Genomic DNA, 72,089 nt, shown 5'->3' on the forward strand with positions numbered 1-72,089 from the left:
GATAAGCTCTGACATCCGTGGGAGGGCAACCTGGCTTTAGTAATGGGATTCTACTAATTTTGTAGCCAAAGTGTTCCCATAAGTGGCAAAGAACTCCACAGGTAGCACGACAGCTCCAGGAACCTTACAGCCTGCCTTATTTTTAATGGCAGCTCTTATTTCCTCATTTGAAATATCCCCTCCTAACTTATCTGCGTCTTCCTGTGGAAGCACCCGAAGCTGACCCACTGACAGGAAGTCTTCAATGGCCTGAAGAGGTATCTTTTGTGATGGGGCATAGAGGGATGCATACTACCCTGTTCACCAGGCAGGTCGCTCCCCTCACCGCCACGCAGCCCCCTGTGTGACCGTGATCCGCTGCTTCTGCTGCCCGTGTCTGCTCGCTGCTTCCCGTTGAGTGCCTTGTTGCTGTGTTTTTGCGTCCTTTTGCCCGTTACCGTGTGCCCCAGTTTTGCCTTCTGTACCACTTGTCCCTTGTGCCTCTTGCCTGTGTGCCTTCTCTCCCACTGTGCCCTTTTTGCTTTCTGTGCCCTTTCCCCTGTGCCCTCTCTGTCCCCTCGTCGTCCGTCTGTTTCCCCCGCTGTTTCCCGCCGCTGCGTCCCTGCGGCCCCGCCCCCTTGACTCCCATTGGCCGCCCTGCTCCCACCTCCCAGCTGCTCCTCCCTCCCTCTGCCCCTCATATGGAGGCCACGCAGCGGTAGAGAGAGCGACCTTTGACCCTGTTCACCAGGCAGGTCGCTCCCCTCACCTCCACGCAGCCCCCTGTGTGACCGTGATCCGCTGCTTCTGCTGCCCGTGTCTGCCCGCTGCTTCCCCTTGAGTGCCTTGTTGCTGTGTTTTTGCATCCTTTTGCCTTTTTGTGCCCTCGTTACCGTGTGCCCCAGTTTTGCCTTCTGTACCACTTGTCCCTTGTGCCCTCTTGCCTGTGTGCCCTCTCTCCCACTAAACCCTTTTTGCTTTCTGTGCCCTTTCCCCTGTGCCCGCTCTGTCCCCTCGCCGTCCGTCCGTTTCCCCCGCTGTTTCCCGCCGCTGCGTCCCTGCGGCCACGCCCCCTTGACTCCCATTGGCCGCCCCGCTCCCACCTCCCAGCTGCTCCTCCCTCCCTCTGCCCCTCATATGGAGGCCGCGCAGCGGTAGAGAGAACGACCTTTGACCCTGTTCACCAGGCAGGTCGCTCCCCTCACTGCCACGCAGCCCCCTGTGTGACCGTGATCCGCTGCTTCTGCTGCCCGTGTCTGCCCGCTGCTTCCCCTTGAGTGCCTTGTTGCTGTGTTTTTGCATCCTTTTGCCTTTTTGTGCCCTCGTTACCGAGTGCCCCAGTTTTGCCTTCTGTACCACTTGTCCCTTGTGCCCTCTTGCCTGTGTGCCCTCTCTCCCACTGTCCCCTTTTTGCTTTCTGTGTCCTTTCCCCTGTGCCCTCTCTGTCCCCTCGCCGTCCGTCCGTTTCCCCCGCTGTTTCCCGCCGCTGCGTCCCTGCGGCCCCGCCCCCTTGACTCCCATTGGCCGTCCCGCTCCCAACTCCCAGCTGCTTCTCCCTCCCTCTGCCCCTCATATGGAGGCCGCGCAGCGGGCGCCCCGCGCCAAAGGCAAGCCTAAGGCAAGCCCGTCTGCGCCCGTCCGCGCCTGGACCGCGCCCAGCACCAGAATCCCTGGTCCCAGCTGACGCCAGGAACCCCGACTGAGATACAACACCGCCACCCTCAACGCACTCAACACCGGCCGACCTCCCGCCTGCCACCAAGCCACCCCGAAGCGCACCCATGGACCCTTCACCTGCCAAGCCTGCAAATTCATCTGCCTCCGAACCTCCCCCCCCGCCTGCCGGACAAAGCAATGACAACAACCACCTCAAATGCATCCTCCTCAACACCCGCTCCATCCACAAGCACGCCATCGAACTTTGGGACCTCCTCGACACAACAGCACCAGACATCACCTTCCTCACGGAAACCTGGATGAACGCCTCCTCGGCCCCTGACATCGCCATAGCCATCCCGGAAGGCTACAAGATCACCCGGAAGGACCGCATCAACCAAACCGGAGGAGGAATCGCCATCGTCTACAAGAACACCATCATCATCACGACCAACACCGAAGACATACTCTCCGCCGCCGAACACCTACACTTCCAGATCCACACCAACCCCAAGACCACCCTTAGAGGAACGCTCATCTACAGACCCCCGGGCTCGCGCACACAATTCAGCGAAACCATCGCCGACTTCATCAGCCGGCACGCCCTAGCCTCACCAGAATACATCCTCCTAGGGGACCTGAACCTCCACCTGGAGAACAACAGCGACAACAACACCACCACCCTGCTCGGCAACCTCGCCAACCTCAGACTCAAGCAACTGGTGAACACCCCCACCCACCTCGCTGGCCACACGCTCGACCCCATCTTCTCCGCTAGCAACCACGTCTCCTTCCACCACTCCACCAAACTACACTGGACCGACCACAGATGCATCCACTTCACCTTCCAAAAGAATACATCCCACCACCGTACGCAACAAATCCCCCGCAGAAGCTGGAGAAAAATCACCACAGACCAGCTCCTCTCATCGCTGAGCCTGAACCCGCCAGCAAACACCGCTGACACCAATGACGCAGCCCACAACCTCGCACAGTGGATCACCAACTGCGCCGACGACCTCGCCCCACTGAAGAAACCCCTTGCATGACTGGCAACAGGAAAACCTCATGGTTCACAGACGCCCTCAAAGAATCAAAGAAATCCTGCCGTACCCTCGAAAAAACCTGGCGCCACGAACGGACTACAGAAAACATGACAGCCCTCAAGAACGCCACTCGCGAACACCACCAGCTGATCCGCACCACCAAAAGGTCATCGTTCAAAAAGCGGCTCGACAGCAACACCCACAACAGCAAGGAACTCTTCAGCATCGTCAAAGAGCTCCAACAACAACGACATCACACCGTCACAAGACCTCTGCAACTCCCTCGCCACGTACTTCCACCGCAAGATCGCAGACATACACGACAGCTTCGGACCCCAGACTTCGCCTCCAGTCACCGAACCAATGACGACCACCACCACCCTCAGCGCCTGGACCCCCATCAGCACTGAAGACACCACCTACGTCATGAATACCATCCACTCTGGCTCCCCCTCTGACCCATGCCCACACCATATCTTCAACAAAGCCGACATCATCATCGCACCCCACCTCCGGAACGTCATAAACAACTCCTTCACGTCAGCCACCTTCCCTGAGAGCTGGAAGCACGCAGAAATCAACGCCCTTCTGAAGAAACCCACAGCGGACCCCAAAGACCTCAAGAACTTCCGCCCCATCTCTCTTCTGCCCTTCCCGGCTAAAGTCATCGAGAAGACCGTCAATAAACAGCTGTCTGCATTCCTCGAGGCAAACAACTTGCTCGACCCGTCCCAGTCCGGATTTCGAGCCAACCACAGCACCGAGACCGCCCTTATTGCAGCCACCGATGACATCAGGACCCTGATGGACAACGGAGAAACAACCGCTCTCATCCTCCTAGACCACTCGGGAGCCTTTGACACCGTATGCCATCGCACCCTAATAACCCACCTCTTAAACACTGGAATCCAAGGAAAGGCCCTGGACTGGATCACCTCGTTCCTCTCCGATAGAACCCAGAGAGTCCGCCTCCCTCCCTTCCGCTCAGAGGCCACCAAGATCATCTGCGGCGTACCCCAAGGCTCCTCGCTCAGCCCAACCCTCTTCAATATCTACATAAGCCCCCTCGCCGCCATCGCACACATACACAACATCAACATCATCTCCTACGCCGACGACACCCAGCTGATAATCTCCCTCACCAAAGACCCAGACACCGCCAAAACCAACCTCCAGGAAGGGATTAAAGACATCGCAGAATGGATGAAGCTCAGTCGCCTGAAGCTGAACTCAGACAAAACGGAAGTCCTCATCCTCGGACAATCCCCATCCGCCTGGGACGACTCCTGGTGGCCCACTGCGCTGGGCACCGCACCGACACCCACGAACCACGCACACAACCTGGGATTCATCCTGGACTCCTCCCTCACAATGACCAAGCAAGTCAACGCCGTCTCATCCTCGTGCTTCAACACCCTGCGCATGCTCCGAAAAATCTTCAGGTGAATCCCCAGAAAGACCGTCACCCAGGCCCTCGTCACCAGCCGACTGGACTACGGAAACGCGATATACGCAGGAACCACTGCCAAACTTCAGAAACAACTCCAACGCATACAGAACGCCTCCGCACGACTCATCCTCGACATCCCTCCCCACAGCCACAAATCCGCTCACCTGAGAAACCTGCACTGGCTCCCCGTCAGCAAGAGGATCACATTCAGGCTCCTCACCCACGCACACAAAGCGCTCCACAACATGGGCCCCGAATACCTCAACAGCCGCCTCTCGTTCTACACCCCCACTCGCCAGCTCCGCTCCGCCAACCTCGCCCTCGCCACCGTCCCACGGATATGCAGAACCACCACCGGAGGAAGATCGTTCTCCTACCTGGCAGCCATAACATGGAACTCCCTCCCCGCACACCTACGACTGACACAGGACCATCTCACCTTCAGGAAACACCTCAAGACCTGGCTATTCGAGCAGTAGCAGCACCCCCCACCCCAGCGCCTTGAGACCCTCGCGGGTGAGTAGCGCGCTATATAAATGTACTGATTGATTGATACTAGTCCCGTAATCTAGCATTGATGGCTGATTGGCTATATAAAAGTACACCAGAATCTGATACGAGCTCTAAAATCATGTAGCCCCTATTTTTCGGGTTGATAAACCATGCAAATAAGGTACCTGCTTTGTCAAGCTCCTCATGTGCATGAGTCAGATACTCCATGTCATTAAAACAGCGAGCCTCTCGACTCGGGCTGCCAGTAATTCAGGTCCCGCAATGCCCTTTCCTGGACTTCAAACTCTCCTACTAGTGTATGTCGCACCCCAACCACTTGCACAATACAGCGACCTCTGATCAAAGTTTTAAATGCATCACACTCAATCAAAAGAGGTGAAGCAGGCCAGCATTATCTTGAAAAAAGGCCCCTATAGACTCAATAATGTTTTCTTGGAAGACCGTATCGTTCAATGCCTCTACTCATAATCGCCAATCAGGAGTGCATGTGTGCTCATGCTCCCAATTCAGAAAGAGTAACACTGGTTTATTATCTGAAATTGAATGGCACATAAATTCTACATCATGTACCGTTCAATGCACAGGCTTCGGACACAAGAAGGTGTCTAGTCAAACACGAAGTTTGTGCATATCAGAATAGAACAAGTAGTCTTGGGCCACAGGGTTAAGCCGTCTTCAAGAATCTACTAATCCCCACTGTCATTGCCAGTCAGAGAAAATGCGCACCAATTGGGCAATCCTCCAAAGGTGGGATGGAGCGATCAAGGGTGGCATCCGCAACACAATTTAAGTCACCACCCAATAATATGGTCTGAGTCAGGTATGGAGCCAAAACCCTAGAAAGCGCCACTAAAAACCCTCGCTGGTCAATATTGGGAGCATAGATTCCAACTATTATTAAATCACAACCCGCCAGCCTCCCTTTAGGATGTATATTTCTGATCTAGAATCTCAGATGTTTTCTGGAATGGGACACCAAATCTTATCCATAACAAAACTCCTCTGGCAAAGGCTCAGTAAGACATAGCACACACCTGACCCTGCCATCCTTTTCGGAGAGCCAATCCTTTAGACTTAGTAGGATGGGTTTTCCTACAAAAGAGCTATATGTGCTCCCTGCCTCTTAAGGTATGAGTTAACTTTGTATCTCTTAGCTTTATTAAGACCTCGATGTTCCAGGAGATAAAGTTATACCTCACGGGGGACGCCATGTGAAGGTAACAAGGGGAGGGAGCATTCCACCTCTCAAAACAGGGGCCCTTCTTACTGTCAATAGTATCCAGGAGCAGCAAGTAGGGGTAATCTTATTCATAACCGTAAACACTTACGACTAACCCAACTCCCCATCCCCAGGACCAGAAGCAAACAACTCCACATCCAAACTAGTTGGAAACCGTCCAACTTCTGTGCATGCATTACAAGCACAATAACAATTAGGAGGTGACGCCTGCCAAGGCTCTACCCAGCACTACAACACACCATCTCTGTATGAAACATATACTATAATCCCCTCAAAATTGGGCCACACATATGAAATAGACACCTAGTGTTTGAACCCTGCTAGACAAATGAACCTGGACTGCGTTATTCTTTGCCAATACAGAACCCATACTCACACATAGCAGATAGCAGATATTTTAAATGATCTCATCCGATGTCCCTGGAATAATCTAGGATTAAATAGATCCCAAAGATGAGGCTGATGTTTGGTCAGAATCCGAATCATGCAGTTCTCGTTCCTCATTGACAGATGGCGGAGCAGAGTCCCCTTTACTCAAGGCAGCCATCGCCTCTACCACTCGCCGGCGCTTGCAACGCACCAGCAACTGCGGTGGAGCAGTTCTCCATGAGCCCTGTGCTTCCTTCTTAGTTAGATGGCAGCTGTGAGAGGCTGGCCTGGTAAAAGATGTCCACTAATGTAAGCGGGCACCTTGCACCAGTCCAGACAACCCCTATGGTGATTTAAGAGGTCTCAGACAACCTTAGCAAGCTATCCAAGTAATAGCTGTGGAGAGCAGACTTCAGGTTTAGTCTTGAAGGAATGTAAAGCAGCTTGTTTTTACCAGCATGCAATCTTATAGTATAGACTAAATGAAAGAGAACCACACAAGGTATTTATAAAAATATGTATTTATTAAATAATACTCTCTAGTATGTTCCAGTATCTCCCACCCGGAGATATAAACAAAGCACAGAATATAATAGCAAAGAAATCACAGTAAATAGCACTAATGCACAGTGGGCCCGGGGGGGGTTGGGGGGGGGGGACCAAACCATATCCTAGAAAAGTGGTATAAGAGCCACGACTCGAGTCAGGACAAGGTCGAGAGGACTTAGAATTGCTGGGACCCCAAGTAACCACCCAAGGTGAGTAGATAGGGACCCCACGGAGAGCGTGTGCAGTGTGAGTACACGACCGCCTGCTCCGTACAAGTCTATGTGCCAGTCGCAGTTGGATTTTTAAAGATTAGGGACCCTTCCCAGTGGACTTCGAGGAAACCCCCGTGGAGGATAGAAGGTAAGAGAGCCACCCCACCTGTTGATACCAAAGTACCCAAGTTACCTAACCCAGGGAAGCCGGGTTCCTAGGTGTGAAGTGGCGTCGGAAACCACCTTCGAACCCAATGGAGGTCTTCGCAGATGAGCTGCTGCTGGAAGAGGAGATAGTGTCCATTAGAATCCAAATGTGGATTCTTGTTGAGGAGTACCTGAAAGCAAAGGGACAGAGTCTGGGTCCCTTGAGAGTGTCCATGGGCCGGTAGACGAATGCCCATCGATGTTGGGTGCTTCAGGATAGATGATGGTGACCTTGTCTCTGCAGCTGCGGGGACCAGGTGATGTTGAGGACAACCATGAGCTGGATGCGAGCTGTCCCACAAAGGATATCGAGTGCTGAGGGGTCAGTGTCTGGTGAGAGCACTAGCAAGCCTTGGCAAATGCAACCCACACAGGAAGTTAAGGAAGTGTATGGTTCCGACCAGCAAGGTCCAGGAGACTCACCAAAAGCAGGGGAGTCAGGGCAAGCCCAGAGCAATCAGGGGAGCCCAAGGAAATTAAAGATGACCCTCAATTGTACCCAGAGGCCAGAGGCACAGGAGTCGCGAAAAGACCTCGGGCAGTTGCACAAAACCACAGGCCACAGAGCACATGGTGCAAGGTGGCTGAAGATCTTTGTAGAAAAAGTTGCCAGAGGTTAGGGCTACTTGGAGCCTAAAGCACTTGTCACAGGATTGCCAACAAGCACATGCACTTGCAAAAAAGTACGTGGTGCACAGGGATTCGGTTATTGCAGACCCCACAAGCGATTCTGACCTCAAACTCAGTAAGAGGGCAGCTCGGACCTTGAAAGATATAGAAATCCACCTCCTGTGTTGCTGAGCCTTTCAGAGTCCGGAGGAGCTTGGGATCAGCAGACCAGTCATTAGTGTTGTGGACCCTGTGAATGCAGGGGAGTGACTCCTTCACTCCAAGGGAGATTATCTTCAGGTGTCTTGGATGCTTCACAGGTCCTACATGGATCCTGTATGGTGCACAGGCGATGCAGCAGACTGAGAGGGAGATGAAGTCAGGCCCAAACAAAGTCCAGCGAAGTCCAGAGTGCCCAGACAGTCGAAGTGCAGTGGTTTCAGTCCTGAATCTTGTCCACAACGAATCTCCGGTCCTACAACCAGGTAAGCCCTTAAGTACCCACGAGAGAGGGTTCAGGGGACCCTCCCAGGGAGGGGCTGGACAGGGTGGATGTTACTCTCATGTCCTTTGTCCAGTTTCATGCCAGAGCGGGAGCCAACTGCTCTCAGAACTGTTTTTTAATTTTTTTATAGAGTTTTATAAAGCGCAAACTTGACACGAATCGTGTATCAGAGCACTTTACATAGCACCAGTTGCATTACATGAGGACACATTCATTTTTTTGTTAGGCACGGGGAGATTACGTGATTTGCCCAGAATCACAGGATGTTCAGCGTCATTGCCGAGACTCGAACCCGGTTCCCCAGATTCGAGGTCGACCGCCCTAGCCATTAGACCAACTCCTCTCCCCAACTGGTTTGAACTGGACTATGCACAGGGACACCAAATGTGTCCCTCCTGCAGGTTTTGAGGCACTGGCAAGTGCACCCACCCAGCCCTAATCCACTAAATCCTGTCTGGGAGGCGGTCACAACTCCCTGTGACAGGATTCCTATTGTTCTGCCTTCCTCTGCTCAAGCTTGGCTCAGCAGCAGGAGGACAGAAATGTGTCTCTGGTTGGCAGCAACTATTTTGTGCTGTCCAGAGCTAGAAGGCTGGTACCGGGAACACCGAGGGCCCCACGAAGGGCCTTCCTGGTGGGTGGAATCATACCTCTCACACCGGTTACCAGTGTGGGGGTATGATTCCAACATGTTTGAAACCAAACTCGATAGGGTTGGTTGCAGCCATTTTCGAGATGGTCATCATGCGGTCGCTTAATGCCCCTCTATATATAGTATATGGCTGCTTCACTGACAACCCTGGGAAATGGACTTCGTAGGCTGCAGGGGTGTCCTGCTCATCCAGGGGCACTATCTCACTTAGAACCAAGCACCCTGCCCTCAGAATTGCAAAGGCCTGCTATAGGGGTGACTTATAGGTTTTAAGTGCAGTGACCCTTAGATAAAGTAAACCTGTATCTTAAGTAAGTGGTGCATGCACCGACTTACACAGGCTGCAATGGCTGGCCTGTAGTTCCATTTTGAATGGTCTCTCATGGGTGGCATAATACTTGCTGCAGCCCATGGGAGACCTCTGTGGTACCTATGCCCTGGGTACATGGGTACCATATACTAGGGACTGACAAGGGTACCCCAGTATCCAATCTGGGATGTACCTAGGTACTGAACACAACAATTTAGGGAGACAGCAGATAGACTGGGGTCCTGATTAGCTGGATCCCAGTCAGACTAGTCAAAAACCAGCTTAGCACCAGGCCAAAAAGTGGGGGCACACTTGCAGAAGGATTCTACCTTCTTACAGCAGCCATGCTGCTCTTTGTTTAGGTCAATATCTTGTTTCTATTTAGGAAGTCGCTCTATCCATTTTTCTCAGGTATTGCACTCAAACTGCCACAGATAGGTGACATTGCCAGTTGACCTTGTTATCACCATCATACATGGAAGAGGGGGTTCTAACAGGTACAAAGGTTATTAATGGTATATGCATTTCAGAGAGAGTTAGAGGTATACCTCTAGGTACCTTTCCTGATACTCTTATTTTTCTTATAACAGGGAGAGCAGGGCAAATGGATTGACCAATTGGGGTGATGGGGTCTTTAAGTCTGTCTCTTCCTTTCGATATGCTTTGTTTATGCAATATAGTCCTGAATCGCTATGCATGTACGTACATAACCACTGCTGGCATACCTGAAATGCCATTGGATACTGATAAAAAGTGCTGTATTGTTATTATCTTTGTTTCTCCAAAAACCAATAAAGTTGACTATCAAAAAAAAAAAGAGGGCGAGCAATAGACCGGTCTCAATAGATGCGCCTCCTCCAGCGCAGTCATCGGTGGACACTCAGTTCTTTTTCTCATCCCTTCCCCTATTCCTTGTCGGTTTGGATTGGCTTTGACCTTGTTGAGCTATCTTGATGGATAGAGAGGTTGGGACCTTGAACCGTGACCTCCTCTCGCTCCTGAGGAAAATCCAAGTGAGATCCTGACAGAATGGCAAGCGCATGCAGAGTTTTTGCCTGAGTGAGATGGAGGTACTAGATCTCACCCTAGCAGACCTGCCCCATATGATGGGTAACCTACAGAAAGAAACACAGGTATTGACCCACAGAGTTGATGCATGGTGCATTACAGGGACTGGGGCTTGCTGGAACATGTGTTCAGGCAACTGGACAAGGAGCAAAGGCTATGGGTGGTTCTTTTCCACTTACGCTACAGCAGTGACTAGTCAAGGTACAAGAATCCCAGTTATTTAAGTGACCACCCCTCCCACTATTTATTTATGCAATTTTATATAGTGCGTACTTTACCCAGAGGTGTGAGAGCTCTTTACAATAGAGCGAAGTACATTAGAGGTAACATGGTAGAGGTGACAAGACGCATAAGTACTGGCGTTATGCAGAGTGAAGGTTACATATTTACAAAATATAGATTAACTAAAAAATACATATTGCAAACTAACAGAGGCATATCATTTATGCAACAATGTATAACTACTATGTTTATGCAGAGTGATGGTTACATATTCACAAAATATAGATTCACTAAAAATTACACATTGCAAACTAAGGTTGGAGTGAATAGTGTTTCAAAAGTACATATTCTACTATTGAAGCGGAAGGACACACTAGTTCTCCAGTGGAGAACATGAAACAGTCAGATAATTATTGGTAACAGTGCTTTTGGAAGAAAGGGGTTTAAAGGTCCTTTTTGAAGGTGCAGAAAGAGCTGGTAGTGCGGAGGTATGGAAGAAGTGAATTCCAAATTCTTGTTGTACTACTGGAGAAAGACTGCACCATAAGTCTTTCCCTTTTAAAAGTCAGAGGTTCGAGCAGTATGGTTTTAGCATTACGTGAGGGTCTTTATCCACCTGAAATTTTGCGTTTGTTAGCTAGATAGCGAGGAGTGAAAGTGTGAATGGCTGTTTGGGTGATACAAGCAGTCTTAAATATTGACCTGGATCCACCAGGAATCCAGGGAAGAGTGATCAGCATAGGCATGATGTGGCGTTTTTTTTGGGCCCCGGGGATGAAGCGCGCCCCCGATGGAGGATGTATTTCAAAGTTGAATGGTGGATCTTGGGGAGGCCTGCAAGGAAGGAGTTGCAATAGTCAAGTCTGGAGAGTACCAACGATTGAACAATGTTTTTCAAGTCTTGTTTGGGAATGAAGTGTCGCATAACCCTGAGAAGGCGAAGCTGGTAGCGTGCATTTTTCACTATGCTATTGATTTGGGAATGCAGGTTAAGTCTATTGTTCAGGATGACTCCTAGGGATTTAGCATTATCAACTATGGTAGGCTTGCAGTTGAGAATGTTCAGATTATCTGTCCAGGATTGTACAGGAGGTGGGGAGTTTGAGATAAGAAGTAACTCCGTTTTTGAAGGATTTAGTATTAGGTGGTGAGATGTCATCCATTCTTGAATAAAGATGAGGGTGGTGGCGAGGAGTGAAATGTCATGTACGGAGGATACCATGAGGTAGAGTTGGGTGTCGTCAGCATAGAGGTGAAAAGGGATCCCAGACTTTTGTAGTAATTCTCCTAGAGGTTTCATGTAGAGTTTGAATATAGTGGGAGCAAGGATAGACGCCCTAATCAGCAGCCTTAGTTGTTGAGAGATAGTTTTCAATTTTGCTCATCTGAGATTGGCCTGTTAAGGTATGATTCAAGCCATTTAAGAATTATGCCTTCAAAACTCATTCGTAGTTTTAGAGTGTTGAGAAGGGTGTAATGGTTCACAGTGTCAAAGGCTGCAGAGAGGTCAAGCAGGATCAAGAGGCAAGAGCTATCCGAGTCAAGTACACAGGAGGCATTGTTGATAACATATAGCATTGTTATTTCTGTGCTGCAGCCTTGATTAAAGTCACATTGAAATTCATCAAGAAGGTTGTTGTCTTTCATGTATTGAGTGAGTTGCTCCACTACACATCTTTCTGTGATTTTAGCAAGGAAAGGGAGGTTTGTGATAGGGTTGAAGTCATTAAAGTCGATCACATTGGCAGATGGTTTCTTTAGTAGTGGGGTCACCTGCCCCAATTTGAGGACATCAGGAAAGGAACCTTTGCTGAGGTACAAGTTAATCAGATAAGACTAAAAGGGGTAGCATGTGGGTGTAAAGGTATATTGAGACGTCGCTTGGGATAGGGTCCAGAGAGAGGTTCAAGTGTTTCGTTTTTAAAATGTACTTGAGGAGGGTGTCAGAGGTGATGACAGAAAACCTGTACCAGGAGCCTTTGTATTTGCATTACTCTTATGGGATTGGATGTGAAGTATGGTTAAGGAGCAACTTAATTTTTGTATCGAAGAATTGAAGACATTCTTCTGCTTTCTTGGGAGGGTCAACAAATTTGATGTTAGATGAGGAGGGAGTATTAGTGGTAGTTCTGATTAAGGCAAAACGTTTATTTTGTCTGTTCTTGGCTTCTGAAAGGTTCACAGGGGACCCTACAAAGCCTACTTCATTCACCAACCAATGTCAATTACGTTTTATGTGCAAATGAACCTGTTTCACAAATGAACAATCAAAAGTAGCCTTTGTGTTATCATGCCTAGGGGGTACTGCAGCTACCTGATCTATTCCGTTAGTTGAACGAAACAACCCATTATCATATATCTATACAGCTTGCAAAACTGAGTTGAAAAGGCAGTTATCAACTCCTCCCCCTCCCTCATGCGTACCAAATGGTATGAACCCCTTAAATCCAATTTGGTAAAGATTTTGGCACTCTTGACTTGATCTAATAGTGTTGGTATCAATGGCAAGAGGTATTGGTTCTTAATGGTTACATTGTTAAGGGCTTGATAGTCAATACATGGATGAAGCCCCCCCCCCTTTAAGACACAAAGAATAAAGGTGAAGAGGCTGGGAAGCGAGACAGCCTAAAACAGCCTATCTGAAGCATTTCATCAAGATAGTCATGAAGATGTAGGTTCTCTTTATCCATCAATGCATATATCCTACTGCAAGGAATTTGAGCCCCTGGTAAAAGATCAATTTGGCAATCGTAAGGCTGATGATGGTAAAGAACCAATGTTTTCTGTTTATCAGACATCAGCGAGGTCCTGGTAACACGAAGGCACAATAGAAATAGTGACAACCGTAGTTGCCACTATCTCGTTCTGTAAACCAGACTCAGAAACACTGGTCAAACAATGCTTAGCACAGAATGCAGAGTGAAAGGTCAAGGTATGCGTAGCCCAATCAATGTCAGGGTTATGTGTCTCCAGCCAAGCCATCCCTAGTATAGCTTAGAACTGAGAAGCTTCAATCAAACAAAATGTGCTACTTCTTTGTGAGCTTCCTGAATTTGCAACAACTAATCCCTTGTGGAATGAGTAATGGGCCCTGACTTCAAAACACTACCGTCAATGGTTTTGACTTCATCCCCAATATCCTTAGATAGGTTTAGTATATCATATTAGGTGGGTAAAACTACATCTATAAAGTTCCCAGTTGCTCCCCAATCTATTAATATTTGCAGGTGTGTGGAGTGTTCACCTCAAGTCAACTGGTGTGAACAAAGAAATGACGATACACCCGCATAGACACGATTTGTACCAAAGTCTTTTAGACTGTAATACCTGGACAAACGAAAACAATCTTCCCAACAGGTTTTGGGGATTCTAGTTTCCCGACTCCCCTCTTCTTTTTGGGTATAGTCATGCAAAAAGTGACCCTTCTTGCCCTAATATAGACACAATTTAATGTCCAGATATCTCTGTAATTCTTCCTCACTTAATGGACCTTTCAAGCTACCTATCTGCATCAGTTCAGGCTCTTCCATGTGCTCTCTGGTTTAGGTTTTCTTTCCCTCAACATCAGCACCTTGGTTTCTGTACTTACTCTATCTCTGTGTCTTTCTGAGAGGTGATGGTCCAATTTTACCACTAGGTCAATTAAATCACTTCAGGAATCTGGGGAATCGAATACCTGGGCTAAAAGATCTTTTAGGTCATCTTTCAGGCCCCTAGAAAACAATGAACAACGTTTGCTTTCCGGCCAACTTGCTTCTGCAACTCACCTGTTAAAAGTGGAGATATGCATCTTGAGATCTTTAGAGCGCTGTCGTAAATTTAGTAGTTCTGTATCTACTGACTGCATGAAGGAGTGTTGGTCAAACTGCCTCCCACACTAAATTTGGGTTGTACGAATACTTGGTCATGCTTTGTGGCCTATACAGCGCCCCAGCTGAATTCCAATACTTATTAAGAAGGTGTTACGGGAATACTTGGATATATATGCTGTGGCATATATCAATTACTTCTTTATATATTCCTCTACTATGCAGGAACATGAAACGCATGTTAGAGCCATACTACAGAGACTAAGAGAGCATGGTCTGTTTGTCAAATTGGAGAATTCCATGTCCCCACGGTTTCCTTTCTGGGTTATCTTTTTTTCTGCACAAGGGATTAGCATGGATCCCCAGAAGGTATTAGCCATCACACAGTGGAAGTCGCCCCAGATAGCTAAGGAAGCACAGAGCTTTCTGGGGTTAGCTTATTACTACCGTAGACTTATTGACCATTTCTCTACCTTGGCTTATCCCATTACCCGGTAATTACGCAAGGAAATTGAGTTCTGTGGACTGAGGAAACAGAGAAAGCATTCCAACAGCTAAAAGAGGCCTTTATCAGTGTACCCATTTTGCAACACCCACATCCCACACAACCATATATCGTTGAAGCAGATGACTCTCATGTAGCTGTGGGTGGGGTTTAGTCTCAAAGGGATAGAGGTACAGGGAAACTCTATCCAGTGGCATACTTTTCACACAAATTAAGTCCCACTGAAACCAATTATGCGGTGGGTGACAGGAAGTTGTTGGCTTTTGAAAGCGCTTTTGAAGAGTGGAGGCACTATTTGTTGGGTTCCTTACATACTGTCCCAGTCTTAACAGACCACAGAAACATGAAGTTTCTAAGTCAGCTCGTCTTCTCCCCATGCGACAATTGCGCTGAACTCATTTTTTTAATGATTTCTATTTCGTTTTTCAGTTCCAATCAGGCCAACAACACGTAAGGTCAATGCCCTTTCTCTTCTGGGGTACAAGATACAAGAACCTGCGATAGACCATCCACATATCATTCCTGTTGATCGACTCCTAGGGTCTTTGTATTCAGATGAGCTGTTTACTCAGGAGATATTAAAGGCCCAGAAAACCAAGAAAGCAGAAGAAGTTGCCCACACACATAATGGCCAAATGGTACATGATCTGGTATATATATGCAAAGGGGTTTATATTTTCCCACTGCCCCTCCAGAACAACAGGCCTAAGAATGGTACCATACGCGATCACTGGCAGGTCATCCGGGTAAGAAGAAACCTTGGAGCTACTTAGGAGACATATTTGGTCACCTTCACTCACTGCTGACACAAAATAGTTCTTACATAGGTGCAGTATTTGGGCTAAAAGCAAAAGTCTCCATCAAGCACCCATTGGGTTATTGACTCCCTTACCCACACCTTCTGCTCCCTGTCATATTATTTCTAAGGATTTTATTGTAGACTTACCCAAAACAGAACAGTCCTAGCTATTGTGGATCTGTCCTAATAATTGTGGATCTTTTAATCAAAATGGCCCATTTCAATCCACTGAAGGGCTTACTCTCCTCTAGAGTGCTTGCTGATGTATTCCTACAAAACATGGTACATCTCCATGGTTTTCCTTCTATTATAATTTTAGACTGTGGTTCCCAATTTGTTTCTGAAATTTGGAGAGCATTATGTGAAACCCTAGAGATAGACGTCCTTTTGTCCCCAAGTCAACATCCTCTGACAGACGGACAAACGGAAAGGGTAAACCAGTGAGTAGAGCAGTACCAAAGGTGTCAACAGTTGTATAATACCACAGACTAGGATGTCTACTTATAGATCGTGGAATTTGCATATAAAACTGTTGTTCACAGTGCCACTATCTATTCACCATTTTATTGTAACTATGTTGTTCATCCTGGATTAGTATTCCTCCCTTCCTCACCCACACCAGGGGTTCCTGCCGTACAGGACTTTGTTGATCATGTGCATGAAATTCAACAGACAGCACAAGAGAACCTTAATCAAACTAAGGAGGTGTACAAAAGAAATGCAGACAGACATCGCCGGACCAATCCTGATTATCAAATCAGTAACTAAGTGTGGCTGTCCACACAATATATAGCCTTAAAAGGACAATGCAAATTGCATCCTCAATTCAGTGAACCCTACAACATCGTGAAGAAGTTAAATGAGGTCACTATGAAACTGGAGTTGCCCTCCTCATTACAGATACATCCTGTATTTCTTGTCTTGTTGAAGCCAGTCACTCCTGGAACTCAATGCCCTACAAAACAATTGGCCTTGTTGATAAATAATGAACTGGAATTTGAGGTCAAAGCCATCTTGGATTCCAAAAGAATATGATGTAAACTGCACTATTTTATACACTGGAAAGGATATGATCCTGAAGTTCGCACTTGTGAACCCGTCGGCCACGAACATGCTTCTTGTTTACTTAGATGATTCCCCTGCAGATATCCTGACAAACCCAAACTGGTTAGGGGTGTTGTAGGAGGGGTGTACTGTCAGGCATGGCTGTGCCCAGACCAGACTCCCACGGAGGCAGAGCTCAGGGGAGTGTGCGGTTGAACAGGAAGCTACTTGCCATTCTAGTCTATTGGCCTGCAGGTTCCTGCCATCGCGTCATACTTTCCTGACTTTTGCTCTCCCCTCGTGGTTTTCAGCGTCCTTCGTTGGATCGGAATTTTTTCAGAGAATTGAGTTGCCGCATTATCGGGGTTATTTCCTCCGCTCTGCTTCTCGATCCCAGATTACATTCCTCCACTCGGCTACTTGATTCCAGACTCCAGTTTTGGTGCTCCTGTGAAGAAAAAGATAACAAAACAAAGGATTAAAAGCTGCATCTGATCTCGTTTTGGGTAATGGGCTACAGCACTTTTTTGAGGATATGTTAAAACTGCTTAATGCTTATCTGACTTGTGTCTGTTCTGCATCTCTCCTGTGCCTCAAAGGTAACTGGTGCTTGCTCAAAACTGTTTGGGCACAAAAGATACAAACAATATTAGTGAAGAAGCATTGGACTTTTCAGCATGTTAGCTCTTTGACCTCTATGTGTAACTAATCAATTACTATGCTTGTTTATTTTTAATGTTATGCATTTGACTGACCTAAGATGGCTAGAAAATATTCGTATAATGTAATACTCTGAACTTGTATAGTCTATTTTGTTCTCTTGCCCATGTCTTATTTGCTGAGCCATCTAGTAAAAAGCCTGTGTTTTAGAAGGCATAAAAGATTGTAAGAGGTAGGTCACTTTACTGCATACTTGATACTCAAGAACTGCCACAGTTACATTAATTCCTACCCACCAGTCTTTACTTCTCTCACCTCTAGATGTGTGACATTGACAGTCAACCTTGTTATCACCATCGTAGATGGAAGAAGGAGTTCTAACAGGTAGAAAGGTTATTAAGGGTATATACATTTCAGAGAGAGTTCAGGGTATACCTCTAGGTGCCTTTTCTGATACTTATTTTTCTTATAACAGGGAGACCCATAGACGGGTCCCGATAGACGCACCTACTGCAGCACAGTCATCCATGGACATTCTCAGTTTTTTTTCACATCCCTTCCCCTCTTCCCCATCGGTCAGGATTGGCATTGACTTCGTTGGGTCATCTCGATGAGAGAGGTTGGGACCTTGCACCGTAACCTCCTCTTGCTCCTGCGGAAATTCCAAGTGAGATCCTGACATTGATAGACACAGACACTAGTTAAGTAGCTGTCAGTGTTGTACAGCACTAAAGTGGTAATCTCCTTAACCCCTGGAACCTCCATGACCTAATCTGGGGCTATGGATCTTTGTTGTATTTTTTGGTGTTAAAGTAAAATCTAAGAAAAGATCAAGAGACTACGGAGAACATGGATGATTGGTTTACTCTTTTGCCCATCACCCATAGGCAACTATTGTCAAAGATCTCCCTGGCTCTTGTAAGTTTGATGTTTCTTCACCTTCTCTGCTGGGAGTTGTCAGCACTGATGCTATCCAGAATGCGGTTGGGAAGTAGATCAGCACACAAGTCCAGCAGGCAATTTCCTGAGATGTAGTACATCACATACTTCTTGAAACTGTGTTTCTAATGGGTCAGATCTCTACTCTGAGTGCAGCACAGAAAAGGTACATGCTGCACTCAAGTCTGTGACTGATATATCTATGCATAATCGGTAGTATACAATAGTTACTAACTACAGCGTACTTTACATACTGCACTCTTGTCTAGCTCATAGCACACACGGCGCAGCACACAAACTTTGCACATGGCACAAAGCATATATCAAATAACAAGGTGCAAGCTCACAGTACAGAAAGAATATGTTGATGCCGCTGCAGAGATTTTCTGAGAGTCTTCTTTCTTATCTTCTTTCCTGCAAGTGTGCTCATTGGCGGCGTGGGTGTTATTTCTCTGGAATCACTGTGGCAAGTAGCACCTGAGTGGCTGGTTGTGATCTTTATACCCTACCACCATCCAAGATGGCTGCCAGCATCCAGGAAGAGTTGCAGCACTCGAACTCCTATGAGGCTTGTGGGACCCTCAGCTTTTACACAATGATGGTGAATCCTGTAAAATTTGGTGTACTGAGGATGAGATGGAAACCTTTATACACCAGTCACTACATGCGATGCAATATGATGCGTTTGCAGAATGAAAACTCTGAATTAGTCAGTTGCAGATGAGGTGGGAGGGTACCCTTGGTAACAGCTACATCTTGTCTTATTGGCTGCCCTCGGAGCTTCTCTACTGCAGCGGTGCCGGTTTGTCCTTGAAAGCACGAGATTTGAATTTTGGATACCTCTTGTCAGGATCTTGTGAATTTGTGGTATGCGTGCTCATGCTGACATCACAAGGACAACCTCATGTCAGTCCTGCCCACATGTGCTTTCACGCATCCTTTAGCAACATCCTCACATTAGCTTGCAGTATTCTATATTTTGCCTGGTTGAGGTGTCTGACGATTCTCCACTGTATGACGTGCTTACAGCGTTCCTTTCCAGGTTTTTGTTATCCTAGCAACAGATTCATAAGTGGCGTCTTCTCCACGGCGCTCGGCCTTCCGCACACAGTTTACTGGTTTCCGGCTGGGTTTCTTCATTGTGATGCATTACAACTCCTGACGCTACTCACCCTGAGTTGGCGGATCACAGTGATTCACACACCATTGTTTTTTCAGGCAATATTGCAAGCATTCAGATTACTGATGCTACTCACCTCGAGTAGGCAGATCACTGTGATTCGCACACCACTGTTCATTTCAGGCAACATTGCAAATATTCATCTGAATTCCCTGTGTGGATCAGTGATTCGCATACTCAACTTCTGTCATAATTTTAACTTTTGATACATAGTTTTCTTAAAATACTGAAAGTTGCAACTCTTGTGGTAAGCTTTCTGTAAATATCAGCCTGCATTTCTGTGTGGATCAGTGATTCACACACTCCTCTTTTATTATAATTTTAACAATTATTTGCATAATTTTCTTAAACTACTTTTGCTAATTGTGTTTTGTTGTTGTCGGGTTCCTCCCCTTTTTACCTCATTTTCCTCATTCAAGCTGTCAATGTTGTCTAACACATTACAAATTATTTAGCTGGGCACAAAAGTATTAATTGATATGTGTACTATGCAGGCTGATACACTCCCTCCTTCATTCTTAGTTAATCCTGGCAAGCCACCTGTAAGGTGGAAGTTGTGGTTCGACACATTCGAAACTTATCTTGGGGCAATTGGTGCTTTGAGATTTGGTGCTGAACACAAGAAATGTTTGCTATTACATTCTTTGGGAGTTTAAGGGAGGTCCATATTAAACATTTGTCTGAATTGACACATGATGTTGGGTCAAGCTGACAGTCCCATTTCAAACATAATGTGTTTTTGTTGTGGGAACGTCCCACACCCCAAAGGGGGTAGATATCCTGCTGCTAATGTGGTATGCAAGTATTGCAAGAAAATAGGACATTTTGCCAAGGTATGCTTAAAGAAAAAGGTGCAAAGGAAAGTAGTGACATGTGTGATGGAGTGTTCAAATGGTTTCTTCTTCTGAGGAAAACAAACTGATTGTTGGTGATCCATCGAACTGTGTCAACCCCATCGTAGAAGTGACTGTTGGAGGTAAAATCCTCAAGTTATTGGTTGATTCTGGTGCCAGAATTATGATGATTAGTCAAAAATTGTTTGAGGAAACTTGGGGCAATAGAGTACTGATGCCACAAAACCGTTCTTCTGTTTCCTAGCAAGGGCATATGATTCAGCTTCTTGGATAAATCGAGGATGTACTTATGTTTAAAGGAAGGAGGATCAAGGGCAACGTTTATGTTGTACTCAAAGGTTAAAACATTTTAGGTTGGTTCCATCAAGGATTGTTCAGGATGGTTCTGAGACCAGGTGCCAGAGAACAGGTTTTAGTGGTTGATTGTGATGAAGTGGGGTGTAAGTGGAAGAGCAAGTTTCCCTCGGTCTTTAGTGAAGGTTTAGGGAAAATTTGTGGTTTCAAACATAAAATGATTGTGAAGGATGGCACTTCACCCATAAAACACAAACTGAGAGGTGTTCCATTCAGTGTGAGAGAAGATCTGGATAAAGAACTCAGATCCCTGTGTAATAAAGGTATTATCGAGCCCACTGATTCTTCTCTGTGGTTGTCTCCACTTGTGGTGGCACGCAAAAGGTGTGGACAATTCCGTGTGTGCGTTGATTTGAGGTCACTCAACAAAAATCTCGATGTATTCACACCCTCTACCCAAGATTTATGACCTGTTTCCGTGTGTCAGGGGAGCAAGATGTTTCTCAAAGCTGAACTTAGCTAGCGCTTATCATCAGATTGAGTTACACCCTGATAAGCATCCATTGACAGCCTTTGTTTCCCGTTTCGGAACTTTCCAGTACAGGCACATGTCTTTTGGTTTAGCATCTGCTGCGTCTGTATTTCAGAGAGTAATGCAAAGTTTATTGGGTGCGGTCAAATGTGTGTTAGGGCCCAATTCACAAAAGTAATCTGAGACAAAATCCTAACTTTACGACTTTCGGTATTCACAAAAGGCATTTAGGAGTAGCAAAGTTAGGATTCCTAACGGAGAAAAATCCTACCTTTACTACTTTTGGTATTCACAAAAGGCATTTAGGAGTAGCAAAGGTTAGGATTCCCAACTTTACTACTCCTAAACTGAGAAAAATCCTAACTTTACGACTTTCGGTATTCACAAAAGACATTTAGGAGTAGTACATTTAGGGTTCTCCACTGCCCCCAGACGAACCAAAAGCTCCCTTTCAATGACGGAGTACTGTAATTCAGCATCCCTAAGAACTCTTGAGGCAAATGCTACAGTGTTCTCCCCATCTCCTGAACCCTGTGTCAAAACTGCACCCAATCCTACCTGGCGTGCACCCACAGCTATGCAACAAGCCAAATCAGGATCATAAGGTTTTAGAGCCTTACTTTCACTTAAACACAACTTGACTTGTTGATAAGCAGAGGCACACTCGGTGGACCATTCTAACTTCACCCCTTTCCTGAGCAGATTGCTGATTGGGCGTACGATGGTGGCAAAACCTGGAGTGAAGCGTGAGTAATACTCAAAGTCCTAATAGAGACTTCACTCCTCTCTTGTCAATGGGTGTGGCAGTGAAGAAGTTTTGCCCATATGTGTGGGGTGGACGGTTTTCTTTACGAACAGATCACAAGCCGTTAGTCAGTATTCTTGGCATGGCAGCTAACAAATGTTGTACGCCTAGAATTCTGAGGATGGTTTCTCGATTAATGCAACATCAGTTTGATGTGACGCACATTTCGGGTGGTAGGAATGGTAGGGCGGATTTTCTGTCCTGTTTTTCTTTGAGAAGTAATGACTGTGATAGTCAGGATTTTCATGAATTAAGTGAAGAGGGCATTGAGGATTGTTTTGTGGCTGCAATAGAGATACCTGAACATAGTTTTGGCTCGGAGGAGAACTGGATGAATGTGTTGAGGGATGATGTGGTTTTACAGAAATTTTGCGATTTGGTCAGAAGTGGTTGGCCCAGGGAGAAGGTTTTATCTCCCCTCCTACAGCCTTATTGGAAGGTTGAGGCAGAAATGTATCTAGAGGATGGGCAGTTGCTGAGCTCTGATAAGCGTATTCCTCCTTATATCATCTGAAGGATTATTATCAATAAGGCCCATGAAGGTCATCTGGAGTGAACCCTCAGCAAACATTGCATCCGCAAAGTATTCTGGTGGTCTGGTATGGATGCTGAGATCAGCGAGGCGGCCGAGAATTGTGTGGTGTGTGGGTCTGCAGACAAAAGTTTGAAAGTGTTCACACCACCCCTACTCCCCATTGAGTGCCCTTCCGGCCCATGGGTCAAAGTGAGTTTGGATGTCATGGGACCTTTTGAATCCCTACCTGGGGGATCCCGCTATGTTTTGGTGCTGGTGGATTATGCGTCAAAGTGGCCAGAAATTAAGATGGTCAAGGACCCAAGCGCGCAAAGTGTGGTGTTGTTTCTCAAAGACGTATACATGAGGGAGGGGTTCCCGAAAGAGACTTGTTTCCGACAATGGGATCCAATTTGTGAGTGGAGAGTTTAAATCTTTTCTTGATGCTTGCGGCATAAATAATATGAAGAGTTCCCTAAACCACCCGCAAATCAATGGCCTGGTCGAACGAATGAAAAGGGTGGTGGGTGAGTGTGTTAGGTGAACAAAATTGGGGAACCATGATGTGCGCAAGTCTTTGGACAGCATGTTGTGGTTTTATAGAACTTCTCCTCACTCCACACCTAGGTTTCTCCTTTTGAATTACTGAGGGGAAGGAGAGCCAACACTAGTTTTAGACCAGGATGGAGGAGTAAACGGATCAAGTCTTAGTCTGATGTTGTGAGTCTTATGGACATTGTGAAAGAGAATGTATTAAAGAACCAAACTGAACAAAAATGCTGGTATGATCAAAAGAAAGGTGTTAAGACCGTTCCTGCGGTGGTGGGTGACATAGTCTGGATTAAGTCACCCGTCCATGTGAAGAAAGGTTCGGACAAGTTTGGTGCACCGACAACTGTGATAAAGGTCGGGAGCAATGCTGTCCAAGTTGAAGGAGGAAAATGGTGGAAAGTTAGTAAAAATGTTAAAGTGAAGAGTAAGAGGAATGATGAACTTAACATTACGGGGGAGGGGTGATGCCTAATTACAAGAAGGAAACTGAAGGGAATAAGGAAACTGAAGGTAAGGGAGTCTCCAGAGGAGTTCTTCTTAGGAGAAGCTCCAAGACCAGAGTAACCCCAGTAGGTATCGGGTGTAGATCTGTGGGGGAAGTTGTGAAGATTTTTGTAAGTTTTCTTTGAAGTTTGTATATTTATATTTTTGGTTTTTTTTGTTGTTAAGGATGAAGGAGGATATGTAGTACTGGGAGTGGAATGTATAGGGCTTTGTCTGACCATTCTCTCCAAGAGATTCTAATGTTGTCAGGAAGCTATATTATGTAATAGAGTGTGTAGTGGAATGTTACTGTTTAAAGGATTGTGGGTGGTTGGAGCTGGATGGGAGCAGCTAAGAAGGACCTGTCTGCAGTGTAGCCTGTCTAATAAATCTACTGAAGCCAATACAGACTCAGTGTGATTGCTACAATGTTGCCATAGGTGACAACAGGTTACTGACTACAGGCATTGTCTGCAGTCATTTTCTGGGTACACGGCTTAAGGGAAAATTATCACTATTTGTGCCTGTCACTAAAAATAGCACCCTCCTTCCGCAAAATGTGTTCTGCTTTTTTTAATTGTTTACCCAACCTGACATCTGATAGTAAATGGGCGAGTAAATCATTGAGATTGGATGCTGGGTTCGCTTAGGGTGACAGCAATCCAACCATTCTTAGTCTTGCTTCGACTTAAGGCATTTATCACATATGGCAGCATAGTGCATGTAGTACTGCCTAACATTCCCTAAGAAAATGAATGGTGGATCAGATCTTGGATTTTTCCTATGCTTTTAAGATTGGCTGAGCGTGCATAAGGACATCACAATAAAGCCTGCTACTGCAAGGAAATAGTACTTAGGGACACTGCTTCTCTTGAAACATAATTGCATTTTTTGGTTTACATGAAGTGTTATCAGGGCCCCCACTGAGACTGAAGTTTGAATAATTAACAGAGAGAACTTGCATGTTCAGGTGCAATGAAATTTAGTAGGAGGGGTTTGGCATATAAAAGGGAGTACCTGAAATCTGGAAGGACAAGGACAGAAGAAATTGAAGTTTGCAGCAGGGTAGAGCAGACTAGGCTAGAATAGAACTGAATAATGCCTGCAGTAGGCAAAACTAGAAAGACAACACATGTCTAGTATAATAAACAATGGGAAGGTAATATTAAAGGACAAAAAACAAGAACAATAGAATAACTAACATAAATATAGTTTATAAGCTCCATGGCAAACAATCTGTCTATTAAGGAAAAGAGATCACATTAAGGCACGGAACAGTTATTCTCAAAGAATCTTGGGAGACACCCAGCAGTTCTTATTAAGAAGAGTGCTAAGAGAGTCTCTGTGCAAGAGGTACCAAGACTCAGAACTCACTGACACCCTCATGTGATAATAATTCAAATGTGCACACCAACACAAGAGAGGATGTGGTATTTCCCATCGAAGTGTCTTCCCTCTCTACCCGTCCCTCTCCCCTCTGTCTTTGAGCTTGATGGTTTGGGCCAAGGCACCCATTGTCCTATGGGTATGATGATGTAGTTGAAATATTGGTGCCAGGGCATTCTACCTTGAACTCCCTTGAGGCACTTGAGGTGCGAAAGCGGATTAACTGACAGCTGAGGCTGAGGTGTATCCTGCAAGACTCCAAATAAAAGCTTTCTGATGGATACAGCTGCCTGTGGATTCCTCACCTTTTGAATTACCCTTGCACCAGCATTCCACTGAAGCTTTTTTTATTCATAGCCATCCTTCGTCGACGAGAATGTCACAATAGCACCGCTTTGCTCGCGACTCCCTATGACGTCATTGGAGGCATAAGAAGACCTCGCCGGCGTACTGACGTCAGTTCCCGTTATTTCCACGTCGTTGACTCGTAACGGTTTTTCTAGGATTCTCCATTTCTTTGCAGGTGAACGTTGTTCCAGTATGATCTGTATTTGTAGCAGTGCAATGTCTATGCAGAAAAAGTCAGGGTTCAAACCTTGTAGGGAATGTGGTAGTCATATCTCTATCACGGATCCCCTCGAAGATTGCATTTGGTGCCTGTTGTCGGATTATGACGTCGAGGGATGATCGTTGTGTCGTCGTATGAATCTGAAGGCTCTTAAGGAAAGGGAGGCAAAGTTATTTATGGCTCGGGCAAAGAAGGAGAAGAGAGACTGGAAGAGGACCAAGTGGAAGTCTAAGTCGCCGACCCCACACACGTCGTGATCGTCCCAAAAAATACAAGAAGAAGCGACGTCATGGGTCCAAGTGTTGTCCTTCGAAGGGCAAGTCATCACGGTTGGCGTCCCAAGTCCAGTGGCATCATGGGGAAGATGACATCTTGCCTTCCCCTTCTCCATGGTTGACTCCGGTGCATTCTCTGGTGCCGAGGGATTCTCCTGCGCCAAGGGAAGCGTTTCCTGCACCTCCGGCTTCACTAATTCTGGCTCCAGAGTCTCCGGCACCACAGCCAGAACCTGTCTTATACCCTCGGACTGTTCCCGACCAGGCGGCTCAGGATCTGTACCCACCTTTTCCGGTTCCAGGAGCAGATCCATAGCATCTTAATTCGCTGTGTGGCATGTTTGCCATGGCGGCTAACCCATCCGGTGCACTGGTTGGCCCCGTGGGACTGCTTTCTTATAATTTGGGCATCCCCCAGCATTATGCCCAGGCACCATTTGTGCCTTTCATGTCGATGACTCCGTCATGGCCTCTCCCAATGCCGAGGTTCTCGACGCCGATCCCATCTCAGGAGCTGAGGATGGACTTGGCGCCAGCGCCGTCGGACTCTGGGTCGGTGCCTTCTCGACTTCGTGCAGCGCTGCTGACCGCTACGGAGGGACCTCCATCGACCCCAGTTCCGATGTCACTGGCACCGCGTCAGGTGCCGCCAGCACCGATTCCAAAGATGTGATCCAGGAGGAAGGCACCGAGGCTTCTGGAAGAGGAGGATTTCTAGGAGCAGCAGGAGCAGGCTGAGGAGGGAGAAATTCTTGAGTCTGTGGATGACTTTGAAGGTTTTCAGGAGGCCAGTGGATTGGACACTTCTCCGGAGTAGGAGCCCTCTTCTCCCAAGGATCGGCCTTCTCAGGAGGTGGCTCCATATCACACAGTTATAAGGAAGGCTGCTGACCTTCTGGATCAGCAGTTGCCCACTGCAGAAGTCAGGTCTAACATTCTGACTGAGGCTTTGCACTCTCCTTCTTCAGTAATAGAGCCATTGTTCCCATTCAATGGAGCTCTGACGGCACCGATTTTGGAGGTGTTGCAGAAGCCAATGACTGCCCCGGCAGTTTCCAGAGCAGTGGCAAGACGTTATAAGGCTGCAACCGGAGATCCAGCGTTTTTAATCTCTCATCCTTCACCGAAAAGCTTGGTGGTTCAAGCTTCATGTTCTTTCAAACAGTCTGCAGGTTCCTTCCCCTCCACAATGGGGGATAGAGATTCCAAAAAGCTGGAACAGTCAGCTAAGAAGGTGTTTTCTTCGGCAAGTATGGTGTTGAAATCTACTAATGCCACATGCCTGTTAGAACGGTATATCCATGCTTTGATGGACACAGCCAAGGAGGTGGCTCCTAAGCTGCCTGAGGATGTTCAAGGTCACTTTATGGAGGTGATGACTGATACACATGCAGCGGCCCATCAGGTGATCCATTCGGGTCTTGATACAGTGGAGTCAGTCACCAGGGTGATGGGCTCTTCGGTGGCAACCAGGTGGCACGCCTGGTTAAGAGGATCTGGAGTTTTTTCTGGGCATTCAAGCTGCTGGATCTTCCGTTTGATGGCTCCAGGCTCTTTGGGGCAAAGGCAAAATCAGCTCTACAATGTTTCAACTATAGCAGGGCTACTGCCAGATCCTTAGGCCTACAGTCCCAGCCTAGGGGTTTTGGTTACAGGAGATTTTGTGGATTTGGGAAGGCGGCTCCATTTTGAGGCTGTCAGCAGCAGCAGAACCCCCTGTAAAAGTCATACAGAAGGAAGGTAAGAGGTCATCTGCGAGGGGGCGCTCGCCAACAGGTCTCTTCCTCCTCCTCTCCTGCCCCCCCCCCCACTGGTTCCGCAGGGAAGCATCTCTAGATCCCCCATCTTGGAACACGTTGGACCCGTAGGAGGCTGCTTGTCCCATTTTCTACAAAATTGGAAATCTGTTACATTGGATCTTTGGGTTTTGAAACTTGTAGATATTGGGTACACCCATCCTTTCCGAGAGTTTCCCCCTCCTTACCCTCCTTGCCAGGGCTGGTGTTCGGAGGACCATCTTTTGCTTCTGCAGCAAGAGGTCAAGTTCTTGTTACAGAAAGGTGCGATAGAGGTGGTTCCGGAGCAGGAAAGGGGTCAGGGATGCTACTCCAGGTAGTTCCTGATCCCCAAAGAGGACGGGCGATTGAGGCCGATCCTGGACCTCAGGATCTTGAATTTTTACCACAAACAGGAGAAGTTCAAAATGTTGACCCTAGCTCAAGTTCTTCTGGTGCTGCAGCAGGAAGACTGGGCGGTGTTGATCGATTACAGGATGCGTATTTTCACATTTCCATCCTGAAGTCGCATCGTAAGTTTCTCCAATTTACGGTAGGGTCTCAGCACTACCAGTTTGCGGTCCTCCCATTCAGCATTACTTCCCCTCCTCAGGTCTTCACAAAAGTGATGGCGGTAGTGGCAGCTCATCTCATAAGGTCAGGGATTCCTGTATTCCCCTATCAGGACAACTGGCTGCTGAAAGCAAAGTCGCCAGAGATGGAGCTGCATCATCTGCAGATAACAGCTCGGCTGTTGTTCGACTTGGGTTTTTCGATAAATGTACCCAAATCTCCCCTTGTGCCCTCGCAACCTGTTCATAGGGGCATGGTTGGATACTACTGTGAGTCGTGCTTTCCCCCCTCCTCAGAGAACTTTAGACATCCAGAATATGATCCCAATGTTTCAAGATGGAGCCGCTGTTCCAGTCCTGAAGGTCTTACGCCTGCTCAGTCTGTTCGCTTCCTGCATACTGTTGGTCCACCATGCACGCTGGCACATGAGGGCACTCCAGTGGTGCCTCTGCAGGCAGTGGTTTCAATACAATGGAGATTGCAAGGAGATGGTCAGAATCTCCAGAGACACTCCAGTGGACCTGTTAAGGTGGAGTGTTTCAGGCAACCTGTCTCAAGGTAAGCCCTTTCAACCTCCTTCTCCGGTGGCCACAGTGATAACGGATGCCTCCACTCTAGGGTGGGGAGCTCATCTGGGGAATCAGGAGATCAAGGGTCTTTGGTCTCCAGAGGAAACATTCCTTCACACTAATCGTCTAGAATTGCAGGCGATACATTTGGCTCTGAAGGCCTTTCTTCCCTCCCTTCACGGTCAGTCAATTCTGTTCCTGACGGACAACCCTACAGCGATGTGGTACATAAACAAACAGGAAGGAGTAGGGTCATATCATCTCTCCAGAGAAACTCTGCGACTCTGGTCCTGGGCTGAGGACCATTAGTGTGGTTGCAAATCATCTTGCCGGAGTGCAGACAGTCTCAGTCGGAACTTTTCGGCCGATCACGAGTGGCGGCTTCATCCGGAGATGGTCCATCACGTTTTCAGGATGTGGGGATTTCCTCAGTTGGACCTGTTTGCCACTCACGAGAATGCGCACTGCACATCGTTATGCAGTCTCCAGTACCCGGGAGCACTGGGGGATGCGTTTCAGTTAGATTGGCGCTCACAGTTTCTGTAAGCGGTCCCTCCCATGCCCTTGATTCCTCGGGTTCTAAGGAAGATTCACCAAGACCGGGCCCAAGTCATATTGATTGCCTCAGATTGGCCAAGAAGGGTGTGATTCACAGACCTCTGTCACCTCTAATCGCACCCTCCGCTCCGTCTCCCTCCCAGGGCAGACCTCCTCTTGCGATAGCAGGGGCAGGTTCTACACCCCCACCTCCAGAGCCTGCACCTTCATGCCTGGAGATTGAATGGGGCGTCCTGAGATCTTTCTCTCTCCCACCAAATGTGGTGGATGTTATTTTATCTGCCAGAAGACACTCTACCAAATCTGTCTATTCCTGTAGATGGGCCAGGTTTGTTCAGTGGTGTGGAGAGTTCTTTTCATCCCTTGAAGGCTCATTTGTCTGATGTTCTTAGCTTTTCCCTGTCCTTGGCCCAGCAGGGTTAGCTGTGGCGACTGTTAAGGGTTACTTTATCAGCCTTCCTTTGTTTGTCAGATCAACCATCGTTGTTTAAGTCTCCCACAGTCCTGATGTTCATTAAGGGCCTCACTAATAGATTTCCTCCCACTCCTTTTATTATACCTCAGTGGGATTTAAATTTGGTTCTTGGGTCTCCTTTCGAGCCTCTTCATAGTTGTCCATTGAGGCTTCTTACTTTCAAAACAATTTTTGTGATTGCTATTACCTATGTCAGGAGGGTAAGTGAGTTTCAGGCTCTTAGTTCTAAACCTCCTTTTACAACCCTTTATGCAGATAAGATGTTTCTCAGGACTAGAGCTGCTTTCCTGCCTAAGTTGGTTACTCCTTTCCATCTAGGGCAGTCAATCACCTTACCTACTTTCTATCCCCCCCTCACCCTTCCAAGGAGAAGGAGAGGCTTCACCCCCTGAACCTTAAGAGGGCGGTCAGCTTCTACCTGGACAGAACCAAGGACTTAAGGCTGGATGACCATCTCTTCATTGGTTATGTGGGAAGAATGAAGGGCAAAGCTGTCCACAAGCGAACGCTTTCCAGGTGGATCATCTTGTGCATCAAGATCTGCTAAGCCTTGATCAAGGAGCCACATGAAGGTATCAGAGCTCATTCTACTAGAGTTAAGTCTTCTTCTTCGGCTAGAGGAGTCCCTGTTGTAGACATCTGCAAGGTGGCAACTTGGGCCTCCCTCCACACCTTTGCGAAGCATTACTGCTTGGATTCGGAGGTGAGGAGGGATGGCCATTTTGCACGTTCTGTGCTGCAGGATTTTTCGGTATAGGTAGACGGACACCCTCCACCTGGAGTGGGACTGCTTTGGGATTCAATTCAAAAGGTGGGGAATCCACAGGCAGATGTATCTTATCAGAAGAACAAGTTACTTACCTTCGGCAAAGCTTTTTGTGGTAGATAAAGTATCTGCCTATGGATTCTTCACTGACCCACCGCCTCTCTGTTGTCTGCCTTCCTATACCGAAAAGAATTTAGACTATAACATTACTGGTATTTCATTGTCATTTGGAATGATATGTAGCTTGTTGCTAAGAAATGTCTAGTATTTCCAGTTTCCTTTTTTCTCTGCAGAATATACTGTGTATATTTGTACATATATTGTACATTATGTATACTTGTGAATGTTGTCGGTTGACCGGTTTGCCTCAAAGGTACGGAAAAATTGGATGGAACAGACGTCAGCACGCCGACGAAGTCTTCTTATGGCTCCTATGACGTCATACGGAGACGCAAGCGGAGCCGTGCTATTATGACGTCCTCGCAAACGTGAGAGAGCTATGAAAAAAAAAGCTTCCGTGGAATGCTGGCACAAGGGTAATTCAAAAGGCGAGGAATTCCCAGGTAGATACTGCATCCACCAGAAAAAGTATTACCGAAGGTAAGTAACTTGTTCATTTTCATCAATACAGTGACTCCTGTGTATTTCAATGCTACATTTGACAATACCAACAGAGATGGGATGCGGAGCACACATCAAGAAATCTAGCATAAGAACAACATGCGTGTTAGCTGAGAGCGAAAAAAAGGGAGTCTTCCACTTTCGAAGCTATATGATTACAAAAAATTAAGGAAATGTTAAAGCAACTTTAATTTCGCTTCAACCTGCTCTTCTAAACTTATTCTAGCGCATGTTTTGACGCTCGTTCATGTCAGCTGTAACAATGCTGCCCCAAATATCATTGACGGAGTAAAGGCGAGGAGCTTAGGGTTGTGGAAGGTGATCAACCTTTGCTGCCAGACTGAACAGTGGGAATCAATATTCGCTAACACATTCAAAAAGTAACCTCCCTTGAGCATGTGCTTGAGAAAGTTGCCCCACACGAATTTTGGGATATACGTGTTCCCTAAGAGACAGCCTCTTATCACCCCGGCATGTGTTCCTCATACCAGCGCGTACATGACACACTCACATTCTTCGCTCAGTGATCCACATTGTGGGTCTGCTTGGCTGTGGTGCGAATACTGCCCTGATCCTCGGAGAGGAAGCGTCTTTGCGGGCTGGAAGGCAGCTGCACAACCCGCTGAGCAGGAAACTGTAAAGTGATCCTAGTACTTCAGCTTTCATGTACTTCTGTGACCCGCCCGGTTTCCTCAGGAAGACTTCCTGCAGAGAAAACAAAGAAAACCTGTTTGAAGGGAAGCACGGGAAGAAAGTCTGTTTAGTCTCACAAGCACCTTCCTGAAGAGGAGCGCCATCTACTGGAATCATATCTGTTCAACGGTTTGGCAACTTTGAAGCAAACAATCTGCGGGTACATTTAAATATCAGTTTTTACTGACCTATTTTTTCCTTTACAGGTCTTAGACAGTGAGTGAACTTTATTCAATTAACATTGGGTCTCTGGCCGTTTGAGGGTGTTAATGACCGTTGCAGGTGCACAGAGTAGGGGGTTCTTTGGGAAAAAAAGTTGTATTATACCTCACCATGGGAGAATGTAACACCTCCACCTTTTTTTATGCTAACTCCCTGGGAACCACCTTTAAAAAATGGCACTAATGGAAGAAATAGTTCCAAAATTAGGTAGAAGTGTGTGGCCCCAATTTAGGGTTGGAGATGAAGGTAGCTTTACTACAGCATTATCTAGGAGCAGAGGGGGAGCAGATATTGGAAAACGTACCTGAACTGAGTGCAAGTGAGGCAAGAGGGCTCAATGAATATGAAATTTGCATAAAAACCTAGATAACCATTTCTTACCCAAAGTCAGCTTCGGTGAGAGGGGTAAGAATGAAGGAGAGACAGTAGAGGAGTTTGTGTCTCACCTTAGAAAGATGGCTGCAACTTGTAAGTTTGCGGCAACATGTGAGGAGTGATTAAGGGATCAGTTCTGCTTACATGCAAGATTGAAAGAATAAGAAAGGAATTATGGTTAAAAGATGATCCGCCACTGGGGAAGGTATTAATAGTAGCCAAACAGGTCTAGCACATTGATCCAGCGAAAGGTCAGGATGAACAATCAACACATTTCTCAAAATGGGCCCACATACACATTCAAGTTTCCTGAGTGTTTCGCGGGGGGTCAAGTTTTATTTTCACCTTGATCTGTATTAGTCAATGCTTAACTAACCTTAACAGATCAACACTCTTCCTTTGGTCAATGGACCATTAGTCGAGTAGTTGATGGTGATATTAACTATTTAACTAATTTGTCTTATAACTCTCAATAAATAATCACAGACTCCGGGTAAGATTCAATGAATTTTATCTAAAAACTCAGTCAACAGGAACGCTCAATTGTACAGATTCACAGTGCAAACTCCATCAACTTTCATGGGAGAGAAAAATGTGTTTATCAAATACATTCAATTCATAGACTCATTCAACAAATTAATGCATTAGGAGTGGATAGATACAAAAGACATAATAAATCATACATTTGCAAATGATATGCAAATTTAAGACCGAATAATATTTACCCAATGGTGAAACGGGAAACCCAACCCTCTGGCCTATGGACTGGTGTAGGTAACCTGATTAAGAGTCAGGAGACAGATTATAGGACAGGATCAGGACCGGGAAATACTTACTACACTTCTCTAGAACCCCGATGCACCGGAACGCATCCCTCTCTTACACTCTCTCCCTCCTCGATATTCTTCTGCAAATCTTCAATCTAATCAGGTTGTCTTTCAGTAATGAATCTTCCCAGTCTGTTATCTCCTTTCTAGCAGCAACTCTCGCCCCCCTCTCTCTCTCTCAAGAGCATTGATCGATCACTCTCTTGAACCAATCTCCTGTCACTCTAGTCATACTTTTTAATTCTGCATGTTCTACCCTCAAAAGTTGCAAATATCAGTAGATTGTGGACTGTGATTGGGCAGGGGAGTTGTCATCACCTCATGCTGTCATGTTCATTTTTTTAAACTAATTCTTTGTTTAGCAAATCCTTCCCCTTTAGTTCATTTATTATTCTGCCTTATTATTTTCCCATGCATCTGTTGAATCAATTTAAACAATTTTTCAATAGGATTCTACAGTCGATGAAGGCGTTCACACAACTTGTCCTTGGCTCTTGGCAGCCTGTCAATGATCCGGTGAGCTGGTCACAATTTTATCACACCATACATGTCCAAACTGGCGTACATCTTCGCCGCCATCTTTTTAATTGGCTTAGCACATTAGGCCCAAACATACACTATTAATAAAGGAAACATAAACAAATGTTAATTTCTTAAATATGTGATTGTCACTGTTCACCACCCACTTCCACTCTATCCCATGTTAAATTATCTTTCTTTAAGCAAAAGCATTAGCAGCAACGTCTTCTTTTGAAGTTCAGGCAAGCATATGCCAGGCACGCGGTGCCTCAAGACCTACAGTTAGTAACTCTTGCGCATGCGTGAGAGTTTTCCCCCTCAAACAGGTTTGTCACATGGTTATTTACGCGGTTCTAGTTTGCACATGCGCAAAGCGTTTTTCCGTTTCAAGCGGGATTTTAGTTGCGTAGCAAATTATTCTTTGTTAATCAAGCATGCATAAAGCTCTTTTCCCCATATGTAAATGTTGTGTGTATGTTAATTTTCTCTTATTTACCATTTCTAGTTATTAGTACCTATTAATGAGCGATTGATCCGAGCAAGTTTCTTTTCCTTGAATCCTTGCTCCATCAATCCCCCCTCTGATGGCATTTTAGAGCCATTATAAAATACCCATCATTACCAAGTGCCAACTTTATCATATAATCTTGGTACCTACGTTGTCTTCTACGCAGTCTTTATTTCTCTCTTTTATGTTCATTTCTTTCATCTTACCATACAGATTGTCTCTCATTTCCTCTAACTCTATTTCCTCCCTCTTTCTCTTTCTTCCCATCCTTCGATTCTTTATTTCAATCATTGACCCAGTTCTCATTTTTCCCTTGCAACATTTATTGGTCATTACTATTATTAATATCACTAATGCTATCGAAATCACAGGGATTCATATTTTCCCTTCTAAACTACTTCCAAAGTGGAAAAACAGTTACCTATTTTGGAAATACATTTACTGAATTCTTCCCACACACCGTCAACCTCCAGTTGGGTCAATTCTTTATGAATCTTTGTAATATATCGGGTCGGGCCGCGCTGTTTAAAATGATGTCCCTTCCCAGGTTCCTCTATGCACTCCAGAACTCCTTCGACGTTATCCCAGTGGCCTACTTTCGGGAGGTGGAGAGCCTGCAGAGGAGACTGGTGTGGAACGGCCGGGCGCGTATTGCTCTTGCCAAGCTCACTCTCCCCTGGTATGACGGGGGCATCGCGCTTCCTGACATTCGCAGGTACTATTGGGCCTCGCAGCTATCTGCCATTAACCACGCCACGTATGCGCCCGGCTTGAATCCGGCGTATGAGATGGACAAGTTCCTGCTTCCCGGCGGGAACTACAACAGGGCACTTTATTCCCGCCTGGCTGACCGGACCCTTACGGGTCCTACTAAGATTGCTGTGCGGACCTGGAGGGCTGCCACTGCGGCCATGGGCTGGAGTGAGCGAATGACATGTGCTACTCCCTTGTTTGCCTCCGACCGCCTGGGCAGCTTGTGGACCACCAAGGGGTTTGACCAGTGGGACACGATTGGTATTAGCACAGTGGGAGACCTGTGGCACAAGGGCGCGGTCAAGACTTTCGCGGTGCTCCAGGCCGAATACGAGCTGACCGACAGGGAGTTCTTCCGCTACGCCCAGGTTCGACACGCCCTGCTCTCGGTCTTCGGGGAGGGGACCAAGATCCCTGTTTCCTCGCCCCTCGAGGACCGCGTACTTGACGGACATGTCCCTGATAGTACTATTTCTTTAATTTATAAAAAATTGATTAATCACCGGGCGGATCTCCTGGTGCGCCTTCGGGAGGCTTGGACTGGGGATGGGGTCGAATTGGACGACGAAGACTGGCAGTCTGCACTGTCGTCCCCCAAGGAGGTTGCCATTCCGGCTCGTCTCCGGTTGGTACAGCTCAAGATTCTCCACCGGGTGTATGTTACGGGTCCGCGCTTGGTCGCGATGGGATTTTCCGACGACGGGCTCTGTAAACGAGGCTGCGGGCTCAACGCCACCTTTCTTCATATCCTTTGGGAGTGCCGCGAGGTGGCGGACTACTGGCGCCGGGTCCACGCGGTTATGGGACAGGTCACCGGGGTTGTGCTGCTGCCGGAGGTGCGTCGCTGTGTCCTGAATGTGTGGGAGCCCAATGACTACAACGCGGCTCAGACTCGGTGGGCGGCCCTAGGGAACATGATTGCCAAGAGGGATATAGCGCAACTTTGGGGCGCTCAACGGCCGCCCACCGTGTCAGTATGGAAGGAGAATATGGACTGGTGTATGTTTCGGGAGAAGACAGTGTATGTGGCCCGTGGCAAGCCGGGGGCATGGGGTAGAATTTGGGGTCAATGGAATGCGTATCGCGGAGGCATCTGTACGCCCCCCTGGTAGACACTGATATCGCCATGTCCCCCTGACCCTTGACGGCTCCTGGCGCTTTTTGTAACAACTACATATGGACGTTCATCTCCCTTGACCCCCTTCCCCCCCCCCTCCGTCCCCGGCCTCCCGGTACTCCTCTCTTTAGCGGATTGCTCAAATGTTCTGACTGGAGTTTCCCGGGGGGAGCCTGAACCGCACTGGTATCCCTCGTAACTCGCCTTTTGTTTTTATTGTTTTTCCTTTTGTTTCTGTTTTTGTTGGACTGACACTTGCTGTTCTTCGCGAACTATCTTGAGCCACTGCGGGGCAGTGCCCTGGGAACTGACTGCAGCCTTGATATGTGTATATTTCCTTATGTACCTAGCGGCCGGCCCGGGTGGTTGTAGGCCCATACTTGTAACCGAATTATTGTTCAATAAAAACTTTTTAAAAAAAAAAACAAAAAAAAAAAAAAAAAAAAAATCTTTGTAATATTCTTGATATATCCCTCAATGCCTTTACTTTTATCCGGGATATATGTACAGCAGTGTTGAACTTTCAACATGCTGCAGACTCCCCCTCCTTTTGCCAATAGAATATCAAGGGCAAGTCTATTTTACAGAACCATAGATCTGATCGCAATCATTTAATTGTTGTTCATTAAGAATCCTCCAGCAGTGTCTGTTGCTAAATGATCAACTACAGTGGACAATTGACGTATCCTATGGGAATTCAATATGACTCCAACTGATGGTATCAGTGCACCAAATAGATCCACTATTTCTGAAAAACTTGCTCTTTTATTTCTTGTTAGTCCTTTACCTATGTCATTAATTTAATTGTTCTTAGTGATGTGGTATACCTTCGGAAATACAATGGCAATGTAACAAATGCCATACCATCGTGCATGTAACCTATAATAGGTGTTTTTACCACACATATAATAAATTCCCAGGAATACAGGATCAGTTCCCCCTTTTAGTCCCAATCCCCCCATTATTAGGAAGGTATGTTCACATTCGCTAGTACCAATGAAAATACTATTATACTCAGTTTTTAGTCTATGTAGACAGAATTTCCCCAATTTTGACAAGTCCAGGGACATTGCAGCATGAGTCTCGCCTTTCTTATAATCTCCTTCTAAAGCATCCCATGGAGGTATATGGGACTTTAGCTCAACCGCTCTTCTGCCTTCTTTCTTCTACTAAATTCAGAAAATCTTTTTCTTCCTCACGCAAAATACATGTTAAATTATTTCTATAAGCATGTGTTATATCTATGGGAGTCATTGTTAGATTCTCCCATGACATCTGCATTTTTACCACTAAGTACTGGATTCATATTCCTTCTAATAGGGATTTCTGAAAATACTAAATCCATGTTACTATAATAGAATTGCAACTTACCAGTAACATAAAACAAACTAGTTACAACACTACAAGACACACCATAAGTTAATGGAAAATGGTGATAGGTCACACCTTCCGAGACAGAAGTAGGTAGTTTCATGCAAACATAACAGTCACTCACATCCATTGTGGTAACATATTGGTAAAGGAGTTTAGTAAATACATTTAATGATGAATTACTACTTGATTCATCATGATAATACATGCTTTTATCAATTTGTTCTGTAAATCTGTAGTAGTAGTTCTCTTAGTTACTGCACTCACTCTTTCACTAGTATTTGTGTTATTCAGATTATTAGTTACCATTAAGACAGGTATCACAGCTGTTCATAATAACCACATCAATATTAGTATTGTAATACTACATAGGCAACATTTAACACATCGTCATTTTAAGTTAGATTTTTGGATGTTCAGTCACTTTTACTTCTGCCATTTTAGTATCTAAAATGTATTTCTAAAATGTTCTTTTTAACAAAAAAGAAAAATTGTCAAATTGTAAAACGGTAAAAAAAACTTTGTGTGATCCCACTCTTCAAAGGCTTTCAGCTTTTGGTCAGTCCTTCTTCCTTTTCGATCTTTTATTCTTCTGATAATTTCTCAATGAATTCACCCTTTGTACAAAAGTCTTTTCTTTAAGGTGGTCTCAAATCCCTTTCATCAGATCCTTTAACAATGTTATTTTCTGGTTCTCCGTTTAGATCATGATTTTCAAAATCTTCCAGTATAATATAGGTCCCCTCTAGAGCCTTATATTTTCTATTTGGTACTCTTGCTTTTTTTGACAATCTTAATGATCTTCTTCTTGTTTGTTCTTGCTCAACCTGACTTGATACCTAGTTTACTTGCTCTAGTTATTTTCCTGTCTTTCTTCTTAGAAAGTATCTCAGTCTTTTCACTCCACTTGGCCAGTGATCTACCTTTTTAACTCTTTTTGCCTGTACTGCCTTTTCACCGTCTTCACCTACTGTCCTTTTATTTTCTCTTTCTTTTGGTTGGACTTGTTCAGAATTTTCTGCTTCTTTTTCTTGTGTTGTTTGTATTTGCTCTGAACCCTCTGGTCTTTCTTTTTCTTCTTCTGACTGAGTTTGATCTGGATTTTCTATAGAAGATTCTTCTATTCCTTGTTCACTTTGTTCTGGTCTTTCAAGTTCTAACTTTCTCAGTCTCTACAGCAGTCTCTTCAGTCCCAGTTACTGGTGTCCACTCTGCGTTCTTCAGAGTCTGTCTCTCTGATTTCTTCAACTTCACAACTATCAGCTTCTGGTTCTTTTCTTTGTTCTACCAGTTGCTGCTCTAGTTGTTCAGGTGGACTTGGGACTCTTTGGGTATGACTGACATGGATCCAATTTGGTAAGCCAGCACACTTCACTGCTGTTGTTGTAACCAATATGACTTGATGAGGTCCTTTCCACCTGGTTCCAAACACGATTTCCTTGTGTGCTTCTTTATCACGACCTAGTCTCCAGGACACAAATCATGAGCTTGATTTGGCTTTACTGCGTTTGCATCTTCTCCAACCTGGTGAGAAACAGAACGGACCAGATGAGCTAGTCCTTTACACTAGTCCAACACTAAATCATCAGTTATATTCATCAATTTGTTTCCAGGTACAAATGCCTGTCTCATTGCTCTTCCCATGAGGATTTCATGTGAACTTAATCCTGTTCTTCGGTTAGGAATGCTTCTAAGGCTCATCAATACAATGGGCAAAGCAGCATCAGGCCATTTCAGTGAAGTGGATGCACACACCTTCCCTAATCTGGATTTTATTGTACCATTGAGCTGCTCAACCACCCCAGAGGCTTCCGGTTGATAGGCACAATGTAATTTCTGTTCAATTTCGAAAGCTTCATAAATTAGTTTAATTATCTCATTATTGAAATGAGGTCCTCTATCTGATTCCAAAGTGACTGGAAATCCAAATCTAGGTATAAGCTCTCTTAACAGTAGTTTGGCAACTGTAAGACTGTCGTTCCTTCTCGTGGGATAGGCTTCTACCCATCGTGAAAATAGACAAACAATGACAAGGACATACTTCAAACCGTTGCACGGTGGCAACTTAATGAAGTCTAGTTGCAATCTTGTGAATGGTCCTTTTGCCTTTCCAATTTTTCCCCAACTGACCACTGTCTTCCTCCCTGGATTTTGCACTTGGCAGGTCAAACATCTTTGGCAGAGACTCTCTACAACAACCCTAAATTTAGGATTACACCACGTCTGTCTGAAATGTCTAATCATGGCATCCCTTCCAACGTGTGTAATTCCATGATATACCCTAGCCATTTGTGACAACAAGCTATCTGGCATTATTGGTCTACCATCTGGACACACCCACACTTTATCGTCAGCCCTTCTTGTGCAACCTGTTTTAATCCAGTGTTCCTTTTCTTTCATGTCTGCCTCATCCTGTAATTGTCTAACTTCATCCCATGTGTCAAACGCCGAGAAAAACATTTGTTGGCAATTGGTAACTTATTTTTCCATCCCTCTGTTCAAAGACATTGTACTTCTTGCAAAAAATTGTGCCACTTGGTCTGCGTACCGAATACCCAGTGTCACAATCATTTCTTGACTTATGTGCGGCACATTTGACCACTGCAATTTCTTTTGGCAACTGCAATGCTTCCAATAGTTCTTTAACATCTTTGCCATTTCTTATGGGAGATACTGAAGAAGTCAGAAATCCCCTTTGTAGCCACAATTGGCCAAAGTCGTGAACAACCCCGAAACTATATTGACTGTCCGTAAATATGGTTACTCTCAACTTCTTTCCAATGTTACAAAGCAAACAATTCGGCTATTTGTGCAGACTTGACTCCTTTTAGGCAGGAAGCTTCTATGATACCTGACACTCTACATACAGCATAACCAGACATTAATTCTCCATTTTCTCTTCTTAAACATGAACCATCAACAAACAATACAAAGTCTGATTCTTCTAGTCGAACGTCAAGGAGGACAGGTCTTGGCTTTGTACATATATTTGTCACATCCAAACAATCATGATCAACTTCCTCATTCACTTCTTCACAATAGGAATTGGCAACAATGTTGCTGGATTCATCATGGTGCATCTTGTCACACTTACATTCTCAGCACCCAAAATTACTTTCATACTTAGTCAGCCGACTAGGGGTCAAATGTTGAGTATGAGTGCTTGTTAAAAGGATCTCAACTGAATGTGGTACATACACCTTTATAGGATGTTCCATCACAAACAATTCGCTCTGTTCCAGACTTACACAAGTAGCAGCTATAGCTTTTAGGCAGCCAGTTAATGCTGCAGCCACTGGATCAAGAGTAGCAGAAAAGTATGCTACTGAACGTCGAGACAATCCATGTCTCTGGGTTAACACTGAAAGTGCACACCCTTCCCTTTCACAACAGAACAAAGCAAACTCTTTCGTATAGTCTGGCATTCCGAATGCTGGTGCTTGACACAAACAACTTTTCAGTTTTATAAATGCTTCTTCACTTTCATCATCCCACTCAATCGGATCCGTCATATCTTTTCGTGTTAACCTTATTAAAGGTTTTGCAAGTAGTGAAAATCCACTAATTCATTGACAACAGTATCCAACCACTCCCAAAAACATTCACACTTCCTTTTTAGTTCTAGGCATGCTCATTTGTCGAATCACTTTTATTCTTTCCGGTGTCACCTTTCTGACTTATTTCTCTATCTTATGTCCAAGATATTGAACTTCTTGTTTACAAAACTGGAATTTTTCTGGGGACACCTTGTGTCCTACTTCTGCCAAATGGTTCAGTAAAGCTATTGTGTCAGTGACACAAGCTTCTCGTGTCTTTGATGCCACCAATAGATCATCAATGTACTAAACCAAGACCAAATTTCCTGGCAGAACCAAAGTTTCTAAACATTTTTTTTCAAAATCTGATTAAATATCAAAGGACTTTCTGTGTGCCCTTGAGGAACTCGGCACCATGCCAATACACGGTCTCCGAACCGGAAAGCAAAAAGATATTGGCTATCCGGATGCAGTGGAATCGAAAAGAATGCTTGGCACAAATCATTCACAGTATACCAATGGGCATCCCATGGTATCTCATAAAGAATCACTGCAGGGTTTGGTACTACAGGACAACAGGGTACTACTCAGTTGCGTCTCCTCGAGGGAGTGCTGCGGGGTGGTGGGGTGGGGAGGGGCAGGGTAGGGGTAGTAAACTCTGGCATATGGCCGACTGGAGTTAAGTACATAAATAAATAAATAAATAAAACAAATTACATTGCACGTGCTGCAACGCAAATGGCGTTGCAGCGCACGTAATGTAATTCATTTTATTTATTTATTTATGTACTTAACGCCAGTCGGCCGTATGCCGAAGTTTACTACCCCCCACCCTGCCCTCCCCCGCCCTACCATACCCCCTCGTGGAGCCGCGACTGGTACTACTATTTAATTGAATTTCCTCAAATCTAGTCAAAGGACAGCTCAAGATTTCTTTTAAAATACCCTGTTCAATCATTTGGTCAATTACTGGGGCAACTCCTGCTTTTACTTCAGGGCTCATTCTGTATTGTGGTGTATTTGGATATATTGCACCTTCCTTTACCACAATTTTGACCGGGTCAACCTTTGCCATTAGACCAATTTTGTTTCCTGTAAAATCCCACACATCTGACCTCACTGTGGTTCTCAATTCATCGGGTAAATCATTTTCAGTAAGGAGTGAAAACATCTCATCCACTTCTGTTCCCTGTTTAGCTAGCATCATTTTGAAAGCTATATCTTCATCCGGTGTTTGGAAAGCCACACCATCAGGTGTACAAAAAATTGCGCAGTTCATTTTGCACAATAAGTCCCTACCAAATAGGTTTACTGGACTTGAGTCGCATACCACAAATCGATGCATGTCTCTGAAATTTCCAATTTTCATTTCTATTGGTTGTGTGACTGGGGTCCTAATCTTCTTATTTGAGACTCCTACAACTTGGATAGTTTCTCCCAAGAGGGGTAGGTTTGGGATTTCTGCTGTTCTTACAGCAGAATGGGTAGCGCCAGTATCCCCTAGGAAAGTGATGTTGTTTCCTTCATTTTTTTCCATCAACAAATGGACCTGACTGATCTACCGCCAAGGATGCGCCAAGCACACACTCCTCCCCCCCCAGGCACCGTCATTGTGACATTCCTAATTCACTCGCATCACTTTGCATCCAATATTGTTGAACGGTCTGTGTATTCTTACCACTTTCTCCATTCACACTGTACCTCTGCCCCTGAGCGTTCACATTGTTGGGCAAAGGGGCTTGTGGCACCTGTAACTGAGGAGTAACTATCTGTTGCTGTTGTTGTTGATTCACAAATTTTCCCTATCAGAAAAGTAATCACTTGATTATATTTCTTCATTACATCCTCTGAAGGCGCACCTGTCTTTGCGTCTCTAGGATACTCTTCAGTTGGCCAATCAACTGTAATTTTACATTCTGTCCACAAATCTGTTCGTACCACTATGTCAAACAGACCATCCAAATACTTCAACAAAACCTTTGAAACCTTGACAAATCTCTCCACCTGCTTGTAACATTCAATTGGATTTTCCCTCAATCTAGAGAAGTCATTTGTAAAGGCCAAAATATCCTGTCTACTCCATGAAACATGAACATAACCACCACCTGGAACTTCTCTTATCGGACACATCCTTTCAACCTTTTCTACTTCTTTCAACTGAAATGTATATACCTCTTTTGTAGCTGCTTCATCTCTTTTCTTTGTCCATCTACTTCTCCATTGATCTACATCTCCCCATTTCTCCAAAAGGTGTATCAATTCCCTGACGCATTCAAGCTTTTTAAGTCCTTCTCAGTAAATTCTGATCTATAGGGTTTTTGTACTACTTTTGACTTTTCTATATCTATTCCAAATTCTAAAGCTGCTTCCGCTATTTTCTCATGAAAATTCTTTGTCCTCCAAGTTATACTTTTGCACAGAAACAACAATTCTTCATTTCCATATGGACCTAGTCTGTCAAGACTTATGGTACAAATGATCATTTCTTCTAAATCCACCCTTAACTTGCTTACATCTATAGTTTTTGGTAGCGTTTTCTGTTTTCCCAATCCTTTTGCTCATTCCTCCAGATCTTCAGGAGAAAATCCAGCAGAACTTCCTGCCACTGGAGTGACAGTTGATACTTTCCTCCTTGCATCTATGGATGAAATTTTCTTCGGGGTTTCAGTCACAGTCTCAATATTTGGGAGATCCAATAAGAAACATTTGAATCACTCTCACTAGTTTGATCTTCTAGCATGACCATCTCCTTTCTAGCACTATTCTGTGAGACCACCACATTTTGCGAATTTGGTGTACCTCGTTTATCACCATACAATGGAATAACAGGACCAATAGTTACTGGTACTGTCAGTGCTTCCGCATTTAAACCTAACTGATTTATTTTCTGAATTATCTCTTCTTTGGTTTTGTTCAATGTATCCCTTTCTTTTTCTTGTGATGCTCGAATGACTGTTGGATCATATAGAACTTGTGGAACCAATGGAGTTCCCATCATGGGGGCACTTGGAGTTGTATATCTAGCACTTTCCTGATAAGGCGGAGGTCTTTTTACTAAAATAGGATATCCACTTTCCATCATCATATAGGTAGCAGGCGTATTAGGAGGTGGCATAAGAATTCCCTCCCTAGTTACTATGCGCTTGTCCTTCCTAAAGAAATTCTTAATGTTATTAATCAACTTCATTTTTCTTGTTCTTTTATCTAATTCACTTGATAAATTCCAAAAACTCTTCGGTGTTTTCGCGAAGCCTGTTAGCCAACACTCGTCCAATACCAGCGCGACTTACACCAACAATCCAATCAGGGCTCACTACGTATTCCCTTCTTCACCTGATACCAGCACACTACCTGTCTACTGACCAATCAGAACTTATAACACACCCACTTGTCTGACCATTGCCAGCGCGGCTCTTGTGATGTCAGTATTACTCCTTCTACTGACCCTCCCTTTACAATCTGCAGTTTTCTCGCTCCTGCTGCTTCAACCAATATCAACGCAGCTCTCTGTGATGTCAATATGGCTGCTGCTACTGACCCTCACTTCACAAGGTAATACAACAATGTCTTTCTAGTTTTTCTTTATAAAAGACATTTCTTGTTAGTAACAACATAAAAACAGCGCTACTCTGTCTGCTCCGCTAAACCAAAGATAGTTTCTTCACTCGCTACAAAGAGAAAAATTCCTTCCTGTCACTATGAGTAAAAACCACTGTTTACCCTTCACCTAAGCTCGGGGAGGGCCTGCTACTCCTCTAGGGATACTCCTCCTTTGGGTAAGGCCAAAGTTTCACAGGCAGCCCCTCTTCTGTCATTCACACTCTACTCTTATACGTTATAGTCCCTAATATAATACTGCCAGCCCTGCGTAGCTTCTCAGTATTATGACAACAGATGAGTAACCTTCTGCAGTGTGATTTCCTTACCACACTCTTCTAAATCTCGTTCCCGGGATTCCCAGGTATCTCTGTACCTGTGCTTCCAGACAACATAAAACACGACACTAACTCTTAGTGCTAAACATGAAGTCAATTAGTCAAAACAAAAATTAATAATCAATGATCAATAATCACCAAACTAATCGAAAATTAACCATCGCTCTGCTACCAGAAAAATGGATCCAGCGAAAGGCCAGGATGAACATTTCACAATCAACAAATTTCTCAAAATGGGCCCACATACACATTCAAGTTTCCTGACTGTTTCGCTGGGGGTCAAGTTTTCTTTTCGCCTTGATCTGGATTAGTCAATGCTTAACTAACCTTTACAGATCAACACTCTTCCTTTGGTCAATGGACCATTAGTCTAGTAGTTGATGGTGATATTAACAATTTAACTAATTTTTCTTATAACTCTCAATAAATAATCACAGACTCCGGCTAAGATTCAATGAATTTTATCTAATAACTCAGTCAACATTAACGCTCATTTGTACAGATTCAGAGTGCAAACTCCATCAACTTTTATGGGAGGAAAAAATGTGTTTATCAAATACATTCAATTCATAGACTCATTCAACAAAGTAATGCATTAGGAGTGGATAGATGAAGAGACAAAAGACATAATAAATCATACATTAGCAAACGATATGCAAATTTAAGACATAATAATAGTTACCCAATGGTGAAACGGGAAACCCAACCCTCCTGCCTAAGGACTGGTGGAGGTCACCTGATTAAGAGACAGGGGACAAAGACTATAGGACAGGATCAGGACAGGGAAATACCTACTATACTTCTCTAGAACCCCGACGCACCGGAACGCATCCCTCTCTTATACTCTCCCTCCTCGATATTCTTCCGCAAGTCTTCAATTTAATCAGGCTGTCTATCAGAAATGAATCTTCACAGTCTGTTATCTTCTTTCCAGCAGCAGTTCTTGCCTCTCTCTCTCTCACCAGCATTGATCGATCACTCTCTTGAACTAATCTCCTGTCACTCTAGTTATACTTTTTAATTCTTCATGTTCTACCCTCAAAAGTTGCAAATATCAGTGAATCAGGGACTGTGATTGGGAAGGGCAGGGGAGTTGTCATCACCTCATGCTGCCATGTTAAATTTCTTAACTAATTCTTTGTTTAGCAAAACTCTTCCCCTTTAGCTCATTTATTATTCTGCCTTATTATTTTCCCATGTGTCTGTTGTATCAATTTAAACAATTTTTCAATAGGATTCTACAGCTGATGAACGCGTTCATACAACGACTTGTACTTGGCTCTTGGCAGCCTGTCAATGATCCGGTCAGCCGGTCACAATTTTATCACACCGCGCATGTCCCAACTGGCGTACATCTTCACCGCCATCTTTTTCATTGACTTAGCACATTAGGCCCAAACATACACTATTAATAAAGGAAACATAAACAAATGTTAATTTCTTAAATATGTGATTGTCACTGTTCACCACCCACTTCTACTCTATCCCATGTTAAATTATCTTTCTTTAAGCAAAAGCATTAGCAGCAACGTTTTCTTTTGAAGTTCAGGCAAGCATATGCCAGGCACGCGGTGCCTCAAGACCTACAGTTAGTAACTCTTGCACATGCGTGATAGTTTTCCCTCTCAAACAGGTTAGTCACATCATTATGTACGCGGTTCTGGTTTGCACATGCGCAAAGCGTTTTTCCATTTCAAGCAGGATTTTTGTTGCGTAGCAAATTATTCTTTGTTATTCAAGCATGCATAAAGCTCTTTTCCCCATATGTAAATGTTGTGTGCATGTAAATTTTCTCTTATTTACTATATCTAGTTATTAGTATCTGTTAATGAGAGATTGATCCAAGCAAGTTTCTTTTCCTTGAATCCTTGCTCTATCACATGATACATTGTGTGAAAGAAATACAACAAGATTTTGATGAAAAGCCAAAGGTGAGGAAAATCACAGACAATTTGAATGAGGTGTCAGTGGTCAAAGGTGCCAAGGTGGAGCCCAATGACAACAAAAGTGGGGTGGCCTTCAGAGGTAATTGCTACAGATGTGGGAAGATGGGACACATGGCCAACAACAAGGATTGTCCAGGTGTAAAGGTAACATGCAAGTGTGGGAAAAGGGTCATTTCAGAATTTGCTACAGAACTAACCTTAATAGCAGAAGATATCCCAAAGGTACTGTAACACGAGTGTGTGACAAGATCATTTTACAGGTGAAGAAAGGGGGATGTGAGCAGTCCTAAAGATATCATAAACATGGAGGGCCAAAAAGTAGAAGCAATGTTTGACTCATGCTCAAAGTTGACAATAATCACTGAGAAAGTGTTTGAAAAAATGTTTAAAGGACAGAAGCCATTTTATAAAATTGACATCAACCCAGGAGGGTATGGTGGACAACCTATACAGATGAAGGGGCACTTTTGGGGAAACATGGCTTACAAGGACAGATACACTGTCACCAAAGGTCTGTGTTGGCCAGCACAAAAAGATCTAGGAAAACACCTCAACCCCAACAAGGATCCTCAAATACTGGTTCAGAGTATAGAAAACTCCTGTGGGTGTAGAAAAGGAGTTCCCTTCAGTATTCACTGAGCAACTAGGGTGTTTACGAAACTTTGTACACAAGATAAGGCTTAAGGAAAACTCTCAACCTGATCAGCCAGAGTAAGGAACCTACCTCTATCCATGCATGAGACAGTTAGGGAAGAATTGGCGAGACTATGCAGCCTAGAAGAGATAGACCCAGTAGAAGAAAAGCGATGCAGTAGTTCGCCTTTGCATAGACCTAAGAGCACTGAACAAAGAGGTGGTGGTGGACAAATACTAGTTACCCAATATCACAGACATGATGACCAAAGTAGCAGGAGCCAGGGTCTGTTCTACGTTGGACCTAACGTCTGCATACTATCACGTCAGACTGCACACAGAGTGCCAAGAACTTACAGCATTAATTACTCCCATGGGTGCATACAAGTTCAAATGCATGCCGTTTGGACTTGTATTAGCTGCCGCTGTGTTCCAAAGAATAATAACCAGTTTGCTCCAAGGGATCACAGGAGTATTCTCCTACGGGGCTAACTATTAATCTTTGGGGACCGCCAGGAACAACATGACCACAGAATCAGACTAGTGTTGAGGAGGTTCAGTGAGCAGGGACTGACAGTAAAAAGGGAAACGTGCAAATCTGGCTGTCCGGAAATAGATTACCTAGGGCACAACATAACAGCAGAAGGAATATTGCCCCAGGCTGAGATGAGGGACTCCATCATGAATCTGACAGCCCCTAAGTCTAAAGAAGAGGTTAATCCTTTCTGGTGATGCTAGAATTTTACAGCAAGTTTGCCCATAATTTTGCAAAACAAATGTATCACATCCGTGCCTTATTAAAAAAGTAGGTACAATTTGACTGGTGTGAGAAGTGTCAGGCAAAATTTGAAGACACCAAGGCTGTATTAGCAACAGCTCCCAATCTGAAAGCATTTATACCAGGCAGACAAACGGTAATAACAACCGATGCCTGTTCCAAAGGTCTTGAGGCCTTCATGGTGCAAGTAGGACAGAAGGGCGAAGAGACCATCACTTTTGAATCTCGATCATTGAGACAGGTTGAAAATAACTATTCAGTGATAGAGAAGGAGGCACTGGCTGTACACACTCATGGAAGTGTTCAGTAAAAAAGGTTTGGATTCTATCTCAAGTAAAATCAGGAGGTGGTTGGTTGGCCTCCAAGAATATACGTTTGGGGTGGAATATGTCCTAGGAGTGAGAAACTATATGGCAGATTGCCTCACTCGCCTTGTTCAGAACCCCAAGGAGGAGGAAGAAAGTGTTACCTCACAGGAGGAAGAAGATTTACACTCCCAACAGGAAGGAATGTGTGATGTTACCCAGGTGGCAGTGGAAGGAAGAATTGGGGTCAGACATACGTTTGCATAGGGTTTGTGAGAACACACAAAAGGGGTGGGCAGGCTAGGAAAGACATGATGAGCAGCTCAAACCCTTTTGGACGATAAGTTAGGCGCTGTCCCTAGTGAATGGGTGTCTCTTTAGGGGCACCAAGTTAATTCCTCCAAAATCCTTGAAAGATAAACTTGTTGACCTGGCCCATGAATGACATCTGGGGATCACAGAGAAAAAGCAGGGACTATGCTTAAACTTTTGGTGGCCTATTATGGACTTAGACATAGAAAGGAAGATACAGAAGTGTATACCTTGCACCTCCAGTGACAAAGTACTCAAGCTACACACACCACCCCTGTATTGTAGGTCACCACCAGTGGGCCCCTGGACAGATGTAGCGTTGGACATAATAGGTCCATTATCAGAGGAGAAACAATCACCATACCTCTTAGTACTAGTAGACCTAGCACATTTTGGTCTGAACTAAAGTTTGACTCGGAGATCAACACCAAAACTGTGGTAAGATTCCTGGAAGAGGTATTCATGAGAGAGGGTTTGCTCAGCTCCATACAAAAGGACAATGGGGTCTAATTCTGTTCCCAAGAAATGAAAGAGTTCCTGCATTGCAATGGCCTACGTCACAAACTGAGTGCACTCTAGCACCCAGAGTCGCACAGGATGTTAGAAAGGTTAAATAGAACCATCATGGAGATCATCCAGCTAGCCAAGAGTTCAGTGGCCTCTGTTGAGGATATGAAACATTTGGAAGCGTATCGATTGACACCACACCAAACGACCAATGAAACACCATTTGAGTTGATGAAAGCGAGGAAGCCCAACTCTAGATTGGTACCAGGGTGGATGGATTAGCATAAAGGGTTGGTAGACTTTACTAGAAACAAGAAACAGAGAGAAAAGGAACATAAGTTACAAGCTGAAAGAAAAGCAAGATTTGACAGAATACATGGAGCTAAAGAGATAAACTTCAAAGTAGGTGTGCGGCCAAGGTCAAAGCCCCCACTGGAAGGGCCGAATGGTCAGAATTCACAGAACCAATAAGAATTGTGAAACTGGGGAGGAGCCTAGCGCTTGACCAAGATGGCCGCGTGAGCTCTGAGCTCCCGAGACCCTCGCGCCCTCCGTCGACTATCCTGTCTCTAATCCTGTCTGTATGCATGGCATCGTGTAGATGACCTGCCAGGGAGGCGATTGATGCTACCCGCGGTCGGATCGCCCACCGGGAACCGGAGTTATGCATGGCGGAAGATTGCAGCCTATCTCCGAGGAATGCCAGGGGCTAGAGTTGGCAGGACGCCCGACTTCTAGTTGAACAACAACGGCCAGGCGAGGTGTGAACTGTCGGATGGAGGTCCCCGTCCTTTCACTTTCGCTTTCTCTCCCTTTGTTTGCCCTGCCCCTGGAGAGCTCTTGGTGGCTTCATTCTCCTTTGGACGCTCTACATGCTACTCTGGCGGCCCATTGCAGAACTGATCACTCCTGATTCCTCTCGCTGAGGGAGGGCCGTCTTATCTGAACCGACCTGCTTGGTACCAACCATGTCGGGCAAAGCAGAGGTGGATCGGCTGAAGCCTAAATCTACCAGGCGGGGTGCCTATACTCAGGTCAATAATATGGACCGCTATGCTCTGCAGAAGGGATCACCGAGTGGGTCGAGCCAGTCGCCAGATACCCAGAAGGAGGCCTCGCCCTTGGCCCCGGAGCTCTCGCTGCAGGATGTCATGGGCGCGCTTGAAGGGATGCAGACTTCGATTGGAGGCAGTTTGATGCCCTGGCGCATAAGGTGGATGCCATCTTGGTGGATGTCAACCTGATCCGTGCGGACTTGGGCAAAACGAATGAACGGGTTAAAACCCTGGACCTCAAGACCACGGGCCTCGCCGATGATGTCGCGGAACTGCAGACCGAGGTTCGTAAGCTGAGGACCGAGAGTGATCTCGCCGCCCGCAGGCTGGAGGACTTTGAGAGCCGGGCCAGGCGCAACAACGTGCGCGTCATCGGGGTCCCGGAGTCCTCGGATGAGGCTTCAGTTGACCTGCTCGTCGAGGACTTGGTGCTTAATCACCTGCAGCCTAAGGGTCTTGGGAAGTTCTTTGCGGTTGAAAGGGCCCATAGAGTGCCGGGTGGGAGGCCCAAGGTGGGAGCCCCACCGAGGCCGATTGTCGCCCGGCTCTTTCATTTTCGAGATCGGGACGCTATCCTGCAAGCATCGAGGGTGACGGGCCCGGTCCCCTTCCAGAACGCGTCGGTGAATTTCTATCCGGACTTCACCCAGCAGGTGCAGAGGCAGAGACAGGGCTTTCTGGGGGTGAAGAGGCGACTTCGGGAGAGGGATCTGAAGTATGCCATGCTCTTCCCTGCCAGACTACGTGTGGTGTACGAAGATCGGACATTCTTCTTTGAGTCTCCTGTTATGGCCGATGAACGGCTGGACGCTTTGCCCCGGCGGCGGACGGGAGAGGATACTGCCGCGGATGGGGACAGTGGCCGGGATGGGCAAGGCTGATTTCTCGGAGCCGGTCTGACTCGATTTGACTTTATTTGATGACTTGATTAGAGTGCAGTAAATGCGGAGGGTTGCGGGAGGACGAGGGGAGCTCTTTCCTCCCTTAAGGGTGCTTTTTGTAGATGTTGGGTTTTGTAGGGCGACAGGCACACTGCAAGTTGGGGGGGGGCTTTGTAAGCTGCAGCAGGGGTGCAGGGTGGGGGCGATGGTTGGGATTTTGGGGTTGTTGTTGGGGGGTCTGTTTCTGCAAGGCGTAGTGATCATCTTCGGTATTGTCCCATGGTGGCTCTTCGGGGGGGGGGGTGGGCCTCTTTGTGTTTGGGGATGAGGGGTAGAGGTTTAAGTGTTATTAGCTGGAATGTTAATGGTTTGGGGGATCGCATTAAGCGCGGGATAGTTTTGCAACACTTGAAACGGTCAATGCCAGATGTTGCCCTACTGCAGGAGACACACCTTATAGGTAACACGTGCTATGCTCTTAATAGGAAGGGTTATAAATTCATAGCTCATTCGGGATTCTCCTCTGGGTCTAGGGGTGTGGGCATCCTTGTCAGGGCCTCGCTGCCATTTGAGGTGGACTCCACCGTTGTTGACGATAGGGGGAGGTTTGTGGCGGTGGCGGGGAGGTGGGAAGGTAGAACTTTGGTTTTAGTTTCGGTTTATGTCCCTCCAGCCCTGCAGGCCTCCACGTTTGTGGATCTGGGTAGGGCCTTGCTGGATCTCCCGGGGGGTATGTTAGTGGTAGGGGGGGACTTCAATGCTGTCGGCTCTGGGCTGCTGGATAGGCACCCGCCCAGAGACACAGGGGGGGCTCAGAAGTGGCTTCCAGACTTCCTAGACACACTCGGCCTGATAGACTGCTGGAGGCTCCGACACCCCACACAGCGTCAATACACCTTTCACTCCGGGGCGCATGGTAGCCTTTCTAGGATTGACTATCTGCTCATTTTGGCTGTGCACGCCCCTTTGGTTTCTGAGGCCAGGCACATGGCGCGTGGCATATCGGACCATTCGCCAGTGTGGGTCAGGTTGGATGTCGGCCGAGAGGGAGGGGGAAGGGTGGCTCCTATTAACCCCTGGTACTTCCGAGATTCCAAGATGCGCAGCGCACTGGTGAAGACAGTTGATATTTTTTTCAAGGATAATCAGGGGTCCGTGGACTCGGCAGTGTCGCTCTGGGAAGCATTTAAGACCGTTCTGCGAGGGGAGGCCCTCTCACTTGTAGTGGCGGCCAAGCGGCGGAGAGATGGCGAGGTTATGCAGGTGGAGGAGGAGATCATGGCTTTGGAAGGAGCGCTAGAGGAGGAGGTAACAGCGGCCTCACTGCATGAGCTGAGCTTGAAGCAAGCCGAGTATAAGGACCTTGTGACAAATGCCGCTAAGACCCTCAGTAGGGAGCAGCAGGGCCGCCTGTATGATGTTGGTGACAAGGCCGGGAAGCTCCTAGCTTGGCTGGATAAAAAAGAACGGGTTAATAGAGTAGTGCCTGAGCTGACGGGTGTGGGGGGAGAGGTGATTGTGGAACCTGAGGGGATTGTCCAGTGTTTCTCGGACTATTTCCGTAAGGTTTATGCCTCAGTGTCGGATAGGCCGCCCGGGGACTCGCGTGACCTCTTGCGGGATATCGCTCTGCCCTGTCTTTCTGATGTAGATAGAGATGATCTTGATGGAGACTTAACGGTCGATGAGGTGGCGGGAGCTATTCGCGCGCTGAACTCGGGCAAGGCCTCGGGCCCGAATGGCTTGCCGATTGACCTGTATAAATTGTTCCCGGATAGGGTAGCCCCTCACCTGCGCGCCATGTTTGTGGAGGCGCGGGGGAGTGGGACCCTCCCGTTGGACCAGAGGCTGGCGGCAATTGTTGTGATACACAAAGATGGTAAACCCCGAGATAAGTGTGCCTCATATAGGCCCATATCACTCCTCAACGCCGAGCCGAAGATCCTGGCTAAAATCCTGGCGGGCAGATTGGTCAGGGTACTTGGAGACTTGATTCACCCGGATCAATCCGGTTTTATTCCGCATCGCAACACCGCGTTGAACCTTCGGCGCCTTCATGGGGTGATCGCCAGGGCTGGCACGCTACGAGAACCAGCTATTGTGGCGTCTCTTGATGCCACGATGGCCTTCGATACGGTGGAATGGGAGTATTTGTGGGCTGTGCTAGCTAAGTTCGGCTTTGGCCCTGGCTTTGTGAGCTGGGTGAGGTTGCTGTACGAGGGACCCCTTGCGAGCGTGGTGGTAAATGGCCGGGCATCGACTCCGTTCCGGCTTGGGAGGGGGACTCGGCAGGGCTGCCCCCTGTCGCCTCTGTTGTTCGCCCTTGCTCTTGAACCTCTGGCGGCGTGGATACGCTGGCACCCAGATATACGTGGCCTTCGGTGGTCGCCCGAACACGAGGACCGCATTTCGCTATACGCTGATGACATCTTGTTGTATCTTGCCTCGCCCAAGAACTCACTCATAGTGGTCTGTGACGTTCTTACATCCTTCGGTAGGAATTCGGGCCTCGTCATCAACTGGAGTAAATCGTATTTATACGTCCTGAGTGGTGAGGTTCCGCCGGTCCCGCGAACTTGCTCGATCCAGATTGCTCAGCAGGGCTTCGTGTATCTGGGGATCTTTATCTCCATGGACCCCGCTTTGCGGTATGAGAGAAACCTGCTCCCCCCCCTGGCGCGCCTGCGGCGGGATGTTGAGGGCTGACGGAGGCTGCCGCTCTCCCTCGTCGGGCGCGCTGCCTTGTTCAAAATGATGTCCCTTCCTCGGTTCCTCTACGCATTGCAAAACACTCTAGATTGGGTGCCGGCCAAGTACTTTCGGGAGGTCGAAAGCCTCCAACGGACGCTGTTGTGGGATGGGAGGCCGCGGATAGTGATTGCTAAATTGACGCTTCCATGGTATGACGGGGGTATCGCGCTTCCAGACATCCGACGCTATTACTGGGCCACCCAGTTGTCCGCGATTAACCACGGTTTCTATGGCCCGGCCCTCAGCCCTGGTTATGCCATGGACAGATGGTTGTTGCGCGGTGGGAACTATCTTAGGGCGTTGTACTCGCGGTCCCTCGACTCATCCCTCACGGGGCCCACTGGGGTGGCGGTGCGTGTATGGAAGATGGCGACTGACTCTCTGGGCTGGAAGGATAGGCTCACCTTAGCTGCCCCGTTGTTTGAATCTGAAAGGTTGGGTAGGCTTTGGCATACGAAAGGGTTTGATAAATGGGATTTGATCGGCATTTCCAGGGTTGGAGATATGCTGATTAAGGGTAGGGTGAAGTCCTTTGAAGAGTTGCAGAAGGAGTATGAGTTGGGGGCGTCTGAGTTTTTCCGATATGTTCAGGTGCGTCATGCCCTGCGGTCAGTCCTTGTGGAGGGTGAGAAGGTACCTGAGTCCTCTCCTTTGGAGGACCGGATCCTTGATGGCCATATGCCGGAGAGCACGATCTCGCTCATCTACAAGAAACTGATAAATGTTCGTGCTGATGTGCTACTGGGGCTGCGGGACCAGTGGACTAGGGACGGACTCGAGTTGGACGATGAGGACTGGCAGTCTGCTGTTTCCTCTCCTAAGGAGGTTGCGATCCCGTCGCGTCTGAGGCTGGTGCAGCTTAAGATCCTGCATCGAGTGTATGTGACGGGGCCGCGACTGGTTCATATGGGATTCTCTGAGGAAGGCCTATGTAGGAGGGGATGCGGTATGGTGGGTACTTTCCTACATATCATCTGGGAATGTGGTGTCATCACGGAATTTTGGAGGCGAGTTCATGCGGTGATGGGGGAGGTGATGGGCATTGCCATGCAGCCGGAGGCGCGGTGTTGTCTCCTGAATGTCTGGGGGCCCACTGACCATGATGAGGCACAGATCCAGTGGGTGACCCTGGGTAACATGGTTGCTAAGAGGGACGTCGCGCGCTTGTGGGGTTCCGGGGGGCCCCCCACGTTAACTGCGTGGAAAGAAAATATGGACTGGAGTATGCTCAGGGAGAAGACAGTATATTGCGCCAGAGGCCGCCCTCGGAGGTGGCATGCCATCTGGGGGCGGTGGAACCAATACAGGGGGGGGATATGTCTTGCCCCTGATCTGGATCCCCCCGAGGAACAGCTTTCTTCTTGACCTTCTTTCCAGCTCCGTATGTAGATGTGATGGTTAATTGACCTCTTGGGCCTCTGCTTTTCCCCCCTTTTTCCTCTTATCATAGTACTGTGACCGTTAGATGATTGGGGTCCGGCTCCCCCTGGGGGGGCTACCATTGTGGGCATTCAGAGTTGTTGCCTTGCTGGGGTTTGTTGTGTGTTGTACTTATTAAAAATGGAACCTTTTCACTGCTCCTTCAAGGTACTGTGGACGATTCTTTATACTCTCCTAATGAAGCTGCCGAACCTCCGGGTTGTCGGCTGAATAGCTGTGTCCAGATTCTTGAAGAAATAAAGGTTTTATAAAAAAAAAGAATTGTGAAACTCTTCTAAAATGCGGTGAAAACCCAGGATGGGAGGATTTGAAACATGGGAAGGGTTGCAAGATGCACAACTACTAGGGAAAGTTTGACCACAGAAGAAGGTGACAGAATTGGTGCTCGAAAAGGTCAGGGCACCCATAACACCTGACAGAGAGATGGTCAGAAATCCCATAGGGTCAAGACTTTGTAGTCACTGCCACTTGAATCATACTGTTTATCTTTTCCCTGTTAAGGATCTATGGTGCACATGCATCAACCAAACAAAAAGCGATTCCTTAATAGCGAGAAATAAGGAATCGTTATTAAGGAATCGCTTATGTGCATGCATCAACAGATTCGGTAAATTTTAGCGATTCCTTAAAAATCGCAATTTTTACCGAATAATCAATAGCGGGGCATGCAAACTCCGATTAGCTAATAGCGAGTTCGATAATACCGAATTAGCTATTAGCGAATTCGGTATTACCGAAATCGCAAATGACCGCGTCGCTCCGGGAACGTGCAGATGACATCACCAACCAGGAAATACTGCAGCCCCACCCACATTGCCTCGACAGAGGAGCAAACAGGAGCTGTGAGTGAAGACTGCCTGTGCAGAGTGAAGCCACACCGACTGTGCAATTCGCAAAACCTATTTATCATGGAGAAGGAAGTACCATCCAGCGCTGAGTCAGCACGCAAGCGCAAGCGCAAGTTCTCTGACAGGGAGCTGGAGCACCTGATAGAGGGAGTCAGCAGCAAGCACGATCGCCTTTTCGGTAAGCTGTCCCTCAAGGTGCCTGAGCCAGAGAAGCGGCGCATATGGCTGCGCATCCGGGAGAGGGTGAATGCAGTTGCAGTTGGTGTAACGCCCCGCAGCATCGATGACCTCAAGAAAAGGTGGTACGACCTGCGGAAGCGTGCCAAGTAGAGGATTGCGGAGAGGCTCCGGGAGGCGAGCAGAACCGGAGGCGGCCCTTCAACGGTCCAAGCCAACACTGCCCTGGAGGAGCTGGTGGAAGGGACGATCGAGCGTGAAGCCGTCGTGGGAGTGACCCAGATGGACACGTCCGGCGCAGCCACAAGTGCCCAAGGTAAGATGCCCCCAGCAGGATCTGAGTGTGTATGCAGCTTTGGGCCACACAGCTTTACTCTTAACACTAGTGCATCATGGGAGTTGTAGTCTAGTCAGCCCAGTGTGCATGTACAGGCGTAAATACAATTACGGATCACCACATCAGTTGAACATGGATATAGACTGTTTATTTAGTGGATCACAGAGGGACATGTATGTGTACAACACTACGGAGGTGTAACTATCCCACTAACCATGCACTGTTTCACACACAGATGCATCTCCTGGGGAATCGGACGACAGCGGCCAGCTGATCATATCCGAGACACCGGTGGATTCCGACATGGAGACAGCGCAGGATGCGCATACATCACCTCCACCTACCACCCCACCACCACCAGCACCACCAGCACCAGCACCACCAGCACCAGCACCAGCCACACCAGCACCAGCACCAGCCACACCAGCTGCAGCAACAACAGCCACTAAAGCGCCGAGGCGCAGGTCCCAAGTTGCGCCCTTGCAGGTGATGGGAACACCCTCCACACAATTGGGACAAAGTCTGCGCACCATCACACCGCCTGCTGCACCACCTGGATGCGCCAGACTCCAACAGCGGCGCAGGGCTCGGCCAAGTTATGTCTCCTAAGGCGACCTTGATCTCCCACACACTTCTGCCATCGAGGAGAGGATGCTGCGTGTACAGCGCCTGCAGGGACGACACATGGCAACAATTAGCTCAAATATCGTGCGCCTTGCTCGGGAAATGCGTGCCATGACTGGGGCGGTCAGGGACATGACCACTGTGGTGGCAGAGGGCAATGGGCACCTCAGGGAGGACATCCATGAGCTCACCCGTGCCATGAGGGAGGGCCATGAGTGCGAGAGGAGGAGGCACCGTCAGCAATTGTTGCGGTCCGCGGCCTCTACAAAGGCTATCACACGTCTCAGCAACAGCACCGCAGTGTTGGCACGCCGCTCTGTGTCCTTGCAGGTGGACCTTGGGCACTTTTGCGGGGATGTAGCAAAGGCACTAGGGCAGATGACCGCTGCTGTCGAACACCTACAGAGCGGCACATTCAGTGCTGGTGCATTGGGAGGGGAAGATGGCAGTGAGGCTGCCTCGAGTGTCAGCAGTGTGTCAGTGGCAGAGGCCAGCACCAGGCGCCGCAGTTCGCGGGCCTCCACGGGGACAGGCCGTGGTGAGGCGTCGGAGACACCTGAGCGGAGGCTTGGTGTACGTGGCAAGCGCCACTAGACAGAATTACAGGCCTACCTGACCGTGGTGGGGCAACCATGGTCCTCCCCTTCCTGAGTCTGCACAGCCGTGACTTTAACGCACATTTGTTTTAACTTTTTTCATGTGGAGCATTATTTACATTGCTTGTTTTGTTGCACATACCGCAGTGCTACTGTGCATTAAACAGTTGCACCCCCAACAAATTAGTTATGTATCATTCTCACCTGATTCAGAAATGATGTTGCATGATGTATGTCCGCCTCCTATGGCCCTCTGCTGTGTTAGGGACGTGTGCCTGTCGGTGTTGGGCGGGTGGTTGGTCATCCCGGTGGTCCTCATTCCTGTCCACCTCTATGGGTATCCCCCTTCTGGTCGCAATGTTGTGCAGCATTGCACATACAGCAATAATCCGGCAGCAGGTTTCAGGTTTGTATAGCAAGGCTCCGCCAGTCTTATGTAGGATTCGAAAGCGACTCTTCAGAATCCCAAATGTCCTCTCTATGACATTCCTAGTGCTTATGTGTGCTGCGTTGTAGCGTTGTTCCTGTGGGGTTGCTGGATTGATGTATGGGGTGAGTATATATTCACGCAGGGCGTAAGCACTGTCACCTAGAAGATAGAAGCAAAGACTTAGCAATGGTGAAGTTCATACATGTGTGGTGTTCATGTTGGGAAGCGGAATTTGTACGTACCAAGCAGGAGTCCCTCTCCAAATTCTCCGTTGAGTAGACGCCTGTGGATTCCACTGTTGCGGAATATGTAGGAGTTGTGTGTGCTCCCTGGAAATTGGGCCACTAGGTCCGTTATGATGTGATTGGCATCGCACACAACCTGCACGTTGATTGAGTGGTATGACTTGCGGTTACGGAATATGTACTCATTTGCTGCCGGTGGACATATGGCGATATGCGTACAGTCGATGCATCCAATTACATGGGGGAATTGTGCCACCTGGTAGAATGCCTGTTTGTTGCGGTCCAACTGCTGTGGGGTTGTGGGGAAGCTGATGTGGGTGTGTAGCATTGTCAGCATGGCATCTAGGAATTTCTGGAAGAAGCGTGAGAGTGCGCTTTGCGATACGCCTCCGGCTACCGCAATTACCCCCTGGAAACTTCCTGAGGCCAGTAGGTGCAGGCTGCCTAGGACCTGGACGTGCGCAGGGATTGCATTGGTCCGGTGTGTCTGGTGCTGCAGTAATGGTTCCAGGTCTGCAATGAGGTGCATGATCATGGCACGATTGAGTCGATACTTCTCCTACACCTCGTCCTCATTCTGCCCGAGCAAGGTGATGCGCAGTCTGAAAACTCTCTCCTGGACCCTTCTCCTGCGCTGTCCTGCCACATTGATACGCATACTCCTTGCAAGCACGTAGAGGGCTGCCATTTTGTGGTAGCCAACAGGGTCTCCTTGGCCACATTTAAGGGTTTGGTGATTACCACAATCAGTTGCACCTGTTGAAATATTTTTTTTTATTCACATGACTTTTTTTTTAACTTTACCTCCATGTTTTGATTCCCCTTATTTAGCTCATGCAAAATTGCGATTTTGGGGATTTTCGGTATTTGCGACTGTTGTTGCATTGGGTAGTGATTCGTTATTAGCCATTGGCACTTGCCGGGAGCTATTAGTGATTTCGGTGATTGCTAATTCGGTATTTAGCGATGCGGTATTTTTGCATGTTGGTTATTTGCGATTCGGTATTTTACCGGATTTCATTTAACGATTCGTTATTTGCTCAAAGTTTGGATTGATGCATTGGGATTCGTTTTTTTTTTTACTCGCTAACGGGTGTTTTTAGCGATTCGGTATTTTACTGACTGGATTTTGGCTTGATGCATGTGCCAGTATGTGTTTAAGTATTGTTTTCAGTTTTCCCTGCCACTCTTCCTCCTTTCCTCCCCTTTTGTTTTCCACAGAAGGGGAGACAAAGGGAATGTTGTGCTGAATACATTCATTTATGTAATCACATTCCCAGGGAATGAGTATGTGACGTGATGAGTGTGGCAGATGGATGAGCAGGAGCAGGAGAGAGTTGACGAGCTTACTGGCAGTGTGTTGCTCTGGTCTTTTAGCAAATAAAATACTGCATTCCCAGTAAATCTCTGTGAAGACTTATCAGCACAGATTTGGCGATGATTAGGAGTTGAACCTCTACAACCACTAAGTTTATTCGTATTCTCAAGAAAAAATGTGTATCTTACAGAGTAAAAGGAATCACAAAGGAATTCAGCACTTGTTTCAGGTGGCTATTGACCCATGGACTATATATTGCAGCCCCTGTGAGTATTATCCCATGGATTTCATGTTGCAGAAATTGTTATACCCCAGCTCGCTATTTGTATCTTGACAGTTAGTGTGTGCAGTCCGCACTTTAAAAATTCAACATAGTCGTACTGCAGTGCTCGAGATCTTCCACAGCATGCCCGTTCCGCTTCACGGTGTTCAGAAATCCATGTTGCATTGTCGCGCCCCATAATTCCTAGTGCAACGCTATTCACAAGGTCACGCTACGTGACCCGAAGGTGTCACCAACTTGAAAGGGGCAAATTTAAAGCTAATTGCAGCTTATGTGTTTTTTACGTAGTAACAGAACATCGCCTTGTTTGGTGCAGATTGGACAGCACTTTTTGAGCGTCTTGAATATTTTAATCCCTTGAATGAATCATTGCAACTACACCTTGCATTTCTATAGTTCACAGTAAGTTCTCTCAGTGGCAATATTTCTTTATGCTATCTTTCTTATCTTATTTGTTTTTTAAAAAGTGTGCACAAACGTCCACACTAATGCCTACTGAGACATTATTACCAGCCCCAGGGAAACCCCCAGGGGAGCCTGTCATGAAATGGGCTCAATGGAATGCGTAAAATAACCAAAACAAATTTCTTAGCACTTGCAAAGTTATTAATACAAATTACTCTTTCAGTCGTCCTTAGGCTCTTCAGTTTTTTCTTTAGTTTTGATTTTGGTTCATCTGCCAGCAAACACGTGTTTCATCAAAGGGTGTGTCACCCTATGACTTCCTCAGGGCTGTATTCCTTAGTGTCAATCTTAAATCCATAGCCTATTTCCTCAAAATTAGAATATTAGTATAAGTTGGTCATGAGTCCAAGTTCAAGCGGGTATGTATCACTCAAGCGAGTTCATAACCCAAGTGGGGGCAAAGGCTCTGTGACTTCTATTATTTTTTTTTTTTATTTTTTTTTTAAATTTTTTATTGAAACAATAAGTCAGTTACAAGCATGGGCCTACAACCACCAGGGCCGGCCGCTAGATTCAGAAAGGATCGTACATTAGTTAAGGCAGTAGGCGACTCCTGGGGCCCAGCCCCGTAAATGGCTCAGGATAGCTCGAAAGAAGCAGGAGACATACATTTAACATAAATAACAACTAAAAACAAAAGGCGAGGCATAAGGGCAAAAAGCGTGGGTCAGGCTACATCCGGGGGACTTTACTCCAAATCTTCAATTAGCTATCAACAGGAGGGAGTACTGAAAGATCGGGGGGGGGGGTAACGGGAGAGGAACATCTATATTCGATTATTACAGCCAGTTGCAAGGAACCATCAAGGGTCAGGGGGACAAGGCAATATCGGTGTCCACTAGGGGGGGCGTACAGATACCCCCACGATACGCGTTCCATTGCCCCCAAATTCTACCCCATGCCCCGGGTTTACCGCGGGCCACATACACAGTCTTCTCCCTGAACATACACCAGTCCATGTTCTCCTTCCATACTGACACGGTGGGTGGCCGCTGGGAGCCCCAAAGCTGCGCAATATCCCTCTTGGCAATCATGTATCCCAGGGCCGCCCACCGAGTCTGAGCCGCGTTATAATCATTGGGCTCCCACACATTCAAGACACAGCGACGCACCTCCGGCAGCAGCGCAACCCCGGTGACTTGTCCCATGACCCCATGAACCCGACGCCAGTATTCCGCCACCTCCCGGCACTCCCAAAGGATATGGAGAAAGGTGGCACTGAGCCCACACCCCCGCTTACAGAGCCCATCTTCCGAGAATCCCATCGAGACCAGACGGGGGCCCGTCACATACACCCGGTGGAGAATCTTTAGCTGGACCAGGCGGAGACGGGCTGGAATGGCTACTTCCTTGGGGGACGATAGTGCGGACTGCCAGTCCTCGTCGTCTAATTCCACCCCGTCCCCCGTCCACGTCTCCCGAAGGCGCACCAAGAGGTCAGCCCGATTATTAATAAGTTTTTTATAGATTAAAGAGATAGTACTGTCGGGGACATGACCATCGAGTATGCGGTCCTCGAGGGGCGAAGAGGCAGGGATCTTGGTCCCCTCCCCAAAGACAGAGAGCAGGGCGTGCCGAACCTGGGCGTATCGGAAGAACTCCTTTTCCGTGAGTTCGTATTCGCTCTGGAGCGCCGCGAAGGTCTTAACCGCGCCCTTCATCCATAAGTCTCCCACTCTACTGATGCCAATCGTGTCCCAACGGTCAAACCCCTTCGTTGTCCAGAGGCTTCCCAGTCGGTCGGAGGCAAATAAAGGAGTAGCACATGTTAGTCGCTCACTCCAGCCCATGGCTACATTGGCCGCCTTCCAGATCCGTACCGCGATCTTAGTAGGGCCCGTCAGGGTCCGTCCAGCCGAGCGGGAGTAAAGCGCCCTGTTATAGTTCCCACCGGGGAGCAAGAATTTATCCATCTCATACGCCGGATTCAAGCCAGGCGCATACGTGGCATGGTTAATGGCCGATAACTGCGAGGCCCAATAATACCTGCGAATGTCGGGAAGCGCGATGCCCCCATCGTACCAGGGGAGAGTAAGCTTGGCCAGGGCGATACGCGCCCGTCCGTCCCACACCAGTCTCCTCTGCAGGCTCTCCACCTCCCGAAAGTAGGCCACTGGAATGATGTCGAAGGAGTTCTGAAGTGCATAGAGGAATCTGGGAAGGGACATCATTTTAAACAATGCTGCCCGACCCAGTGGGGACAAGGGCAGCCTACACCACCGCGCCGTGTCTTCCCTCAAACGCCGAAGTGGAAGCAGGAGATTGTGCTCATAGCGAGCCACCGGGTCCAACGAGACGTGTATCCCCAGGTATTTAAAGCCGGACAGAGATATTTGAATCGGAAGCCGAGGCGGCAGGAGAGGGGGGCCACCGGAGATAGGATAGACACAGGATTTAGACCAGTTAATCGTGAGACCCGAATTTCTCCCGTAGGAAGTCAGAACATCGAAGAGAACGTTAAGCGACTGCCGCGGCGAGGTAAGATACAGGAGAATATCGTCAGCATATAACGAGACCCGATCCTCAAAGCCCGGGGCCCACCGGATCCCCCTGATCGAGGGCTCCCAGCGGAGCCAAGCAGCGAGTGGCTCCAGGGCGAGAGCAAAGAGCAGAGGGGACAACGGGCACCCCTGCCTCGTACCCCTACCGAGAGCGAAGGGCCGAGAGACCCGCCCATTAACCACCACCTGAGCCATGGGTCCCGTGTAGAGAAGCTTCACCCAGCCAAGAAACCCCTCCCCAAAGCCGAATTTGGTCAAGGCCGCCCAGAGAAATGGCCACTCGATGGTGTCGAAGGCCATCGTGGCATCTAAAGAAACCAGCACGGCCGGTTCGGAGAGGTATTCTGCCCTGGCGAGGGCGCCATGGAGACGCCGCAAGTTGAGGGCGGTGTTGCGATGCGGGATGAAGCCGCATTGATCAGGATGAATCAGATCGCAGATGACGCCCAACAAACGATTGGCAAGGACTTTAGCCAGGATTTTAGGCTCTGCATTTAGCAGTGAGATAGGCCTGTAGGAGGCACAGCGGTCCCGCGGCTTACCTTCCTTGGGGATCACGACTATCGTGGCCAGTCGCTGGTCGAGCGGAAGGGAACCGGCCTCAAGGGACTCCTGAAACATACGACGGAGGAAGGGCGCTAGTTTATCCGGGCGCAACTTATATAATTCGATAGGGAGACCGTTGGGACCCATGGCCTTGCCCGAGCGAAGGGATCGAATCGCAGTCGCTATTTCATCTACCGACAAGGGAGCGTCCAGCCGCTCACGGTCCTCGGCGGACAGGCCGGGCAAAGCAATGTCCCTCAGTAGAAGGCAAGAGTCTTCCTCATCCCTATCAGTCACCGGGGAGTACACGGTCCGGAGGTGGTCGGCAAAACATTCCACAATCTCACCAGGCTCAGTCACACACACTCCATCCGAGACACGCAACTCCGGGACCACACGATTCACTCTCTCCTTCTTGTCCAGCCACGCAATCAGCTTTCCCGCCTTGTCCCCGGCATCATACAATCGACCCTGATGCTCCCTATACATAGTTTTGGCAGCGTCAGTGACAAGAGATCTGTATTCAAACTGTTTCAGGCTGAGGGCGTGGAGCCCGTCCGGAGTGACACCCGCCTCCAAGGCCGACTCCAGCCCCGAGATGTCAGTCTCCAGCTTCACCACCGCCTCACTCCTGAGCTTCTTAGCCACCACTATCTGGGAGAGGGCGTGTCCGCGGATTACGGTTTTAAAGGCTTCCCACAGGGACATTGCAGACAACACCGACCCCTCGTTTTCAAGAAAGTATTGGTCCATAGCCTTAACCAGACTATCGCGAGTCGTAGGGTCTCGCAGGTACCACGGGTTAATGGGAGCGATCCGCCCTGCAGACCGCGACTCGGTGTCAAAGAGAAGCCACAGCGGGGAATGATCGGAGATACCCCTCGCCAGGTGCCTGACCTCTCGAATTCGACCCGTCTGCGCCGCGGGCATAAGGAAATAGTCTAACCTAGAAAGACTCCCATGTGCCCCAGAGTGAAAGGTGTATTGACATTGGGTCGGATGCATTAATCGCCAACTATCCACCAGGCCGAAGGTCTCCAACAGACCACCTAGCCAAGCCTGGGCAGCGGGGAGGGCCCTGGGTGAGTGACGATCCAGGTCACCCGAGACCACCGAGTTAAAGTCCCCGCCCATAAGCAAAAGACTGCCCGGAAGTTCAAGCAGCATTCGACCCAAGTCCGCGAAGGTGGAGTTCTGGAGGCCCGGGGGGACGTAAACTGAGACCAGGGCAAGGGGATGCCCCTCCCACCTCCCAGTCAGACAAACATAACGCCCTCTGTCATCTGAGACTACCCTGGTGATCTCCAACGGAAGTGAGGATCGCAGGAGAATGCCCACCCCCCTGGAGCCAGTTGTGAAACCAGAGTGAGCCACGAGGCGGTATCCCCCCCTGTTCATTGCATGGCAGACATTACCAACCAGATGCGTCTCCTGGATAAACACCACATCAGGAGTCAGACGACGCAGATACTGCAGTACTACACCCCGTTTGATACGGTCCCCCAACCCATTGACGTTCCATGACATCAGCTTCAACCCGTCCCCCCCCATCCCCTCCAATAGATCAAAGGTCCCCCCGCAAGTAGCACAAGTCCCAAAAGTGGAAGAAAATCAATACCTCGCCCTGCAAACAAAAAACACACGACAAAACAACCCCTCCTTCCCCCCCACCCCCCCCAACATCCAACTCCCCCCACCCTGCACCCCTGCGGGCCAAAAAACCCCCCCAACTTGCAGTGTGCCTGTCGCCCAACTAACCCCAGTCTACAAAAAGACCCCGGAGGAGGAAAGGGACCCGTCCCCGCCCGCCCCCCGTACCGGTCCTAGCAAAACACACTGAACCAAAGAAGTACAACCCAGCTGAGCAGTGCAAAATGGCAAAATCAAGGACCAAGAGTCACTCCAAAGGGGACCCGTCACCGTTGGCACCTGCAGAGGGCCCGGGACGGCCACCTCTGTCCGGTAGCGAGTCCAGCCAGTCACTCACGGCCACAGAAGAGTCAAAGAAGGCAGTCCGATCCTCATGTTCCACTCGGAGTTTGGCAGGGTAGAGCATAGAGTACTTTAGGCCCAGCTCACGAAGACGACGTTTCACCCCCTGGAATCCCATCCGCTGTTTCTGGACAAGTTGAGTAAAGTCCGGATAAAAGTTAATGGATGAGTTCTCATGTCGAACCGGGCCATGGACACGTGAGGCCTGCAGAATCGCATCCCGGTCTCTGTAGTAAAACAGTTTGGCCACGATAGGCCTCGGGGGGGCCCCCGGCCGTGGCTGCCCGCCCGGAACTCGATGAGCCCGCTCAACGGCAAAGAATTTACTCAAGCCCGCAGGGGTCAGCTGTTGGAGGATGAGTTCCTCGACCAGGAGGTCAACCGGGCGGTCGTCGGAGGACTCCGGTACGCCGATGACACGGATGTTGTTGCGTCGGGCCCGTCCCTCGAAGTCCTCCAGCCGCCGGGCCATCTGATCATTGACCACCTTGATGTCACCAAGCGCGGCCTGCAGGCCCGACACATCCGCACCAAGGGTGGAGGTCCGCGCATCGAGAATTTGAACCCTCTCGTTTGTTTTGGAGAGATCCGCCCGTATTAAGGTGACATCAATCGCCACCGTATCGATCTTGCGGGCCAGGGCCTCGTATTGCGTGGCGATGGTCTCCCTGATGCCATCAATGGCACCCATGATATCCTGTAGGGAAAGTTCCGAAGAGACGGATGTGCCCCCACCGGCGGCGTCTGAGGGGGGACCGGCCGTTCCAGGGGAGCCTCTGCCCTGAGTGTAGCGGTCCATGTTGTTGGTCTGGACCGATCCCCCACGGAGGGAGGCCTTAGTCTTACGCCCCTCGGGGCCCCCCTTGCCCCCCATGTGGTCACAGACTCCGAGGGGGACCGCCGATCAAAAGTAGCTGAGGTACAGGCCCTGGAAACCAGCGCCTCACCCGAGGCAACAATATGGCGGTGCGGGGGGACCCAAGGCGATAGGCACTCTAGTGGCAGGTGGAGACAAAGCCTTGTGCCGAGGTCGAGGAAACACCCCGCCACCTCAAGCGCTCCACCGGCCAGCCCCCTGAGGTCTGAAAGTGAAACCGAAAGTGGTCGAGCGGCCCCTGGCACCGAGCCGCAGCCGCTGTTGTTCAATTGCGACACGGCTCCACGGTTCACCTTCGCCCCGGGCACCTCCGTCGGGTGGGTCCCAAAAGTTCAAACAACGATAACTCAGGATTCCCAGGTCCGATTAGCTTTCTGAAAAGAGATACGTGCTCAGCCGGTCGTCATCTCCCAGATTCCATAAACCACGTCAGGATATTGTCAGGATAAATTCCGAGGAGCAGCGAGGGTCCGGGGAGCCCTGTGCTCACGCGACCATCTTGGATGCGCGCTAGGCTCCTCCTCATCGTGACTTCTATTTTTGACGCGTTTGATGTAAAGCGTCTTTTTCTTATCTATATTTCTACAATTGAGGAAGTTGTAGGGGAGGATCTTACTCCCTTCACAGAACGAAAAGATTATTTTACATACTTTGGGTCTAGAAGATTTAAGGATTTATGAGCAGTTGCAAAAGAAAAATTGGTCTGAAACAGTAACAATGTGTTCTAAAACGCCATGGAGGATTTAGTTTGTATTTCTATTGACAGCTTCTACGTTTTTTTCAGTGAAAGCAAGGACCTCAGGTATCCATTGAGGGTTATGTGGCAGAACTTTCAAAACGGACTGCTTTGTGCAAATTTAGCCGCCTCCATGATGATCTTATAAGAGATAAAATTTTAATGCACAAAAACAATAGGAATATCCAATAAAGACTCTGGGCAAACTGCTTTGAAAGATTCTATTGCCATAGCAAAGAAGGCAGAGATTTAGAATTGTTGCACCAAGGCAGTATTATCAACTATGCAAAATAAAGAAAATATATTGCCTCAGCTGGTTGCGGTTGGGGGGGGTCCCTGGTTCTGAGGCTGCAGGCATCGTCAGGAGCGTCGAGGTGGTTCCTTGGGTGCTGGATTCGGGGTCACAGTCGCCGGGGGGATGTCCTCGTGGTCTTTTTTCACTCCGGCACAGGCCAGGCTTGGCGGGTGCAGAGTGTGCAGGAGTCGCGGTTCCTGGCTGATGCCAGGGGCTTGTTACTTGCTTTGGGCAGTACCACTGCTCGTGGGAGTCCCAGTTGGTTAGAGTCACAAGGCAGTCAGGTCCTCCGGGGTTTTTGAGGTTGCTGACCACTGGAGACGCTGGGGTTTAGCAGGAGCAGGTTCGAGGGTCGACAGGCCTGTAGGGCTGGGACCAAATCAGTTGGTGTCTTCCTCTTGTTAGCAGCTGCACGGCAGGTCTTGTTTCTTGATCTTCTTGCTTGTTTCAGAATCTGGATCTGAGGAAGAAAGGTTCAGGGTGCCCCTAAATACTAAATTGAGGGGCGTTACAGGTAAGTAAAGGGCAGGGACCAATGGGTCCCTTCCCTGGGGTGAGTACACCCCCTATCCTGCCACTCTCCTGTGGGAGGGGGGGGGGGCAGTAGCCTAGTCCTGATTGGGCAGGGCTCCCCATCTTCAAGATGGCGAGAGCCCGGAGATGTGCTTCACCTCACCTCCCCCACCTGAGGGTTGGGGTTGGCAGAGGCTGGCACACCCCCTTTCCTTCCTTGGGGTTCCCCGCTAGCCTTCCCACCAGGGTGGGGGTCAGAACCGGTAGGGGACAGTTGCTGAGTACAGCAAGTGGCCTGGAGAAGCTCACAAAGGCGGCATGCCTTTGAAGCTTCCCCTGTCCATCCTGGGGGAGGAGACCTAGCACCTCGCCCAGGATGTGCATTGTTACAGGCCCAGGAGAGCGGATGGCTCTCTACCCAGGGGTCCAGCAACATGTCTGCTGTGTGGCAGCCTAGGCAGCCCCTCAGACAAGACGTGGATTGTAGGTTAGGTTCAGGGGGCAACTCTAAGTTGCCCTCTGTCGTGCATCTTACATTAAATCCCACACTGGCATCAGTGCGGGTTTAATGTCCTGAGAAGTTTGATACCATACTTCTCAGTCTTCAGTGCAGCCATCATGGTGCTGTGGAGTTCATGTTGACGATCTCCCAGCACCATATACTCTTAAATGGCAGCACTGCACTTACAGTGCCCAGGAATGGACCTGGGTACTGTAGGGGCACAGGGCTCATGCACCTGTACCCACACCACTGGCATAGGGCACCCAGCTAGAGGGGTGACTGAGGTATGCCAGAGCAGTGTGTGGTGTGGGCATGGCACACAGGGATGTGTGCCATGTCGACGCTCTGTTTTTGTTCTGGACCAAGACACTCAGCCTGCAAAGGCAGTGTATGTGTGTGTCAGGGTACAGGGCCTCTAAGGGTGGCACAATAAGTGCTGCAGCCCTTAGGGGCCTTCTCTGGTCACAAGGCCCTGGGTACCTAGGGTACCATTTACCAGGGGCTGACATGTGGCCAGAGATGCCAATTGGGTTTAGGCTTCATGCAGTTTTAGGGAAGGAACATAGGCCCTGGGTACCTGATTGGCAGGAGCCCAGGGTACACTCAGTTAAAGAGCATCAGCAATTCAGCAAAAAGTGGGGGCATACCATGCAAGAAAGATGGAACTTTCTCACACGTGGGGATTTTAATACTGCATTGTGTTTGTTTATTGGGGGGTAAATGCGTGGATTACTATCCGATGATAACACCACCTAAACCCATTTTACATATTCAAACTACGGGGAATGTTTAAACAAGATTCTGTTTATGTTCGATCTAGGATTTGCTAATGATTTATGTATTCCATCTGTACCTTTTGATCATACGTTCAATGGGAGAGGCGTGAATTTGACTATTGATTATATAATTATAGCTAATAGACACTTAACAAGACTTAAAGGGTTTAAAACCCATAAAAATGCCCTAAGCGATCATTTTCTTCTGAGTATGAACGTCCTATTGCCTAGTGAGGTGATACATTTAAGGACAAGTCGACACACATCAGGTCCAGGACATAGCCTTGAATAAAATTAATGGATACTCTGTACATTGGTCCAAAGTGGACCCAGCTGAATTTACAAAGAAAATAATGTGTAAATACCAAACACCCTTTTAAGCCTACTTAGATGAGACAACACCTCACATAGAAATCTTAGAATACTTCACAGAGATCAGCCGAGGGATAAAAGCTGCTTTAACGGTGGAGAATAAAAAAGAACATAAGAGAAATCAAGGATGGTTTAAATGAAGGTGTACAAAAGCTTACACAAAAATAAAACATGCTCTACATAAGCTACAAAGACACAGTCAAGAAATAAAAGCGAGTAGAGGGGAGTATAAAATGGCCTTTGTTAGATTTGGGGGTCTCTGGTTGGCACAGGTGGGAACTTGTGACAAGCAGGGACCCTCTCCTCTAGTCAGGATAAGGGGATCACCCTTTCAAATAACCCCTGCTCACCCTTTAGGTAGTGTGGCGCAAGCAGACAAGGCTAATCTCTGGGCGTCATAGGCTAAGCATTTGTAAAATACATACAGTAACCAAAATGACCCCACCACAAATGGACACCAGGCTGTGCTTTGTAAAAATACGTAGGCTTTATGTAAAAAAATATAACTTCTTAGGCAGACTTAAGTACAAGACCATAAATAACGTGTTATCTTTGATGCACACAGTACTTTTTTATGCGGGAATCTGTGTCCTTTTTAAACAGGGTCTCTAGATCATGAATAATGTTTTTAAATTCTCACAGCTCGTTTTAGGCAAGAATGTGCGTCTTTTCTTCTTAAGAGCAAAAGCGGCTCTTTTGCGCTCGTGCGCGCCGTCTTGAATGTGCGGGACGTGGCGGGATTAAGTTGCAGCCAACGACGAGACTCTCGGGTCCGGTACGCACAGGGCAGAGTTCCGATCTCCCCCAGAGCGGCAATGCAGCACGGGGCGGCCTGCACTCAGCGTACAGCGCGGCTCCCCTTGTGCGGCGCAGCCTCGGGGACACGGTGCGGGGCGAAGTGGTATGCTTCAGGCGTACGATGCGTACCTCTGTTCACTTGGGTAGGCACGTAGGGCGAGGCATACTTGGCAGATGATCAAGGCGGTACGGCTCCAAGGGTGCCCACTGGCGGGGCGAAGTGGTACGCTTCAGGCGTACGATGCGTACCTCGGTAGATGCCCGTCTGAGCGGGGAAATGCTTCTGCTCTGTGTAGCGCGACGTCGGGGAGAGGGTACGCTTCGGCGTACCAGGCGTCTTCGGGGGCGATGCGCTGATCCTTCAAGGTCTCTCCCCCCAGTGGGGATGCGGCAGGCAGAACAGTGCGCCCTTCAGAGGAGGGCGAAGCGGGTGTGGGCAGGCCAGCGACACGGTGTGAGCACGGCTCGTGGTCAGAGCGGGTCAAACGGGGCGGGCAGGCACAGGTCGGCTTCGCGGCAGACCAGCGATACGGGACGCACTTGGGGGAGGCTCCAGCAGCAGGGGGAGAGTTCAGCAATTTCTTCGCGGCTCAGATGCAGGCAGGCAGAGTCCAATGTTCCTGGGACTCAGGTCAGGGGGCCCGCTCGCTTCCAGGCCCTTGGAGATCGCTGTGAGCACAAGTTCCTCTTCAGATAAAAATCAGTCTTTTAAAAAGCAGCAGGTCTGTCAAATGGCTGCAAGTCTTTGTGGGGTTTCTTCTTGGTTCAAAAGCATGATCTCCTGTTTAGGAGCAGGGACCCTACCTTTATACCCAGTTTCTTTTGTCTTTCCAGGCCAGGGGGCCAGAGCCTGGTTCAACCCAGTTTTGGAGTACTTTGTTGTTGAGCCTCTTGCTGTTTCTTTCAAGGTGCAGGGCAGGGACACCAGATGCTCCGCAGGAGGTAGAGCCAGCATTGAGGTCGCAGAGCACAGCCCTATTCAGAGTCAGGGGGCACTCCTCCCACCTATCCTGGGGGTAATCCCTCTATTCACCACCTGACACCCCAGACTGTCCCTTGGAATCCCCCAGCCCTGTCACTCACAGAAACCAGACAGCAGATACACATCCTAGCAGAGGCGGGCTGAAACAATCAGGCAAGCAAATGCTAACTTTCGAAAAGTAGCATTTGCAAACACAGGATATTAAAATAAACTTTACTAAAAGAAGTATTTTATTATTCTGAGTTCAGGCATACTAAACTTGACTTTCTACCGTGTTCCCTGAGCCTGC

The sequence above is a fragment of the Triturus cristatus genome, chromosome 4_1, assembly GCF_964204655.1.
Source record: "Triturus cristatus chromosome 4_1, aTriCri1.1, whole genome shotgun sequence".
Classification (NCBI taxonomy): domain Eukaryota; kingdom Metazoa; phylum Chordata; class Amphibia; order Caudata; family Salamandridae; genus Triturus; species Triturus cristatus.